Raw genomic sequence first — 72,089 nt, 5'->3', positions numbered from 1 at the left:
GGGAAAAAAAAAAAAAAAAAAAAGATTAATTAGACACGAGTTGCAAAAATTTCTGATGTGCAAAAAATAGCTCAGGTCACTAGTAAAGTGTTCATTTTACCTGTCCTCTCACAAGTAAACTCACTGACTTCTGAGGTCATGTGCAAACACCTCTGGTGTGAATCTCAGGTTTTCATTAATGACTACCACAGTTCTTGTGGAAATGTCATTCCTGAGATATTTCAGCGTCTTAGAAGCACTCTGGCAAGTTCTGAAATTAAAACTGTTTTCATAACATGCCATTAGAAATAACCACATCTTCTTAGAGTCAGAGATGCAGTGCATGATATATGACTTAACTTTTCTTTAAGTTGCCATGAATGCTTGTACCTTTATAACCAGCAACACAAAGGCCTTTTCAATATTTTAGGTTTGTGTACTAGATATTTTATACAATAGTCTCCCATGGTCTAGAAGAGTCCAACAATATCAGTGTCTCACATATGAATTACATGGGTACTGGGGTAAATGGCAAGGCAAATACCTAGGCTGCACTACAGCCACCAACTGATATTCCTACATCATTATGACAGATTAAATCAGAAAATTGTTATAATGAGTTTTAGTCAGGATAACAAAAACCTCCCATAAGTGTGGGACTCGGAGATCTATGGATTAATAACCTGTAGTACATGGCATATAAACAAAACCTGCCTTGTCCTGCTCTTCTCCAGAAGCTTTTTGCCATTCTAGGTTCTAACATTTTGGGGAATGGTTAAAAACTGAAGCGACACTACTATGGACAGAATGACTTTAGGCAAGTGCCTGCAGTCTAGTTTCACTACAGGCTGCAATCCTCCACATGGCAAGGAGTTACACCACTGCCATTTTCACTTTTGTAAGCTACTCTTCCTGCAAACGTACAGCAAGCAGCTGATATACTCAGGCATGATGTTTCAGCCAGCCCGAGCCCATAGTTTATTCCACTTTGGACAGCAAATTATGAAAACCACAGTCAGCATTCCTACCAGCAACTCAGCCCTTAGCCTCACGTTCACTGTCCTGCAGGATAGAGTGCTAATTATTCATATGGAATAATAGCTTTCATATGAAGTAATATCTTGACTCTCCTCCAAAATCTAGCTTGGAATTTAAAAGATTATGAATAGTGCCAAGAAAACTACTCCAGGGCAAAACAACCCTGAATTGTCAAGTTTAGACAAGAGCCTTACTATAAACAAACAAAAGTGTGATATTGTTTAAATTGGTCTTTGAAATTGTCGGTGGGAGATCCATTTCTTCATGAAATCCCTCAAACATGAGGGGAACTTTTACTTTCATATTGGAAAGTTAAAACTTCCAAATCTTACCCAGGGAGCATTTCATAAAACATGTTGTGATATACACTTTCTGTTGCACGGGTACTGAAAGAACTACTGCAAAGCTCTTTTCTGTAATTGTCACTTGAAGAGATCCTTGAGGCTGAACTCAAAATTTCATTCTATCTTTCTCTGGATTGCCTTTAAACAAACTGTTCCTCTGGCCACCAAAGACAAACTCTCACCTTCTGGGGACAAACATTTTTAACATGGAGTGTGTGCTTTCCTCATGTCCTCTGTGTTCATATCAGCCACCACTCAGTTCCTTTGGAAATACAAACTCTCCATTGAGATCCTGTGTCTAACTGACTCAGACTGCTTCAGCTGTGGGCATCTGCAAATACCAAGCAAGCAAAATAATGTTGCAGTCTAGAAAATATCACCTCCTTGTCAAGAAAGATTCTCCAGGGTTGCCAAGATCCCAGGTTTCAGCTTGTGTTCTGATGAAGTTGCAGAAATTTATAATCTCTAAGATGCTGAACTTGCCAATTATGGTTCCTAATTCAGCTACAATATTTGGTTGCTTCTAAGGTAATGCATACTTTGACTATTTTACCTTGTCCTGAGATTACTCAGACATTTCTCTAGGATAAACAGTAACTTCAATATGACTTTCTTAGCCTCTTCTCTTACAAGAAGGAAAGACAATGTTCTCATGCCTGACTGGTTTCAAGTTAAGATCAAGAAATTAAAATAAGAAAATAACTGTCTAAATCCTGCAAAAATATATGTATTTCACTTTATGCATGGATGCTGCCCCATTCACATCAACAAGGTTGCTTGTACGAGTGTACGTGCATGTTTTTGTAGGATAGGGAAGCATAAGTAATTTGGTTTCCAAATGTGGCTAACACAAGTAGCTCTCTAGAGTTAAGCATATTTGTCTCTTAGCATTGCTGGCCATCAGGCTGTTTATTTAGGTGCCAATCTGAACATTTGAAAGCTTTGGCCCAAAAAGTTAATTTTAAGTTATAGCTGAGATTTTCCATGAACACTATACCTTAATACGTTAGTATACTGACCTGGAAAAGCAGCATTCCACACTGGGGAACCAAATATGCCCCTTTGCTCTACCTCTCTTTGTTTAGTATAAATTAGAAATTAGTGATGGGGAATTATCTCCCACCTTATCATAATCTCTCATCTGAGAGCTATCTCCTGCTGTGAGTAAATTCAGAGTTCAGTAACAACAACTGATTGCTGATTTTTCCACAGAAGAAAAGTAGGCATTCCCGAAATTATACCATTCAGTCAGAGCACAATACTGTTGGAGATACAGTAGCTTAATGCAAAAAATTTATTACTACACCTCCATATTTACCTCTGATGTGATACAGTCAGAGACAATGATTTCCTCTCCTTGTCTCTCTTGGTTAAAACCACTGGGAAAGGGAGTCATTTCTCCTTATGTACACCATGATTCACCTTCAAAGTGAATATGATCGCATATCCATGTGTGTGTGCATGTGTGGGTGTAAACTACATAACCATCAGTACAAGAATGTTTTCATTTAGGCCCTCAGATGATATAAACTATGAATATTTTGTTGGACACAGTGAAACTGCAGTCTTATACAAAAAGGTGTGTAGAGTTTTTCATGTTAAAAAAAAAAAAAAAAACCCTCAAAGTCTCTTTCATTGATGCTATTTGGACAAAGCTGGTACCTACTCCTATAAGGACAGTTACCTGGGGAGAGACAAGGCCTATTCCAACTTTGGGATACAGAAGAATTTCCGAAGATGAACAAAATCCACTAGATTTCCTGGGTATTCGTGGCATGTGGCTAATTCTGGTGTCACATATGTACCAGGAAAAAATATGTCATTACTGTATCACAGGGAAATATTAAAGAAAAAATAGGAAGCTGCAGTCTGATGGCTGGAATGGAGTGCTTCCATCGTTATATTACTCTTTTGAAAGAATATTAACAGGTGGTTTGGTTCACTGTGTATTTTCTTTAAACATGAGATTTTCTCAGTGAAAACCATTTCTGTCCATCCTTACTTAAAAAGTATGTAAGTAAAACTTCTCATGCACAGAAGCAGGACCTACATGTCCTTTGTGTGAAATCCCAACTTGACTGTCTTTCCTTGAAACTGTTTGAAGTGAATACCAGTTTATCAACTTCATTGCATGTTTTAAACAATATCATGAAACGATCTTATATCTACTCAATTTATAGAGTGAAGTAACTCATGGGAAAATTTTTTAGTCTAAACATACCATTCTCAGATATCCATGTGCAAGATTCCTGGTGATTGCAAGTGCAAAATTTATTTATGAATCTCCAAATATTATATATTTTCCACGAGTGTCCATGTATATAGATCATTCTAGAGAATATATGAACTTCCATTACTTATTCACCTTTTCATGAGCACTAGAAGTAATTTTTGGACCATGAAGCAAGCATTTGTAGACAATGAGCTGAAAACCATGGCTCTGGAGGAAAGAGTCATACTTTAGGAAACCTTCAATAAAAAGAGATAGAGATTTTTCAGGAATGGAAGTGGAGATTTTCCATATCCAACTTCTGTAGTTTATCAAAATGCCCTCTTTTATTCTTATTTACATTAGATAAGTGTCTGTATTCCAACAGACATAGGCAAAATCAAAGAGCTGATAAATTTTTCTCCTTGTTCAGTATAGAATCATAGAATCATTTAGGTTAAAAAATACCTGTAAGATCACCAAGTCCAACCATTAACCTAGTACTGCCAAAGACCATGCACTAGCACTAGACCATGTCCTTAACCACTGCATCTACACATCTTTTGAGTATCTCCAGTGATGATGACTCAACCACTTCCCTGGGCAGTCCGTTCCAATGACTCACAACCCTTTCAGTAAAGAAGTTTTTCCTAATAACCAAACTAAATCTCCAGTGCTGCAACTTGAGGCCATTTCCTCTTGTCCTATCACTTGTTTCTTGGGAGAAAAGACTGACCCCCACCCTGCCACAACCTCCTTTGAGGTAATTGCAAAGAGTGACAAGTCTCCCCTGAACCTCCTTTTCTGTAGACTAAATAACCACAGTTCTCTCAACTGCTCCTCATAAGACTTGTTCCCTAGACCCTTCACCAGCTTCATTGTCCTTCTCTGGATGTTTTCGAACACCTTGATGTCCTTCTTGTACTGAGGGGCCAAAAACTGAACACAGTACTTGAGGTGCAGCCTCACCAGAGGCAGGAGGACAATCGCTTCCCTAGCCCTGCTGGCCACACTATTTCTGATTCAAGCCAGGATGCCATTGGCCTTCTTAGCTACCTGAGCATACAGCTGACTCATATTCAGACCAATACCTCCAGGTTCCTTTCCATTGGGCAGCTTTCCAGCCACTCTTCTCCCAGCCTGTAGTGTTGCAGGGGGTTGTTGTGCCCCAGGTGCAGGACCCAGCACTTGGCCTTGTTGAACTTCATACTGTTGGTCTCAGCCCATTGACCCAGTCTATCCAGATCCCTCTGTAGAGCCTTCCTAACCTCAAGCAGATCAACACTACCACCCAACTTGGTGTCGTCTGCAAACTTACTGAGAGTGCACTCGATTCCCTCATCCAGATCATTGATAAAGATATTAAAGAGAACCATCCCTAATAGTGAACCCTGGGGGACACCACCCGTGACTGGCCTTCAACTGGGTTTAACTTCACTTACCACAACTCTTTTGGCCTGGCCATCCAGCCAGTTCAGGAGTAAATATAACCACTGTCCTGAGCATTTCACCAACTGGGCTTATCTCACCCTTATCTCATCCATCCTCAGCACCAGAACCCAGTTCTACCAAAACCAAAAATCCTCCCTTGGGAGAGCAACACAGATGAATGCAAAGGGACTTTAAAAGGATAAGGAAATAATCAGCATCTCTGGACTTTGTTTTGCAAGGCAGAAACCAATTGTTTGTAGATACTTTTTGGCTTCTGCTGATGATGGCAGAAATGGGAAGAGAAAAGTTATATTACATCCCTCTGGCCTTGCTTGGTGAGATCAGAAAAATACCTAAAACCTTCAACTACATTTTTTAAAGACCCACTGTTTACAAAGGGGATTTAGAGGAAAGAGCAGTCTGTAACAGACAGTTAACCATGCTGTATTTACTGGGTGGTGGCGGCAGGGGGATGTCTTTAAAGAAACAAAGTTGCGGTATTCTTTTTCTTTGTTATTTTCACTTGCTTGTTTGCTACTGACCTTTTTGTAAGATCCCAAATGGTGGCTGTGGAAAATGACCACAAGATCACCAGCAAGTAAGGACATCCTAAATGGAATACTCAAGGTCACCAGCTGTTCTCCTCATCCTAAGGAATTTGCACACAAATAAAACCAGAAGGACATTCAAAACACATTAACCGAAATTGTCTCCACATTTATTATTTTTCAAACTTTCCCATAGACAGGCATTTTTGGAAGTTGGCTTTAAAACATAGTAGTGGTTATAGAAGGGGCTCTGTTAATAGGATGTCTATACCAAAAGTTGTGTTTAGCTAAAAATCAGACTCAGGAAGGAAGGAAAAAAAATTCTCCTACCAGACTGCCCTAGTCCTGTCCTTGCCACATCATCTTAGCAGTGACATGATACCACTGCCATACCCAGTAAGCTCCACTGAGACTGTTTGAACCCCCTCTTCTAGAAGCAGTTTTTGAGGGAGCAGCTGGTTTAATGGAAATTACCAACACATATTATATTGAATGCTGTATTTAATTTTTGACCTGATTTACTGGGAAGCTTCTACAGAGGTATTTTCCTATGGGGAAAAAAAAAAATAGATTTTTTCAACATGACTTGAGTTTGTGACAAAAAAAAAAAGACACATTTTGATAGGATGAGTTCTTTCTTGGCCATCACAGTTACAAATATTTTCAGAATATATTTAATCAGAATAACTTTTATTCTTGATATTTTTGTTGTTTTATCATGTTACCTTTACTTATATTTTAATATTGACTGTTTAAGATTGTTTTGAAGACTAAAATTTAAAAATGGATCATAGACCATTTTTCAAAAATGATGTTTTGTAGGTAAGTTAGGAATAAAAATTTTGCAATTTCTGACCTATTTATATATATAATATATATATATATACATGTATATATACACATATATTGGTTGAACTGAAATTCCAAGTTTGGACAAGCATACCTGCTTCATCAGAGAAGGATAGACTGATGCTATCAGGGATCCCTGGTAAACTGAGTTGACTTTGAACTGATGACATAGTAATGAAAGTTTTAAATTCCTAAGCCATCCAAATGTCTATTAACAGCTCTTTAAACTTACTACATACATGCTGATACTGATCTGCTTATTACTGCAGAAATTCTAAACATAAACATTATTATGAAATTTTGTTCTAGCCACCAAGAAGGGTGAGAGATTGAAACACTAGACAGCTTTCCTTTGTCTCATATTTCACATGTGAGATTGGAGTTAGACATAACAGCCCTGCAACCTACTCTGGGAGAAAAATAAATCTTTATAGGACAAAATGACCAGCAATTATTCAAACAATTTGGACTCAACGGGCATAGGAAAAGGTAGCTGAGAAAGAAGGAGGGAAAAAGAAGCATCACAGCTGAGGAAAATGATGTACAGGAAAGTATAGTACAGACAGATTTGTGCTTTTGTCAAGAAACAGTTTCTTTCTCAGAAGGTTAATTAAGAGGATAATGTTTTTATAATATGCTTTGGCACTATCAGCTAGAAAAGAACTGAAAGAATGGATAACCCGTTCATACTATGGAAAAAGAAGACAAACCCCACTAACAATAAGCAATTTTGTACCATTAGGTGTTCCTATCAGGCTCTTTTTACTACTTTGAAGCAAGGAACTATTACCTTGCCTATGTCAAATACATTCCTGCTTTCCTGGTTTGTTTAGATCACTAAATGTGACTGCCTCTCCTCTTTCAGTTTTTGTTTCTGGACTGATTGTGCTCTGCGGCCTGATTTCCACTTGAGTCCACTCAGGAGTAGGATGCTGAAACATGATTGTTTCCACTACTGGATGCTGCCGTTTTTTAATGCCACACACTGTCTTAACGAGCTTCACCCCGAGCATACAACTCAGCTGGCAGTGAAAAACAGGAAACGTTTTGGCACACATTTTCCTTTGTGGGGTAAGAGAGGAAGCAGACGCAAGCTCTGGCTCAACACTGACACAATTAAAGTGGAAACAGAGCGCTGCCTTGCCCTCGGTGCAGCATGCGACCCAGCTGGTGTCAGCCTTGCAGGCTGCCGAGATCCCCAGTTTGGAGGCCTATGAGAAACATCCACCCTGAAACACACGTGTGCATGGCCTCCTGGGGCCTGAGCCAGAGAAGTAGTCCAGGGAAGCCTGCCTGCTGGTCTCCACACAGCCTGGACTGAGCCCTGACTCTTCCCTTCAAGTGAACAAGAAACCTTCCAACTCAGTGGCTATAAATATTTGTCAGGTGAAGATTGCTGATATATTTAGTGCAATGACAGTCTTTAAATGCCTACAGCATTTAAAAAATAGTGTCATCTGTATTTACACTGAGCCACCTGTGCCACGTTATTTACAAGTGCAGATATTCTGGACTTGAAAAAGCCAGGTATCTTGTGGAGGTAATTCCTGTAAGAGGGCTCATTTCAGCTGTCAGCAAACAGGATTTAATTCTTCCCAGCTGTCTAGGTAATCTCAGTGCCCTCTTCTCCATTGAGCCCAAAAACCCCAACTGTTAATCCATTTTCACCATACCCCTCCGATAGGCAACCTTACCTCCTAAGCAAAGCCCTGAGCTCAGAAAGACTGAGGCCATAATTTTCAGCTTCAATGGAAGCGTTGTTGGTGTAGGAGGGGAGTGAAGGCAAAGGTGTCCAGCTGTTCTAGCTTCCCAGGGTTCGTGAAGCAGCTTCTGGCAAATTACTAGAGCTTGGATTAGGATTCCATGGCTTCTTGGCAACACAATAGCTGGCCAGAAACCTTTTGGCAGATGTTCATTTGACAGAACTCAAACATTTTGGGGAAATGTAATTATTTTTCTAAACTTTCTAAACTACTGTTTTTCATTCTAGAAATCAGCTTAATATAAGTATCTTAACATGACAGTCAAAATGAAAATGAAAAAGAAAAGTGCCTGAGTACTCTTTGGTGTTCTCGTATCTTCAGATTTTTTACCTTGCTGAAAGTTTCAATGATTTGTTCCAATCTAGAAATCAGGGGGAAAATTTGGAACTCCTGTAAGTCCTATAGCTACAAGTTTTCTAAAATCTAATGCTTGTTAACAGTGATCTAAGCTGTATCTAATGATGATGTGCTACATAAAACTGAATGCATCCATGACTGTCTTCTTGACAGTCTTCTTGATCATTTGGGGAGTTATCCAGGAAAAAAAGTATTTAAGTATACTATGGAATTTAAAAAGTTCCATTTTCCATGTAACATCATAAAGAGAAAGAGATTTTCCCCACTGGGTGGCATATTGCTTTCTTTCACCTTCCTCATCTATACATGACCACACATATCCTGCTAGAAAACAACGCACCTTTCTCCAAACAGGAGCATTCAAGGGCATGCATACATTCAAAGACTTCTCCAGCACTGACTGAGTATATGGATGAAAGACTGAACTTCTTCTGTGACTTACTCTATTGACTGATCAAAAAATGTCACCCTCTTCTATCAGAGATACCATAACCCTTGGTTTGCTTTCCTCTCCAAAGGACAAATTCATGCTCCATATAGGCAACTGCTGTGCACCAGGAATGGAAGCTTCTGTATATGACTTTTTCTGCCCATGCTGCTCCCAGTTGCCTGCTGCAGACATCCTGGGAATGTCTGATTTTTCTTCCTGGCTTATGACAGGCTGACATTTTTCCCTCTGGATCTGCAAAGCACCTAGATGACTGCTGAGCATTTTTAGTTGTTAGGCTTCTTTTTTTACTTGGGATATTTTGTAACAATAGCAGATAAAGAAAATGAAAAAAAAAAAAAAAAACAAAACTTTTTTTTTTCCCTTTGGTAAATAACATCGAAAGCAACATGAGTGCTATGTAGTGGTAAGAACAAAACATGATCCCACTCTACATCTTGGAATACTTCATATATATATTAATACAAAGTAAGCAGAGATGCATAAGAGAACATTTTAGCATGACAGCATTAATCTGAGTTTCATTGTGTCTGTCAGAACAGGATTCATGGGGATAAAACCTGTGCTGAGCAGGAGCATTCTTTTCAAACTGAAAAAATGACATTTCTGAAAGACAGCAATGTGAATTTTTTATCATCTTCATCAAAAGCCAAATCCTACAGTCTTTACCAATGATCAAATAAAATTTCCAAGTTAGTGCTACAGGGACATTTTAGAAAGATAACATAATGCAAACTGGTATTGGTGTTTAGTGCAGTCAGGACCTCATCTCTTTCCAACAATGAGATACACTTTCTGTCATAACATCATGGACAGTACTTATCTAAGGTATCGTCATTCAAACAGCCAAGTTTTCCCACTTGGTGAACAGGAACTACCTAAATGAGATATGATGGAGCTTCTTGAAAGACAAAGGAAGAAGAAATTAAACAACAAAATAAAAACAAAAGCAAGCAAACAAACAAACAGAAACCCTAGGTGAAACCCATCAGCTTCTGCACATTGTTCAGATCAACTCCTAAATCTTATGGGAAACTCTTCACCTCACCCACCACAGTGGTCAGCTTTCATCTGCCCTACATGCAAGGACTGAATACCCATCAAGAACTTTTTGGTTCTTTCTCAGTGTAAATAAATAAAATGTTTTTACAGTAAAGACATTTGTCATCTGTAGATCTCCCAGAATTTTACAAGGGAGTCAATGCTCCGTCTTGCATATGGGAAAGCTAATAACGATAGAGGATCTGGCTTACAATCACCCAGCAATAAAGCCCGGAGAGTCCTAATGTCCAGACTCCCAACAGAGTGCTTCTTTCAGAAGCCCACGTGCAGAAGAACATTTCAGGGAACTAACTTAGGGATCTGCTTTCCATATCGTAACAGCTATCTCCTTAAAAAGAAAAGTACTGATCACTATGAAATAAGACAGGTGGATGAATGGTGGAAAGATGACAAGTGATCACCTTAAATGGAAAACACAAGCAGTGTAGACAGTCTGCTCACATGTCATTCACAGGTATGAGTCTATACAAGCCAGTTTTGCAAGAGCTTGTAGTTCTGTTTTATGTGATTGTGTTTCAACTTCAAATCTTATTGGCTTCTGCCCACAGACTTGTCATCTCTGGAAACCCCAGCTTATGTTAAGTACAGGCCTTTTGAGGTCTGTGAAAGCACATGGAATATGAAAGAGGGAAGAAAAAAAAAGATCTGTGAAGGGAGAGGGAGCAAAAGAGAAAGCACAAGAAGCAAAGACATTAAAAAAATGAGTAAGGGAAACAAGAATGAAGAAGATTAAGAGAAAGGAAGAGTCATGGGAAGAAAAAATAGGAGGAGAGAGAGGGAAATTTGGTTTTAATTATGTTTATTGTAGTACTTCATGCACAAAATTACAAAGTGAAAACAACATAAACAGCTCTGCTGCAGGCATGCTAGGAAACAATCCATAAAGCAAGAAAACGTTATACAGGAGCTCAGAGTGACTTACTGCATTATTCACTCTGTAATAATTGCCAAAAGAAATTAATGAGTCTTTTTTCAATTAGTTTGGCAGATAACTGGAAAGACTTATAGGCTTCTTTGCAGTAGATTTTTTACCTAAATAACAGATAAAAGACAACTAAGACCTTTAGAAGCTGGTTGTAAAAATACAAAGTTAGCAGCGAGCTGTGCAACAGAGGCACCCCTGCCCCAGAGCAGGACTCATCATACTAGGGAGTTTATATTAATATAACAGAAGACAATCCCTGCTCAGGGAACTCGGAGGAAACAGTAGAAAGAAGAAACAAACTGTTCTGGAAAACACGAGAAGAAAAGATTTAATAGGTTCAAACAATCCCAACAGATTCAAAAATGCACATACAAAACTGGCCCAACTTTCAGCTACTTGGGTAGTACAAGGGGTAAGCACAAGAGGAATAGTCAAATAATTTAAGTATGACAAGTTTTGACAGGGCAAATTCATACTGCCCAGAATACTCTTCCTTGATGATTAAGGCGACCTAGGACACAGATATCACAATCTTTCCAAATCTTTCCATTTCCATTCTACATTTAGGACTTTCCCCCATATTCCTAAACCCATGTTCATTTTATTTTCTCTCTTGAAAGAAGGAAACTTCAGAAAACCTTTTGACCTGAAGGACTGAATGGAGAGCACCTCTTCTTCACAATGGATTTTGTTATTCCCCCCTAGAGTTTGGATGATGATCACAAAGATTTTTTTCTTTTCATTTCCTTATTACCCATTTCTACCTTTGAACTTTTCTAATTTAGAAATCCACTATTCTTCATCACCTTCATCTCAGATATCTAGCTGCTGGATCTTCCCTGAAAACTACTACCAAGGCTGGGATCATTAACTGGACAATCAAGGAGAAAATCTAGATACATGTTAATAGCAGGATATTCTTTCTCCTTATAGAAGTGACAACGTATCTTAAAGTTCCCTGTCAAAATGTCCTTGGAATCTGCTGAGTGTTATCCTTGCCAAACACATTGTCACAAAACTTCTGCTTCTTTCTAACAAAAGCCTCTGAACGGCTTGGTACAATTTCTGGCTAAATTGACAGTTTTTTAAAAATCCATTAAAAAAAAAAAAATCAATACCTAGCAACAATAATATTATAATGAAGTGTCTACATTCACAAAGGATATATGTATATGCAGCACTGTCTATGTGTGTCAGTGTCCTGCAGTGTGACTTGGTACCTGAGCTCGGAGCATTTGGCACACCTGCAGTATCAAGAGTACAGTGCATGTCACAAGGGGAGTTGTCTCATCTGACTGAGAGTGATTAATTGATGCAGCATGCTGGCAAAGCTTGAACTAGCCCAGGGATGGGGACACAATGCATCTTTTATATCACCAATGGCCTCCAGTGCTCATTGAACACACCTGCCCAACTGGCCAGTTGAACAACTGATGCATGTGACTTTTTGGAACAGGCTGTCTCCTGTCACATCCTGAACCTGCTACATGAGCACCACACTTCTCCCTTAAAACAGCCTATCAGAGCAAAAGGGTGTCCATGGAAACCTTTCTTGCTTTATACTAGCTATTCAGTCTGTTGCTACACTTTCACATCAGATTTGTTACCGGTGCTTATTCACTTGGAATGAAACAGTAAACTTGTCTGGAGATGTCCTGAATTATTCATAGACAACATGTACAAAGATAAGTCAGGGCATGAGATGTACCTCAGTGGTGAAGCCAACGTGGTATGTAAGAGTGAATGATGCTTGAGTGGCTTTGTGGGAGAGACGGGTCTCAACCACGGTGAATGACTAGGAATTTGCTAACACTCATAAAGACCTGCAAGCCAATTTTCCTTTGACAAGGGAAAGCAGGGAAAGTTTTGACACTGTTGTAGTCACTAGTAGTAGTTTGCCTCACTTTCACTGAGAATGCAGTGTTGAGTTCTGAAGTCACCTCCAGTTTTGTATTTAGACTTTCAAAGGACCAGTTTGGTGGGCACACAGAGGCGAGTATATTTGACAGCACTTAGACAGTTAATTACTTCATTATGCCTATCAAGGAAGTAGTTAGATGACGAAATGTCATTGGCTATGGTTCTGGAGCCACAGCCAGAAAGCTATACATAGAAGTTGGACAAATCTATCCAGATTTGTTATCCAGCATTGGATTTGAGGTCGTTTTTCAGTAAAGGTATACTCACCCTACAAATATTTGTGTCTTGCAAACAATTTCTGTCTTCCTCTGAAGTCTGGTACCAACAGAGACAGAAGCTAGAATTTGTGAACCTATTTGTGAACCATTAGTGGATCTACATTGAGAAGAATGTGTCCAGTTCTGATTGCACGTCACTCCAATGTAAGCTCTAATGGCTTTGATTTCTAGCCTGAGATTGCAGGATCAGAAATGGAACAATGAGTTATACCATCACCTAAGCAGGTTGTCCTGCTCTTTTAAAAGCATATACATCTATCACTTCAAGAATAATTGAGGGAATCTTCCCTTAGAGAAGGCTAACACGAGCCTTCACAGTCTCCAAGAGATTGTCCTTTGGTGTCCCATAAGCACTGCAATGACAGGCAGTCCATGTTTCAACACTGGAAATACAATGTATTTTCATGGCATCTAGAAATGGGAGATTAAGTACAAAATGGGAAATTTATTTTGAAATCACAAAATCTTTGAGAGAAAAGGAACTTTGTTCTGATCCATCTTTAGTCAATGAAAGACTTAGAAAGGCATCCTAATCTGAAGACTTTAGTCACAAAAGCATGGTCCCACCTGCCACTGCATAAGACAACAAGTCTAAAAATAAGAGAACTACCTTCCTAAACCACCATGAGTTGACCAATTTGACCACTAGGAAGAGAATTCTGTTTGTAAATGATATGTTCCTATTTAAATGAACTCAAACTTCCTTCTATGGTACCTTTATTTTAAAATAAAATTTAAAATGGTTAGCATTTTTTCCCTGAAGCAGCTTACAGATTTATGCCATCACAGTTGGTGTCTGACTTTAAGCTGTCAATAATGTAGTACTGCAAGATGTTTTTAACTTGAATTATATATATCTTATATTTAAATGACTTTGGAATTGTGTATAGAGCCTTGTTTTTAAACACTTGTTCTCTTTCTGTAGATTGTGTACACGTGCACAGTTTGTTAGGAATCCAAGTATTTTATGATTCTGATACTCCTACAGAACATGACTAAATATTCAGCAATGTTTCAAATTAAGCTAGTGCCCCACCCCAGCAGATCAACTCTTCAAACAGCCTACATTCCTTTACCTGGGAGTGGAAGGAAATCATGAAAAAAAGTAAATAAAGGAGTGAGATGGAAAGCATTTCTGCTGTGCGATTATCCTGATTCTCAACTTGCACTCCCTGAGAAACAAGAGGGAAGAGCAGTGCTTGAAGTACCCTTTCATCACAGTAGAGAAAAACTGCTTACAAACCAGTACTACTACTGGTGCTCACCTTGACCCAGTATCTTACTCTGGTCAGCCCAATGAATCCAGAGTGAGATAGCAATGCTTTATGTTTTAAAAGCATAGCAAATATGAATGGAAAGCACGTCACAGCACTGCTTCTGCCAGTCTCTTACTATGGGGTGTAGCAGAGGGAAGGAAGACTTTTCAGAGCATCATCTCTTCCACTGTACAGAGGAGAGTTCCTCACGCTCAGCTGATTTCCCCCAGATTACTCTGTAAAGTAACACTAAGTTTGAGTTCCTGGTTCCCAGTTTAATTCTCACCTATAGCCTACTTAATGAGCGTGTGTTTGTGTTTGTGGGAGAGCATATTTGCAGACTATATCTGAGGATAAGTTCATCCACCTGAACTGACCATTACTGCAATTGCCAGACTTTCTCTCTCAGCTATCCAGTGGGAATAGCTTGGAGTTTTGCAAGGCTTTTCCTTTCTTCCCACTGTAACAATTTCATTGCCATAAACCAGCCTGCTAGTAGATAAACTGATGAATCTTGCCCCATGCTGAGCAAAGCCTTGGTGCAGGGTCCATATTTTGTCACTTCTTTCAAGATGAAACTCACATGTTTATCAGTCATATACATGGGAACATTACTGTTCTTCAGCAGAGATTTTTGCCTTCTGAAGAGGCGGTTTGTGTTCCATATATCCTCTGAATCACTTGCACATTCTGCTTTTCAGATTTTGGCATGCAACGATGACACAGCAAATTATACCCTAGTAATACAAAAAGATAATATTTTTCTAGCAACTGTTTTTAAAGCTGTGACCAGCCTGTCTGAAATGGTACCTTCTCAAAGGGCTGCTGGTATTCCAGCTCCTCTGAGTCTTTAATTCCCAGTTTTTAAGCTTAAAGGAATGCAGCATGTTGCATAAAGACATTCCAGCCCAGATCATACAACAGTGGGTATTTCAGTAAAGTATGCTTTATTGACTGTAAGAAGATTGTCTTATATACTGTGCCTTGTTCTCATGACAAGACATCTTCAACAACATCTATGCATGTTAATGATACTGGGAGATAGAGCCACCCCTAAATTCTTTGTACCTCCAAAAAGACACATATGAGTGAAGGAAACTCCATTGCACAGCATATGCAGCTACTTACTTACTTTGACTTGACATTGATGGATGCATTCAAGTATTTACAAGCTGCCTGATGAGATGAGTCAGAGAAAGTTTGAAAGAAACAGCACGGCTGACACCCCTGCTTGAAGGGGGAGGAAGTAGGAGGGAAAGATTGCCTTGAGATCAGAGTTTGTGGTTTTTTAAAATGCTGCTGCTTCACAAGCCCACTCTTTGTGCTGGAGTAATTATGTGGGTGTACAAGGAAAAAAAGCTAAGCAGCTTGAGAAAGGTCTGGCTGTGGGGAAACCCAAATTTAAAAAGCTTGAAGAAGTAGAGCAGCTCAGTAGTCCTGGAGGAGGACATGCAAGCTGTCTTTGCAAGTGCCTTGAGCAGTTCCTGGGATAGTCCTGGGACACTTTGGGGTGCAGGTCAGTCATCCATGGGTGACAAGCTCACCTTTCCATCCTCCTGCCTGTACAGCTTCTGGGAACATCACCCATGCATGAGATGTAAATCAGTGCATTTCTTCTGTAACTTGAAGACTGCAGCCACGGGAGAATGGGAACAGAGGTGGGGACTGGTGGATCAAACAAACATCCAGACCTCTTCCTCTCTTCCCAGCAATGCGTGTGGCTGGGCCCTGGAGATGTGCAGTGGTATTTAGCGGCTCCAAGACCTCTCACTTGGAGGAAGGTTAGACCCGTGGCAGGGGACAGAGAAGCTGCACTGGAGATGGTGTGTGCTATCACCGACTTTTTAATAAGCAGAAGGCAGAAAGAAATGTGCACCCTGTTCTATGAATTAACATTTTTGAGTTGTCGGGCAGGAAATACCTGCATAGAGCTGGGAAGGCACTCCCGTGAACCACTGCACTTAACTCTTTCCATCCATTTCCTTGGCAGATCATGTAGGGCACAGAGCAACAGTGCAGACAAAAAGCAGCTGGCTTTCTCCACAAATCTGGAGAGGGGTGGTCCTCCACCTTTCCTTATACCACCTGCCCATGTCAAGGTGCAGGGAGGGCAGGTGCCTCTGTGAAGCCAGTGGTGTGAGGGAAGAGTATGGTTAAAACTTTGACCTCATCCCCATCCTCAAACAGCAATTGTTGTACTGTGGCCATCACAGAAAGGAGAACAAACCTCCTGGGTAAAGGGCTGGTGCAGCTAAGTCCCCAGCATGGAAGAAGAGGAGGAAAAAGGCAATTTCAGCTGCAGAGTGTACATTGCTCCTTCCCTAAGGGGAAATTTGTAACGTACCTGTGTACAGTGACAAACCAAGGATCTGAACTATTTTATGTTGCTGTTTTCATTCTTGAGATAAGCTCCCTTCAGAGTCCATTTAAGGCAGCTCCAGAAACAACCTGGGAATGTCTGGAGCATCTTCTATCTGCAGCTCACACCACAGCGTGCCCGGGTGAGCCACACACTGGCTGTAGGGGCCTGGGTAGAAGTGCAGCTGTGGAAGTAAGGGCTTGTCCTGGATTAACCACCCCAGGACCTAACCAGGCGCTGCAACAGGGGCATACCCTAACTTGCAAAAGGAATGTGATGTATAAGAACTATTCTCCACCCAAGGAAATATCACACGCTACCACTTATGTTCTTTTATATCCTCTAGGGGCTTGAATACTTTTGGGTGCTTCCTGTTCCTTAAGAAAAAAAAAAAAAAAAAAAAAGGAAAGAAAAGAGAGAGAGAGAGAAAGAAAGTACTGGAAAATCCTAAGATGGCTGTCTTGTTCTGACGAAATGAGAGTATTTCTCTCTAAAAGTTTTTTTTTTTTTTGTAGAAATCTCTAATTGCATTACAAGATATTTTATTTCCTTGAAATTTCATTTTTCTGTCAGACTTCACTGAAAGGGATATTTTTCCTGTCAAATCATTTGTAACTACACAAAAAGGCACATTTTCCCGAAACACTATGGTGGTGAAATTTCATTTGGAATGAAAGACATTATAGAAATGTAGGTGTATTGTTGTTGTTGAAAATAATTTTACGTAACAGAAAGTTGATGGACTTGCAGATCTTTTTCGGATGGGCTATGTAGTTATTGCTCATTCCCCAGTGTTAGCTGCCCCTGCTAATGGCCAGGGGAGAACTTTGGTGGATTGCAGTGGGGACTGAGTGGGGCCGCCAGTACCTGACATGAATTCCTGCTTTCTTTTAGGAGTACAAAAGAGCAATACACTGACTGGCAGAGTGCAGTGAGGAAATTAGCTTAATTGCTAAAGCAATAATGCTTAATACAAATCATGACACATGAATAAAAACCAGAAGAAAGAAGCCTCTAGCTGGAAAAAAAAAAAAAAAAAAAAAGCTATATGAGGTTTTAAAATGTTCCCTTGCATGCATATATGCGGTGTTTTGTACAGTAACCATAAAAATGACATGGTTGTTTTATACCTTTCAAGTACAAGCAACCTGTTTTGACTTTGTAGCACTTGGTGAGTCATTAGAGAAACTGATCTTACTAAAAGCTTTGCCATTTCTCTTGTTCTTACTGTGATCACTAAGAAAGAAGGCTTGAGTAAGATCCCTGCTGCAAAAACAAAGTAATGTGTATGTTCAGGGTCTCCTGATCCCTGCCATGTGCCATCTAGGGTAGCGGGCTTGCTTTTCCTTTGCCATGGCCCAGCCAGGCACTGACTCCAGCCCCACAGGCTGCACCAGATGCTTTAGTTCAAGTGTAGCAGCAGAGAAGAAGCGAGGGTGCCTTTCTGCCTGTAAATTGGTTCAGACACTGCGTCAAACAGTGACTGTGATGGCACATGGCCACCCACTAGGCCCCATCCCTAGCACACCCAGGTGCACGGAGCCCTTTGAGCCCGAGCAGAAGCTTCAGGTACTGCTCCCATACCTGGTCTGTGGGCTTGTCCCCTGCCTGGGACCTCTGCCACCACAGCCACCCCCTGGCTGATGCACAGCCTCCCCTTTGCAGCTGAACTCTGCAAGGAGGACAGGACAAGCTGGAGTGAGAGGGCAAAGGCACCAGAAAGACTTTGCCCAGTGTCTGTGATCACACCATTGCTCTCCTTAATAATCAACTACTAGAAGTGAAAGCACTTTATAGGAAGAAAAGCAACAGCCAGCCTATAAATAAAGCTTTGCATTCCTTCTCAATGTCATTTTTTCCCCCAAGCAATCAATTAATGTTTCTGCAACAAAGAGGTTATCAAGTCGTGAGTGGGAAGGGAGGGGCCTGACGCGAGCGTGAGGGGCTTATGTTGCAGATGACATACTGCAGAAAGAAGCGCCCCCAACATCCACCTCTCCCACAAGATGTGGCACATCGTATCCAAAAAATGTGAGAGCTCCCTGCATTATGGGATCGTTTTATTTCTGAATCCAAACATCTGTGCTTTTTTTTTTTTTTAATTTTTTTTTTTTTTTTTTAAGGATGAATAAGCAGCTATGTGTGCAGAGGAGCAGCAGGGTATTCATTCGCTCTATTGTTCATACCTGCAATCTTACTCTGACTGGCTGTGTATGGTATTTTGCCTCTGTGTACCAATGGACTCTTCACAGCGTCGGAAAGCTCGTCAATAAAAATAACTGCAACAAGAAAGGAACAGCTTTCCTATCATGCGGCACTTTCAAGTTATCTCTCGATAGCAAGTGGTCAGATGTCACCACTATAAAACTGCAGTATTCTGAGATAATGTATAACCTGAATAATAAATCCAGCATTGTATTCCTAGCCTTTCACATCAGATATGCAAGAGCCAGTGTCACTGCTTTTCCCTTCAGTTTAACTGGGGTTGGTCTGTCTGCTTAAGCTGAATGTTCTTCTGACTCCTACTCCTTTCTAAAACTAACCCACTTCATCTGCTGCCTGAATAAAAAGCTTCGTGTTAGTCACGACATCTTCCTGCACTGTTTTATTCACAAAGTTTGACAGAAAAATGCGTGTTATGAAACTAACTTTTAACGCATGATGGAAATAGGTCCGAACCTGCCTGGGCAGCTGTCCTTCTGTGAAATTTAAGGCAGCATTATGAGCTCTAATATGTTTTCACCCTACTTGATGTGTTCCCAGGCTTAGATACCCACTGATCAGACCAAAGACCACCATGCTGCATGGACCAAAGGCCCATCAAAGCCAGTACTTCTCCTCTGACTGTGGCCAATATTAGGTGCTTTGGGACAGAAGAGAACAACTAAGCCATGGAGATTCTCCCCACAATATGTTGCCTTCTTCTCACAATCTGCTGATTACAGCAGTCTCAAGCTAGGAGTTGCGCTCACAGTTTTAATAGCTCTGTAAGAGCTTTTCATCCAGGGTTTTGGTCAGTACATGAAGCAATTCAGTCTTTTCACCCCATTGAATCCTAAGTAATGAGTTATTCATATTTAAAAGTCATAAAATAGAATATTTTCTTAAGTTGTTTCAAATCTTATGTCTGATAACACTGGATCAGGTTGCCCAGAGAGGCTGTAGGATCTGCATTTTTGGAGGTATTCAAAACTGGGCAAGACAAAGCCCCCTTTGGCCCTTCTTTGAGAGGCAGTTGGACCAGATTACATCCAGAAGTCCCTTTCAACCTAAATTTTCTTGTGTTTGTGTAAGTTCTCAGTGTTCACCAGCCTTTTATTCTTTTTAGAAAGAAGTACTGAAACACATCTTTTTGCTTTCTTCGTATCCATTCACCATGTCATTCATGATTCCATAAAGCACTGCAATCTAGCAACCTTCCTCTGCTCTGCCAGGTCTCTCTTTTCCAGACTCAAGAGGGATTATTCTGTGTAGCCTCTCTGTGTCAGGAAGGTGGCTCCATTCCTCTGTGCATCCTTGATGCCCTTCTCTGAACCTCTTTTTTAACTATACCTCATCCGTTCTGAAGTGGGGAGGGGGGACCAGAATTCTTCACAGCGTATAAGAAGTCAGCAAATCAGGTACTTTTTACTATCGGAAAGTGGTATTTTCAGGCAGTTCTCTGGATTTCTCCTAATAATTCCAGGCTGGTCAATTTTTTGAGAGCCATAACCCAACATTTTCTCCATAATGGTTCCTACTTCTCTTTCCTCAACTTGTTCTTGATTAGGGTCCCATCTTATAGCACCCTCGCTCCTCTCTTTCCCCCATGGCTCCTCTTCAGTCCTGCACTACCCCATCAGGGGTTATGCTGTTGTTTGTGGGTCCACGTGTTAAGCCAGTCGCAGCAGCAGCTATCACCTCACCAGAAAACCCTAGCCTGGTGGGAAAGGCTGTGGCATGGCTGCTGGCCACCACAGCCATCTCTGCCGCCGTGCCCTAAGCCACACAGCCCTGCTCCTCTCCTGCAACAGCTCCAGTGTCCCTCTATGGTGTCCTGTCACACTTCGGAGCACCACCACCCCCCAGCTGAAACTACACCCCTTCAGAAAGAAAAAAGAAAAAAGAAAAAAGAAAAAAGAAAAAAGAAAAAAGAAAAAAGAAAAAAGAAAAAAGAAAGAGTAACGGGTAGTTTTCTTCCCCAAAGGTAGTTTTCTTGAAGTGGTTCTGCGAAGGATTCTGCGAAGGAGCGGAGAACATTTGAGGCGATGTAGGGGATGGAGAGGGACTGTGGGAGAAGGGCAGATGGTGGCACTACACCACAGCAGCAGCTGTTACATCAGCTTGGGCTGCCGTGGGACTGCAGCTGTGTACACGCTTATCAGAGAGAAGCCCATGGAAGCTCATAGCCCAAGGAAGGAAGCTGCTAATGAGCATCTTTCCTTCTTCCCTTTCTCACATGCAAAAGTACAATTCTTTCAATGAGAACTGATAATAACTATAATATGTCATGATTACACCACATTTTTTCCCAGAAATTCCCAGTCATCTTTACAAAAAATCTGCCCTCACAAAGCTGCGTGAGGTATATAACATAGACGGCTGCCTTACAGATAAATAAACTGAAACACAGGAATTAAAACAATGGGACTGAGTTCATACAGTTTGCTAGAAGCAGGCAAGAAACAGGACTTAATGATCTCAGCCTTCATTAATGTCTTTAACCACTAGAAAAACTGCTCATGCAGAAGGAAGAATTTCTGCCCATAATACTGCTGAGGAGGATTAGTAAGAGTGAGGAGAAGTCTAATGCAGCTGCCTGAAGTAGATACCTAATTCCCCTTTGTGTTTTCCAGGTATCTTATCAATAGCAGAGACTGTCGTCTTACCTTGTAGTATCTGGAGCCTTCCAGCTTCTCTTCCCTGAGTAAGAAAGCTCTGCTTAGATCTCTCACACAGATCAGGAAATAATTTTCTCTTTGGGTCATGCTACTCCCCAAGTCCTTTCTCTTCAGAAATCTGACAGAGATGCACCCTGCTTTTCTAATAATAAACGGGCACGCTGTGCCCAGCCAAGGGTGTATTTTCTCCAGCTATGGCCACTACTAGAAATCTTTGTGGGCCTGAGTCAGGAAAGAATTTCAACATCTTTTCTCATCTATCCAGTTCAGAAAAACACCTCAGCCAGGAACATTTGCACATTTGTGAAGCCTGTTTACTCCTGTAGAAAATGAGTATCGTACCCACAAAATGATAAAAATAAAATGGACCACTCTGACAATAAACCAGCATAAGCCTAACACAATTGGTGGGACTTCCATGCTTGTCTAAGGTTTTAAATAGTCCATACTCTTAGTCCATACTTTCTTAGCATAGAAAACATAGTAGCATAAGCTACTGGTAGCATAGTAGCATACTTAGCATAGGCTTAACATAGCCTTCAAAAAATGATATTTGTTTGTGTAATTAGAGACTGTACTGTCACAAGGGAGCCAAATTCAGATTCTGTGTGCAACATGAACATTGCCATTTCCTGCCATTTGCTTAAAATACATTCTTAGTGTGCTCTTTTAGAGGTTTCTTTCCTTCTCTCTTTTTCAATATTGTAAGGTGATTGTAATTATATTGTAGTAATATTGCATTATTATTTAAAAAATAATAATAATAAAAGATTCAGAGAGAGGGGAAAACAAAAACAAAACAAAAACACCACTGTTCTCCTTACAATGATGATGGTGCCAATCCTATGCACTTTTGAACATCAACAGGAGAGGTCTTTTTCTGCAGACACTGGGAGCTAAAACCACACCAAAGACACCAGAAACAGTCATTTCTAGCTTTGCAGAGCCTGACTGTAATCTGAACTGCCATCAGGAAATTAGACTGGCCCACCAAATGCTTTCCGCCAGTAGATCCCTTAGTGAGTGAGGAGGAAATGCAGGTATTAGTCTTTATCTCATGCACACACCACGGTACTGGTTTGCCAGAAAAGTCAAGAGATATCTCTTGAGGAGAAACGTAAGGAGCACTAAAGTCATGAAAAAGCACACTGGCCATCTAAATCCTAACCCAAAGCATGACCATACCATACCCTGGATGTTGCTGCTCCCAGTGGAGCATTCCATTATCAGAGGACACCTGACTGCCCATTTAAAGCACCCTACTCCAGTTAAAGCAAGAAGAAGATGGCAGCCCTTCACATTCCTGATCAATTTATTTTCTACTCTGTAGCTCACTTATATGGAAAGCGCAGCCCACTTTTGTGCAAAACGTCACTAAGAGAGAAAGGTACCACTTGTACGCTAAATGCTGTTGCTCAGATTCACCTCCTGCTCACAGGACCTTCAGACTATGACTGCACATGAGGGCTCCAAAGGACATCTGAAGCTGTACTGCAGCACCTCTTTCACCCCAGGTTGAGCACGTAGGACATCCAGGGAAAGACAAATTCTGTTTCAGTTTCATTTTGTTTTCAGTCCGCCACACACATGACCACATATTTTGCCTCCGATAAGAAAAAGCCAGAGCTTTCCTTTGGTTACCCCAAGAAGACTATGCCCTGAAATCCTTGCAGAGAAGAGAGCTGTGAAACTCATTTTTCTATTACCAAAACATGACGCGCAGAGCAATGAGCTTGGCTCCAGAACCTGAAGATAACACAGGATGCGGGAATTGCCTCCCACCCTGGCCACTTACCCAGAACCACATCCTCTTTCTCAGGAACAACACGATGTTTTTTCTCTGTTGCCTACTACAGACCACAAGAATAGTGGATGTCCCACTCCAGTCTTAAAGTGTTGTTTACCCTGTTATGAATACCATGTTTTGGCAAAAAGGGATTTTCAGAAGCCCACAGCTAGAAAACTCACAGCTTCTGTAATCAGACTGCAGAGATGCTCTCCTGTTCTTCAAGGGCTGCTTTCCCATCCTACAGTAGTTTTCTGTTTCTGATAGTTCAACAATGTATTCTTCAAAGCAAAGAAATACAAATATAACCACTTTTCCCCCTATTGTTTTTAACTACACAATGGTCTAAGTCTCCCACATTAAAATATGATGAGATGGCTTAGCTCAAACCTGTACATTAGTATACATATTTTTATGCTGATATAACGTTTAATAAGTTCAGTCCAGCCTAACTGAACAGCTTCTATCCAACTGACATCTCTTAGGCAGGTTCACAGTGACTGAAACCTAAACTTGAAAAGAATTGCCTGGATACCCTTCCTTACTATGGCAGACAGTCTGTAAATATGGAAGTATGATTTGAGTTATAACAACATTATGTTGACTCCTGTCTTCCTATATCAGGAATCTCACTAAAGCCCAGGTCAAGTCCATTCTTACGTGAGCATTCAATACCACTGGCATTCAGTTAGCAGCTCTTGTGCAAGCTCTGAAGGGGCTCAATTTTTACACCGAGTATTATTTTCCTTAGAATAGGACAAAACTCCATGAAGAGGAAACCTTTTTACAGCTGTGGTGGAGTCATACTCTCATCTATTCTCACAAAAAGATGAAGCCCAGAACAGTCAGAGTTGACAGTATAAATTAATCCCTTTTCATATTTGTCTTGCAGTTTAATCTTAACCTGCATTTGTTTAAAAACAATCAACTGGTCTCTATTTCAATAGTGGTTTTGTATGCTCTAGAATCAATTTTCCCTATTTGTACTCTCTCCCATCCCTTCACAAGTTTAATCACCTTATTAAAAATGTGCAAGAACTATAAATACCAGCAAAAGCAAACCTTTCAACCATGAGGCTGAGTTGAGACATGCATATCAGTAAACACATTTCCTGAGTAATAGCACACTACGCAGTTTGTAAAATGCAATTACGCAGTAGCAACTCTTATCAGGAAACGTATTTACACTGATTCCTTGTAGCAATAGATCAAAGAACTTATTTTACTGACCTATATCTGTACTTAATTGCACAGCAGTTTCTTACATAAATAAGCAAATCGTCTTCCTTTCTCTGAATAATTTCCTACTAATGGACAGCAGCTTTCCTGACATAGATGCTCTGCAAAGATAAATTTCTGAAGACTAAAACTGTTGTTTGAATTTACTAAAACTTGGAAAGTTGCAGACATCTGACACATGGCTGTCTGTAGAAGAAAAGAACAGTACACACAATGAGGCTGCCATGCCAAGAAAAGAATAACAGGTGAAGATATCACAGAAATACCTAGATTTGTTGTCTCTTCTCTATTTTTTTTCTCTCTCTCTCTGGTCTCTACCCATCCAATAAATAAATAAATAAATAAATGACTAGAATAGAAAATTTTAAGTGATATCCAGCAAACAAATGAGGACTGAGGTGTATAGAAGGCTCCACAGACCCTGGCTCCCACCCCTTTAGCAGCCAGGGGACTTCAGGATTTCTCTGCTATCTGTTCATCCAGGGACACTGACAATGAGATAGGACTTCCAGTATAGCCTAGCAGCATGTAGACAGTCTTTTACAGGGGATTTAAAATATTCTGCTTGCATCCTGCTTAAAACTACAACCCACATAAGAGATCCCCACACTGGATACATCACCACTGGACTGTTGCCCTCCACACAGCCCCATTTAAGGAGCACAAATCATTTGGCTGCTTTAGTGCAGTCAGGGATACCTGTGAGCATGTTTGCAGCAATTAGCAGCATACTCCTGACAGCATTAGCTGTAGTTTTCTGTAATTAGTTTGTGTCAAGAGCAGTTGGGCTGAGAAGAACAGCCACAGGAACAAAGCTTTATTGAAGACTGTGTAAGAAGGTCAAAGTCCACAGAGCCTTCCAGAGACCCTGTCCTTCTATCCCACTGTTCTCTAGAGATGCTACAGAAATTTCTGACAGAATAATTTTTATTACAAAATACTGACTTGTTAAAAATGGTGGTTCTTACACAAACAGCTGTTTGAGTGAAACTTTCAGTAAAAATAATAGCTTTTGTTGCTCTAGTAGCCAACATACCTACTCTGCCAGAGTCAGACCAGAGATTCCAGTTTCGGGACTGGTTGTGTTCCCAACCAGTATTGTTTCATAGGAAGGAAAAAGCACCTTCTCCAAGATCACCTACTGGAATAGTTTCCACTTTTTTATACAAAAGCTTGGAGTGGGAGCATCCATCTGAGTCTCCCATGTCCTCGAGGAGTGCTCAAACCCACAACCACACAGTCAGCCTCTCTTAGAGAAGCATGAACAACTTCTATGGCCAGAGATATTTAGGAAGACCCATCACAGAGCAGCTGATGGACTGATGCCAGGGGCATCCCTCTTGGCATGTGAGAAATACAGCTCAGGCAAAATAAATGTTTAAACCTGTTTCTCCAACAGTCCCAGAGTGAAGCCCAAGCATCAGGGTGCCACCTAGTCCAGAACAAACTTACTCTTTTCTTTGTCTGGAAAACACTTGTAGAAGTCCGCTTCATCCTAGAACAGCAGAAGAACCTTTCCCACCCAGAAGCATTGTCTAAACTTGATCTTGAAAATGTCAGAAACAGTTAGACTGAGGCTTTCACAATTTTATAAGCAGCGTGGCCAAATGAAAAATTTTGTATTATCTCGATAAGTACTTTCATTACAGGTAATCCAAACATGCAGAGCATTCATTTGTGTGAACTTACCTTCAGGAAAGCATTTTTCTATATCTGGCACGAGCTTCATTTAAGCAGAAAAGTAAGTCATCTAATTTGTTTAAGTTAATAACATTAGAGAAAAAAAGCACCCCAATGCAAGTCCAAATTATAAAGGAATTTTGTGGATTTGAAATTTGAAAAAATTTGAAAAACCTCAACCTCAACTAACCTTAGTCTGTGATTATTATGGGGAAAGACACGATACTTTCATTAGTAGAATTGCATGTGGAGGTAGATCTGTGTCAGTAGATGCTGACATATGTGGCTGTTTGTCCTGTCATTTCTTGCATAGATGCTCTGAAGTCTCTGACTGACATTTACCAAGCTGTGCAGGAAAGAGTCATGCATGTTCCATTAATTCTAAGAAGAGATGTGTCGCTGCCCTTTTTTTTGAAAATTTCCATCATAACTTACACTGTTTAAACATTTTGCATCGTCAGTGAGGGATGACACAGAAGTAGAATAAAAACTGACTATGGTTAATACTTGAGCTTGCAGAATATTTGAAGATGCTGGTTTTGCTTGAAAGAAGGAAAGCAACTGCCAGTTGACAAAGGCATTTGCAGTTCAGAGTGATGAAGAACAGTTTAAAGCTACCTATATTGAGTAAAGATCCCTTTTAGTGGTGTTCTAGGAGCAAAGCTGTTTGGATATTTCAGTGTTTGCACTCCAGGCCAAGAAACATACACCTTAGCGGGACAGTAGCAGCTTCCTTGTTCAGGGGGTCCACATTCACACAAGGCAAAGCATTCAAGAACTAAGACCAAACATGTAGCACTTGTCTCCACTTTTGCAGGTGCCTTCTGAAAAAGCAGCAGCCTCACCTCAAGTACCACACTGGTTCTTGGGAGACATGATATTGAAGAAAAGCAGTTAACAATGAAATCAGAACTTTTGGACTCAGTTTCTCTGAGAGCAGGGACAGCCACATGAGCAGCAAAATATGGGCCAGTAGTTTTAATTAAGTGGAAAACAATCACAAAGTTTTAGACACCGACTGAAAACATTGCCTGAATTGTTTTGGCATAAAAACAGAAAGGCTGCCACTGTACCTCACTATCTCCTATGGGCCAGGTTGCCTGGCCACCCTCCCTTCATGCAAAACCTCACAATACTCTTTACTATCAGTATTATTAATTTAAATAAATACTTTTTAATGAAAAAAAAAAGCCAACTAAGAGAACACTAAAAAAAGCATTAGTTACTCCTGTTGACAAAAGTGGTGTGTAAATGATCTGTTAATCCATATGTGATAAAGTGTGCTTTGAAATCTGTTAATGTGAGTTAACTAACGCATTTCAAAAATGCCACCATTTATTTTCTCAGTCCACATACGTCCTATGGGAGTTAATGAAAAAGAAAGGAGGAATTCTGAGATACTAAAAAAAAAAAAAACCCTCCTGCAGATGCTGATGGATACAGTGGTCCCAAAGAGGCCACTGTTTTCCACACTGGCTACATATGTTTTAAGCCTCTTTTTATATAGCGACTGTGGTAAAGGAGAAGGTCTGTGAAACGTCACATCTTTTAGTGTCAGATGAACTATAGCCTATTTTTAAGACCAGAACATTTGAAATGCCTGAGTTGTTCATTTAACATGTACTGGCTTACTAGGTAAAGTAAATTAAAGACTGAGGTGGCAACAATGATAAGCAGTAAATTTGTTTGTTCAGTAGGGAGCTGAAACGTGTCGGCTTGTGCTTTGATCAAGTTAAATTGAGAGGTTTCAAAGTACACACAGGAAATGCTCCAACAGATAAACTTTGTCCCTGGAGGTTTGTCCTAGCCACTTTTCAGCCTTCTGCACTTTGTTATCTGTTTTAGCAATTCTGTAACTTCAAACTCAGAGAATCTATGAAGAAAAGTGACAGTGATAAAGGTCAAGGGTTGATTTCTCAGGTGATGGACAACGTAAAGCCTTTCTCTTAAGTGACAGGTATTGGGCAGTTTTTGGACAAAAATTAAAAAAAAAAAAAAAAAGGAAGGGAAGGGAAGGGAAGGGAAGGGAAGGGAAGGGAAGGGAAGGGAAGGGAAGGGAAGGGAAGGGAAGGGAAGGGAAGGGAAGGGAAGGGAAGGGAAGGGAAGGGAAGGGAAGGGAAGGGAAGGGAAGGGAAGGGAAGGGAAGGGAAGGGAAGGGAAGGGAAGGGAAGGGAAGGGAAGGGAAGGGAAGGGAAGGGAAAGAGGAGAGGAGAGGAGAGGAGAGGAGAGGAGAGGAGAGGAGAGGAGAGGAGAGGAGAGGAGAGGAGAGGAGAGGAGAGGAGAGGAGAGGAGAGGAGAGGAGAGGAGAGGAGAGGAGAGGAGAGGAGAGGAGAGGAGAGGAGAGGAGAGGAGAGGAGAGGAGAGGAGAGGAGAGGAGAGGAGAGGAGAGGAGAGGAGAGGAGAGGAGAGGAGAGGAGAGGAGAGGAGAGGAGAGGAGAGGAGAGGAGAGGAGAGGAGAGGAGAGGAGAGGAGAGGAGAGGAGAGGAGAGGAGAGGAGAGGAGAGGAGAGGAGAGGAGAGGAGAGGAGAGGAGAGGAGAGGAGAGGAGAGGAGAGGAGAGGAGAGGAGAGGAGAGGAGAGGAGAGGAGAGGAGAGGAGAGGAGAGGAGAGGAGAGGAGAGGAGAGGAGAGGAGAGGAGAGGAGAGGAGAGGAGAGGAGAGGAGAGGAGAGGAGAGGAGAGGTTTAAGTGGTTTTTAAGAATATTTAGTTTAAATGTAGCGAAGTTGGTAAATGCTTGCAAATGAAGTTGGTAAATTACTGCAAAGCAGTATCCCCACATGCTGTTGGGATCAGTGCTACGATGCCTAGCTCCTAAGTGACCTGAGCCTCAGACTTGATTGACTGCAGATCGAAGAAAGAACAAGCTCTCCCTGAGACCCTCCCCATGGAAAGACATTTATCAATAAACACTTTCTCACAAGTGGATTCTCTGTTGTCTGAAATGAGGCCTGTTTGCACTATGGCCTACTCCTGTGTGAGAGGGCTCTCTGGCAGGCTATTTTCACAAAGCTTGTAGGAACTCAATTTTCTTTGAGAGATCAATTGGTTGAAATTTGTCAATAGGTTCAAAAGATATCAGGGATATGGAAGTGACGGAGACACAAGCACACACAGTATGATTGCATCAGCCTTCTTTCTGCAGGAATCAGGATAAAAAGTTGCTACAATATAAAAATAAATAACTGAGCAGGCATAATTCCTACAAAACACCAATAGCTAGCCAAAACTTAATTTATGCTGAGGTTGGAAGGTATGGGTGAACTGTCATTTTGCTTAGTGTTTAGGTGCTTTATCCTTTGGTATTTACCTGCTGGGAAGTGAGGACACTTCAGAAGTAAAAACTTTTTTTTTTTTTCTCTGAAATGAAGAACATAGTAACTTATCCTATGAGGAATTAATAAAATCTCAAGAAACTGGAAGAGGAAATATCTTTTTGTGTGTAGCTAATCATTCATTTAATTCATGACACTTATATAGATTCATTCACACAACTCAGAAGTTATTACCACTGACTTTTCTCTATCATATGTAGTGTTTAAGGCTGACAAGTTATTTCACTGTTTGGGAGCTCAATGTAAACGCAACTACATAGATCAGAGAGGTACCTCTGTAGGAGGAAACAGTCTCCGAGGCCGTAAGACTTCAGAGTGTCCCAGAGTGACCCTGAAGGCAGATATCTGGAAAAAAAATCACATTCTTGTTACTGAATCTGAGCTACCAACACACTGAGTAGACAGCATCTCACATGTAATTCAGAAGCTAACTTCTATAAAATTCCTTGGGGGAAAAAAAAAAAAAAAAAAAAAAAAAAAAAAGTAGAATTTTAATATTTGAAAAAGATTTTGTTTAATAAAAAAGGGAAGAAATCTAAGAATTGTAAACAATGCAGCAATTTTTCAGTATTAAACAATATAATTATTTCATATTTTATTGATAACCTATTGCAGCACAGAAACAGATAATTATGTTCTTACCAGTATAGGGCCAGCTAAAAAACCCTGCTGTTGGCAGAGCACAACCCCTAGCCCAGGGGAGTGACCTATTGACTGGAAAGCAACAGCAAAGCTAACCAGTCTGCTAGCCCAGTTACTTTCTCACATACACTTCCCTTTTGCAGGAATTAAATATTAGAAACTTCAAGTACAATCCGAGAAGCCAAATATCTGCTTCTCTCCATTTCCAGCCTATCATTTTTAAACATTCCTTCCTTTCCAAGTATCTTGTAGTCTTTATATCTTTGTCCCATGTAAGATATTTTCCTTTAAAGAACAACATATGTACAAACAAAAAATTTTCATTCTCTACGATGACTTGGGATGGTGACCACGACTGCTGCCGATCACTGTGCCCAGGTTAACACTCTGTGGTGAGTACTGTCCGTATTTGTCACTGAACAGCTGGATTGAAATTCAAATAGCTGCTGCATGTTTCTTCTATGAACTAATATATTCACATTCTCATCTCTGAGCAGTCTTCTGGACAATCCCTTTGTGTTTAGACTGTTTTCCTGATCCCTTCACTATCTTATATTAATTTATTGTGAAAGACTTTCCTGCTGTGAACCCTAGAAACTTTATTTCTTCCCCCAGTGAAATCTTCACTTAGGAAGAACAGTTACAACAATAATTTGACTGGGAGGAGAAAAAAAATACAGAACTGTCATGCTACTCAACACTACTCTTTCGTTTGCATCCTTCTTGCTTAAATTTTTCCCTTTTGTTAGAAATGGAAGCTGTTTGGAGCAGAAACTCTGTTCTCGTCTCTGTTGAAAACATGTAACACCAATTCCTCAAGCAAAAGTAGTTCTAAATTAAAACAAGAAGCAAACCGTAACCTGAAATCATTTTGATTAAGAGCTAAGCGAACACTCCAGACGATTCATAGCACTTTCGGCTGTAAGTTCCCAAGCCTAGCTTCTTGTTTGAGATAGATCAAAAACACTCCCAAAATAAACTTCCTTGCAGTATTTCCATCAAAACCATAAAAAGAGCTCGAGATGAGAAAACTTCGAAGTGTGCGCACCAAGTTAAGAGGTCAAAGTGCTCGTACAGATGGGGAGAGAAGTTTTATCAGTGACACTGCAATTACAGAGGTTTGATTTCTGTTTGTAGGACAAGGTCCTCTCATTGATGGAGAACCCACTGGGCACAGAAAGAAAGGGATCTTTGTCTGAGCAGCAGCACATGACAGGAATCCTCGGGACCGGCCGACTGACACGGCCTGCAGGGCCTGCAGGCGCTGGGCCTCTGCCGGCAGTGGCCATGCTCCGCTCCTGTGAGCCGCAGCCCCCTGCCAGCCAGCTCAGCTCCTCTCCAAGGGAACACGGCACCAGCCTTTCAGAAAGGTGGCTGTGTTCATGGTCAAAATACACATATACATTAAAAAAAAAAAAAAAAAAAAAAAAAGAGGAAAATGCAGCCCCCCAGGCGGCGCTCGGCCAGGCTGTTCACAGAACAAGGCCGTTTCTAAATTACAGCAGGTATCTTTCTCAGAGCTGAAGGGCTCTCAAAGGAAGCATGTTTTTTTTTTTTTGTTTGTTTGTTTTTTGGTGTTTTGTGTGTGTGTGTGTGTTTTTTCCTCAGACATTTCAATAGGAAAGTTAAAAATAAATGAAACGAATCAAAGCCTTTTGGCTGCCACTGTTTCAGCTGATGCCTCCTCTAGCAAAACAGAAGCTTGATATGGTGCCTGAGAGCCCTTCACAGGAGAAAATGGGCTTCTCCACACAAGATTTTACAAATGCAGTCTCCCTTACTTATGACTGAATAATGTTTTATTTCTGAATGCTTATGCTTCCCAGCTATCAGTGAGTACTTGAAATAGCTCTTCTGTGCAATAGGAAACAGCCTAACAAGCCTAAGCTCCACCAGGCAGCTTGGGGAGAGTTTACAAATGCTTTAAGAGCCTGTGCAAGAGCAACCCAGGTAGATGGTAACACGTAAGGGAGTCCTCTGCCAGAATCAGGGACAGCATTACACCTGGAGAGGAACAGGCAGCCAAACGGAGGAAAGGGGGCACCTTATATTCCAGCTGCATGTAGGTACTCGAACCTGTGGTCCCAGCTGCAGTCTTACTAGATCTGAGAGAAAATCTAAAGGGAAAAGAGGGTAAATTGGAGTCACTTGGGGCTTACAGGAACACTCTTACCCTAGTTAGGCACTACAGGGAATAGATGAACAAATAAAAAGTTGAAACAATAGAAAATTGGAAAAGAAAATAAACTCACTGGGGTTAAAATTGTATCAAATTCCTGGTTTTATCTGGGGAGAGAGGCACAGAACATACTGGCTGGGGACAAAAGAATGCTGGAAAAGAACGAAGGGCGTGATGATGACTTCCAGGAGGAAGAGAAGTACCAGCAAGCTTGGAATAGAGGTATAAGAGTCCAACCACAACACAGTCTCCACAAATAAATTCAACTCAGTTCTCACAGGGAGGAGAAATGTAGCTGTCCCTCCAAGGCAGAATCTAAAAGAAGGACCAGAGATGCTCATTGCTGTTAGGTACAGAGTGAGCAGAAAACACTCCCACATGTATGAACTTCCCAAGGCACTGTAGGAAGACAGGTTGAACACCACATTTATAGGTGGTCCAAAAAGAAGCAAGTAATTAGTGAAGGAAGCAAATGACAGCATAGCGTTTTGAAATTCCTCTCATACTAAGTAGTTTCCTGTGGTTTTGGAAGAATGGAGTGGCACAAGTGCCATTAATAAAAAGCACCCTGCAATCAGAGATCATGTAAGGATGAATTCAATACTGTCCTTAGGCATTTCACAGGAAGCCAGAACAAGTTTTTGATGGTATAATGGGTAAGTGGATTTACATACAGGATATTTTAATGAAAGATGAACAGAAGAAGAGCATAGCCAAAGGCTGCTGCCCTAATGGTCAAGGCAGAGGCAAAAAGTTCATTGTTCTGCAAATCTATCACCCTGCCCAAAATTTTAGTCTGGGAGTACTTGAGAACAGCCTGTGAGAAATCTGTGCAGGGATACATAGCCCTAAAAGGTTGCAAGTCTTAACAGATTGCTTGAGAAATGGTTGTAGTTGATGAGAACCTAAAGACTGGGAGTGAGATGGAAATGTGCACAGAAGTAATTCATCCATAGACATCCTCGGGGATTCATCCAGATACTCCCACAATTTTAAATCTACAGCTGGGAGATAACATCTTCTACATTATGCACACTAAAACCAAACCAAAACACTAGAAAACAGCATAGTCACTGGGGGGGGGGGGGGGAACGGGGGGGGCAGGGGGTGGCATTGCCCTAGCCTATAGATTGTACACAACTTGTTGCCAATGCCAAAATTGCACCATAAAATTACCTTCTTATCTGTATTCTCCTACAGCTACAATGTAGGAACCACAAATGGAGTATGAGCTCAGGAAAAGCCTGGTCACTATAAATATATGCTTTAAAGCACAGAGTGCCCAAGTGAACAGTTTTGAAACAGCCTCAAAGCAATATATATAGAGAGAAAAAATATCTGCCCAGATATAATTTCTCTGGAGGCAAATGGGACTACAAGTAGTGTTCCTCTTTTGCATATGAATGGAGACTGAATCTGTGATGGATGTGCATCATTCTTTGGCCATGGAGGAGGTCTTTAAGCAAATTACATTGGGGAAATGTTTTGTTGAAAGCAAAGCAGCCTTTGCAACCCAAACTTTATACATACCTATTTAAAAGGAAAGAAGAAAAAATGATTTTCAGAATGAAACATGGACAACATCTATCACAGAGCCTGCTAAGGTCAAGACCATGTGCAAAGTCCACCACAGTACTAGTACAGGGGATGTGACAGCATTCTCCTGGCACTGCTATGCAAGTAAGGGAGAGCACTCAGCAGCAGACAGTTGTGTTCAAAGACATAGGATGGTGATTAGGGGGGAAAATGGCTAAAAAGCAGTGACATTGGTTTGGCATTGAAAAATCAGGAAGGTCCAGATGTGTTTTACAGCAGGGTCATATGAAGATCAGCACTAAAGAAGCTTTTAAGGTTCATGGCACATACCAAAATGCTGATTGAGTTGAGTAAGAGAAGCCATAGGAAATTGCATAGGTCTCCAACTTTCCTTTACTTACCCCCAAGCAAGACAGAAGGACTCCTTATTTACCCTGAATCAGGGATTCACTTGCATCATTTTGCAAGATATTGTTATCACCAGTGGCAGCTCCCTGTCCTGGACTGTACAGCTCTTGGAAATGGCTTGTTTATGAACTCTTGCCCTCAATTCTAAGACAGTTTCGCTACCATTAACCCTGTACTTATACATATCAAATCCATCTCTGCCAGATGCAGTCAGTCTGACACAGTAGGGCAGATAGCTACAGCTGAGCATGCAAGACGTTAAGCAGTTTATAGTGCAGGACTTGAAATGCACCTCCTCTACCCCTTTTTGCCTGAAATCAATGCATCAGTAAAAGAGTGCCAGCACAACACAACACTGATACACATGGAGGCAAAACCAGACTGCCTTATACTTTGCATGAGGGATCACTGAAAGGATCCAGCCATGTCAGAGGAGGGGGAACCTGGCCACCACTCTGCCCAAGGCAAGCAGAGGTCATAGGAGGAGGAGACAGCTGAGCCTGGCAAGGGGTCACATCTGAACTAACACCATGGGGGCTCTATGTCACTGTGAACATCCTCCAGAGACCTTCAGATGCTTTTCATTTCCCTTCAAAATTTTGCCTTGGCTTCATCCTGGCTGGCTGGAGGGTAAGGGAGAGGTGTCAGGTGGCACACTGCAAAGTCTGGGCTGGTCTCCTCCTTACACAGCACTTGAACACACAGGGGACACAAAAATCTGGCTCCTCGCTCAACCATCATCTGTTAGCTACCAGCTCCTCCTGCTTACCACTACCTGCTCACTTTCACAACCATGAGACTTGGCCAGGTTGTGCCTGGGGCACAGAAGCAGCCTGTCTTCCTCCCTAATCAGTCCCCAGCTGTGGGGTATTCCTCCACCTCCTTCCAAAATCCCACAGAGGTCTAGCAAACATGGAGAACAGCACGGGGCTGACTAGCCCCAGGCTTCCTGGCCCTTCAAGAGGAAGGCGGCAGGCCCTCTTACACCATCCTTCAATAATTTGCTAGACAGGCACTAACAGCTTCCCCCTCTGTTGCAACAAGCAAGTCAAAAACAGTACAAACAGAAGCATCCATCTCTGACATTCCTGCAGGTTTTCTGTAATGGATCACTTTTGATTAATTAGAGAAGCAAGTTTGAAACAGCCTGCAGGATATTTGATGTGTGCCTGTGTCTTGAAGTGAAACAGGAAACTGAATCTGTCTATTAAAAAACTGAATTTAAAAACTTTGCACTTATTGTTTCCACTTCCACAGGGGCACTCTTCTCAGCTATCCGTGTAGAAAAGAAAAAATGATCTAACACATTTTTGTTATTGTGTTAGATATAAGAATGCAAAATCTGTTTTGGTTCTCTGACTTGTGAGTGCAGAGCCTTTGCTTGACAAAAAGCAACATGAACACACAGCGTACTATTTCTCCTGTAGGTTTACTGCCTAGGGTTTCACTTGTCAAAAAAAAAAAAAAAAAAAAAAAAAAAGAGCCAGGCCACTGCCTTCCTACAGCTTGGTACCATTTTCACAGTTGAAGACTACTTGTAGGTGCAGATCATCCTTGACAAATTCCCACATCTGCACAATGCTGAATGTGGTACCAATCTCAGCCTCCCATACACCATCAATTCTGGATCTGCACAGTGAAGAAAACTTCTTAAGATTCTCACTGGGAGACTTTTTATTAATTTTATATGCTGCCCAAACCACAAGAACTTAAAATACTCCTAAAGACAGCAACTTTCTCCTTTTTTTTTCTTTTTTTTTCTTTTTTTTTTTTTTTAATTGTCAGGAATTAGTCTAAGGCCTTGCACACTTTCCCACGCTCACAGATTGCAGGTTATAAATGCGTGGGAGTAATGCAGTTTCGATCAGTCAGGTAGGCTGGGTTTCTGTTAGCTGGCTGCATACCTTTGAGCCCTATCAGCACACAGTGATCAGTGGAATTCCTGGCATTTTTGTCATAGCATCAGAGGCAGTACTTTACAGAGTAAATACCAATGACCTGCTGTTCTGTCAGGGTTCTGTACTTACCTTTTATTTTCAAGTCAAAGGTTAGGCCTATTTATGTAAATCCTCAGCCATGGGCCAAGTAATCTGACCTCCTGGTTTTCATTCTCCTAATTGTTTCAGGTATTTTTCTTGAAAAGTTTGGTCAGTTAAAGCTAGGGATTTTTTTTTTAAGGCGCCTTTGAAGGGCTCTAGGGGCTTTCATAGCCCACCCAGTTTGCAAAGTAGAAACATCAGTGACCTGATGCCCTGGGCACTTATTTAAAATTCATTACCAGGAAATAAGGTTTTGATATATAGCCCCTCCATTCTGAAGAATATCTGAGGGAACACATGCATACCATTTTTGTGCTTTGGATTATGTGATCTCCAAAGCCACATAGAGAGGCAATAATCAATTATACTCCTGTTTGCCCTTCATTTCCAAGAACATTATTCAGCTGTAGATAGTTTTGACTTTCCACATGCTGGCCACTGCTTACAATTCCTTTGTTACTTCACACACTGCCATGTCATTTTATTCATAAAAGGGTGTCCAAAGCTGTAAAACATGAAAAAGAAACTTACTGGTTTTCAAACCTTTTCCCTTAAATTCATCATTGGTAATATTCTAAGATTAAAAAAGCAAGATGTATACCTTCTGAATAGAAGTGAAACACTGCTAGTTTACTGACAAACAAAAAAGTACAGCTACTCTAGATTTTGCCCTACCACCCATCGGCATAGAAGCAATGTATTTCCCACATGACCCAGAATATCAATAGAACATTCCTTTGTGGGAGTTATTCTCTCATTTTTTTAGGTATATTAGAACCTGGATCCCTTATCAGATCATTACTTCCTCTTCTGACCATTGATAATAGACATAAAATGCATGATATCACATTTCAGCATTTATTTCTGCCCTGTTCTTGCTCCCATTAAATGTCACTTTAAGGTGCAGAAAAAATGGATAATTAATTTAAGAGTTTGTGTTCTTTAAATGGTGCTTGTACCAGCGTTTGTGCTGCCATCTGAAGCAGCAACTCTAAACTGGAATTTGTCTTTTGCATTTTAGGCCAGTCGTGACAGAATGCACAATCAGCTGAAGCTTCAACTTCTGGGACATTCATTATATGGCTAATTCTCTAGGTATATTCCTTTTAATTATTGGACTAGTCATTTGTCTGCTTCAGGTGAAAAAGGGATTGCAAGAAACCAGGCTAAGTGAAAAGCACCATTTACATTCTTCACTGCTGCATGCTATTGCCTTGAATTACAATGTTCATTTTTTCAACCCTCAGGTAACTACAGCCTCATTCTGAGGAAAAAATAAATAAATAAATCCTGCATCCCATGCTCTGCAACAAAGGAATGCTGAGAAAACATTAAGGAAGGAAGGTCATGCACCTCTATTTTAAACCGTTAGTAGCTAAAACATATAGGTTAGGCTAGATTTAGCAGAAATTGTTAAAGCAAACAGATGAGAGACAGAGGGTTAAAATAATGACACTGGCCAGCAGGTGGAAATGGAAGTCAAACTGTCAGGAAAGGTGAAATTACAGGCAAGCTTGCAGGCCTTTACAAAATGTGGAACCCACATTTAGGAAAGAAATTGTTTCTTGTGACTTCTCCCTACCTATCATGATTTCACAGACCACTTCTCTTGCTCATCTACAATTGCTCAGTATCTCTGCAGCATCTACAAGAGTTACACACCGAATTTTGAGAATACTTTGACTTTCTTTGAACTGAAGGAGTCAGCATCATTTGGTAGGGCAACTTCCCAGGGAACACAGTTTGAGTCTGTGCTCTAAGTACTGTTTCCTACCAGAAATCTGAAAGTACGTATTTTTATAGATACTTCTGGACCCCTTAGAGAAGAGGACAGTAGAAAAGCATTGCTACACTGGGCTCTATTGCTTTCTTTCACATAGCCATATTCAAAATGGAAATGACTGCACAGGCTACCTATGCTCAGAAGATGAGTGATGTTATTAAGATTCTCTGTGAGCACTTTTAGCAGACATTGTCAAACTCTCTGTGCCTCCATAAGCCTTGCCTCCACAAAACCTGAATGCAAAGCATAGGCCAGGCTCTAAAACAGCTCTAAAAGAGGAGAGGACATGGAAGAAAGTGCACAGGCCTAGTGACAGTGAGACCTTCTCTCCATGGGGACAGCCAGCATTAACGTGAGGCCCAGATATTGACACCAACCCATTTGCCGTCCCAGGACATTCTCAAAATAAGTTCACATCGCTCCTCTTTCACCGTCACTGCAGACTGTCCTCATAGCTCTTTATGTACCTTCATTGGTTTGACCTGAGTGGGAGCCATAAGGGTGGTGAGATTTAAACCTTACAAGACAGGACCCATGGCATTTCACAAACCCAAGTGCACACATCTCGTCACTGAGTACAAAGCCCAGTCTTTCTGAACACAGTCTGAGAAGAAGAATGCAGGTCCAGCAATATGCAGATGCAATACAAAATATTTTCAGTTAAAAGGGTCCATACTCAGATAAACTTGGATATAAAATACATAAGGGGAGAGGAGGTCAATAAGCAGATGCGGTGGTGCGGGAAGAATAGTAAGTGGCTGTAGGCTGTGGTTCCTCAAGAGCTCAATGAATCCAAGTCCTACCATCTCCTTCTCACCCCAGCCACAAATTCCAGCTAGCTTTTGCATGCCAGTGTTAGGCCTTGCTATGACCCTGCTGTGAGCTGGTTCAGGAAGTTAAAACAGGTAAAAAGTAATTCTGCAGAAAAAAAATAAATAAATAAAATAAAGCATTAATCTTCAATTAGCTTAGCTCCCTGAACAGGCTCACTACAAGATCGGACACATATCAGTGCTGGCAAAGAGAGATGGAGCAAGATGCAGGACCAGACAGTGGTAGTTCTGACATAGATAAACCTAAGTCTCCTCGGACAGGGGCCTTTAGACAAAAAAATAAACTAGACTGTGTAGCATCACAACCATAAAATAATTCCCTAAACTACCGCTAACGTTTCTATTTACACAGCAAGCCCCTCCTTCAGCAAAAAAAAAAAAAAGAGCACAGGAGCACACATGTGCAGGAACACATATCTTTCTGAGGCAACAAACATTTTTCTTCCATGCAGGAAAATCCATCTTATTCCATACACGTCTCAAAACACACAGGCCAGCTAAGCCTACAACCTGCTTAACCCCAAAATTTTTCTACTGGGCCCCTAACGAGATATAAGAGCTGAACTCTGAGGGATGTTCAGCAAGGCTTGAACAGCTGATCAGATCTCTGCCAACTTTTACAGGCTTGTTGAAAGACAAAAAGAGCATTCCAGTTCAGCTCAGTTGGACTAGCTAAACCACAGCATTCCCAACTGAGTCCAGCAGGTTTTGACTCAGTGCTATTGTTCCTAAGCACATGGTAGACAAAACTCTTACTTGCTTCTTTTCTGTTGTTTTGTTTTGTTTTGAAGCATTGCCTCTCATTCCTCTCCCATTCCTGGCAATGCTTCATGGGATTTTGTTTTTTAAACACAAGGCTCTTGGAACCAACAATTCTACAGATATTTCCACTTCCCTCTGTAGACATCCGTTTCTCTTTAGCAACTGAGATCTTGTACCACATTTGACTAAAAGATATATAATCCTTGAAAGCATCTTGGCATTACTCCAGAAAGCACACCATTTTGCTTAATGTCCAAGTAACCCTGTGTAGAAGTCATAGATAGTCACATAAGTAATTTTCCATAGATACTTTACTTACCAGTAAAAAGTTTTTTACGTACTTTCCTCAAATGTCCACCTCCTTACTCTTACTCTACTTACTCTTTCACAAGGCTTTGGATTTTCTTATATGCAAAGCTAGTCACATGTGTAATGCAGCCAGCAACTTACACATTGAGTTGGCTATTTTGGTTAAACCAACATCATGGTGCACAAGTCCCTAGCGCACTTTGTGGGCCTGGACCCATGGCCATCCAGACAAGCACACTCACCACACCTTAGCTCCTTCTCTGCCCCTCTGCACCCAGGTTTCCTTCTCAAGGGGAAAGCAGGGCACATACTCACATGGTGCAAGCTGGCATGTCCCCACAAGCAGAGGCACAGCCAAAAGCCAAGGCTATGTGGTGCGCTGCAATGTATCTTGCAACATACATGCAGCCCTTGTGTTTGGGACAAAAATCTCTCAGAGAAGGTGTGAGGACAGCACAAGTGGAAATACCCATACAAGCTTGCATAGATCCCTTAATCCTATGACACTTCCCAGCTTCTCTTAAGTTTATGATCTAAACACCCTCCTTAAATCCACATGCCTTTCCTCTCTTTCACTCTGCCAGTGGTCTGGAAAACCAGTCTGGGCTTTAACCAGAAGTGCTCATGCAGGAGGAATGGGAGGGTTTCCAGCCCTATCTCCATGCTGCTTGGTAAGGGTGTGAAATGAGGCTTCGTACTCAGGGGAAACTTTTGAGTCATAGTCAGTGATGGAGATGACCTACTTCAGTATCCTTGAGAATCACTTTTACTCTTCATTTGTGACTCAAGAGTCAGGCCCAGGCAGCTGTATTTCTGCAATATTGCAACTGTCCCAGTAAAACCTGCCAGCCCTGACTGATCTTGGCACCCCTCTTCATACCCTGGGGCCATTCACCCCTTCTGGCTGGTCTGCTGGCATGGGAATAGACAGACCATCTCGGTAAGCCGCACCAGGCCATCATTGCCCTTTGGTACATGCGCAGCAGGATCAGCCCACTGGGGAGGGCCATTTTAGCATATACAATACAATTATGTCAATATCAAGAAATATTGGATTTCTCTCCAACATAATTTCATCCAATCAAGAAAAATGTCCTATTTGCTATAGCTGTAAGCTGACTTCCTTCCCCCCAAGACACGGCGTTAACCTTCTCCACTCCATCAACCCACTCACTGAATTGTTGATAGCTGCTAATTTAAACGGTTCTTAACTGGCTGCAGAACTGGACTGAGAAAAATAATGAGGATCGTTGCTACAGACATGAATCATCATTTGGATTTCTGAAGTAGGCAATCACATTTTTATAAGTATACATCTTTACTTAAGCGTAACCTGGATATTACACAGAGCATGGCCCTCCTCTTTGTGGGTATGGAGAGAATAACATGGCTTCTGAATTCAAAATTTAGATGGCAAGTTGACTCCGAAGAATTTTTAATCCCTTAACAATGTTATTTCCATAAACTTGTAAGAAGTCAGTGTTACAGGATTTCCCCAGAGAACAGATTGCCTAAGGGAGATTTCTGCCACCCTGGCCTCTGTGGACAAGATCACATTTTAGACTCTCTTAGCTGAAATATCTTAGTTGAAAGCAGCTCTAGTTTTGAAGCTTAGAGTCGGAGGCAATAAGAAGTCTTTGAAAATAGGAGCTAGTGCCAGCCCTCACTGGATGACTCAGGATATTTCAGTTTTCTCCTGAAAAGCGTTGGATCTGTTTGTGTTTTCAACCCCCCAAAATGAAACAGTTTCAGAAGTTGAAGTCTGGTCTGGATGGCAGCTAAAAATGCTTGAAATGCAACTTGAGTGAACCCTAGAGGCTCAATATACAGAAAGTACTGTCCTCACTAGTAAATGAAAACATCACGTTCATGTTACAGAAAAGATGCCATCCTTGTTCTTTCAAGACAATTTCAAAAACTGTTTTTCGTGTAAGAAGTAAATGAGAAATTTTGTGAAAAGAAAAGAAACTGCAGCTTATTTGCTGGGACCTAGCAGAACTGACTACAGCTCTGCACAGACATATTCTGTCCTATTTATAAAGAGACAAAATGTGTCTCCAAAAATGTCTCCCTTCATTCATTAGCACATAAGCGTGATTTACACCCCTCTTCTAAGAACAGAGCCTCATTTTCCTAAGACGTCATTCCACTTCCTAACAAGTTAAATTCTTCCCCATTTATTTCCTTCTTAAACAAACAAACAAACAAAGCAAAGGGAGAGAGTTTTTCTACATTTGTTTTCTATCTGGCTATGAATTAATTGATTTAAACTGATAGGCCAAAGGCAGATTTTTGGTTTTCTAAGATCTTATCATTCAAATCTTAGTTTATACAAAATGAGTAAGAGAGCTCAGCTATGCCTCAGTCATCAGGGTTTTCAGGGGGAAAGGAGAAATCAAGATAGTTTTCTAAAATCTGGTTTTGATTCATCTCAGAAGCAAATTAGTTTTCTTTCAGTCTAGCAAGGCAAGGTGCAGAACTATTCCATCTCTGGTCTCTTATTTAAAAAGGATTTCAACAACAGATATGAACTGCATCTTCATTTTCAATCCATAGAAGAGCTACAGAAGTGTTTCTTTAAAGAAAAGAGGCGTTAAGAAATGTTATTGAAATGTGGGAAAATAAATAACTTTTATCCCTCATGATCAATATCACTAAAGGCAAGGATACTGTCAGAAGCATAAATCTGAGACAGAGCTGAAACTCCCCCTGTTGGCATCTGGTAGGGAAGCAAGGGCAATACCTGAACACCATCTTTTTCATGTCTTCACAAATCATTTGGGATTCATTTAAAATGAACAGGTACAAATCTTCAGTTATTTGTTTCTTAGTGACTTTTAGAGGTGGGAGAGAAAGTAGTCAGATTCTCTAAAATCTGTGCCATTGTTTCTCCATGCCCATCGTGCTTGGCAAACTGTGAGAACTGTAAGTAGAATATATGCACATAACTCCACAGACTGGTGAGGAGAAGCTGTAAAGTAAGGAGAATTAACCGTAGGGTGCAGTTCAGTGGAAAATAAGACATTAAAGGAAAAGGAGCCTCAAGCCATCCTGAGAGTCTGGAGAGGAGGGAGTAATGCCTGCTTGGTAGAGATGACAGGCATCAGGCAGTGCTTTTGCTAACAGCCTGTGAATTTATCCTTGAGTTCACAAGGCTGTGATGACACTATCAGTCAATTCATCCATCATTAAAAAAAAAAAAAAAAAAAAGGAAAAAAGAAAAAAGAAAAAAAAAAAGTAAGCAAGCAAGCAAAAGGCAAATAAACAAATTGATCTATGTATGAAGCAGGTCTCTATCCAATGGCAGAAAAAAAAAAAAAAAAGAGAGAGAGAGAAAGAGAGAAAGAATTACAGGTATTAGGCTGGCTATGGGTAGAAAATGAAAAGTCATTGAATACACCTAATAAGCGCACTCACTTTGTGTCAGAGAAGCTACACATCCTGGAGGGATTCTTCAAAGATTGAGTTTCAGTCATTCTGCCAACTGCATTTGCTGTCATTTGGAGCAAATTCCTACAGTCTTTCTTTCCTTTCCTTTTTTTTTTTTTTTTTTTTCCTGTCATAATTAGCTTCCCAGACCATCTTTATATCTTTATACACATGGATTAGGGTTAGCACAGGCAGTACTGTTCGCCTGCAGATTGAACATATGCTGTGGGTCTTCTTGTTCCTTCCTTGTATCTAATGGTTCTTCTAACTCTCAAAATTCAGAGAAATGCATCTGAGAATGCCAAAGACGAGAACTAACAAGACTGTCAGTGCTGCAGAGCCAATACAACTATCAGGAAACAAATCAGAGCCTTTTCTGCCACACAGATCACCAACACCCATGTCTGCTAGCCCACTGAGTGTAAAAATGTTACCTTTGACATTGATGTAAAAGCCATACAGATACCATTTACCGGTCAAGTGTGCCTAGCATTGAGTTTGGCATGCAGAAATATAGACAGATTGCTGTTCCAAATATGTTGCTGAAAGTACTGTAGAAAAGTCCTCTTTATATAAAATAACATCACTGTGACATGACCGAGTGAGGAATTTATGTAATGGTGGAAAGGCCTGGACAGCACAGTCTTGTGGCACTTGAGGTCTTGGAGCAAACATCCCACTCCTTTCTCATAAAAAAGCAGGAGAATATAGAGGATTGCTTTAAAACACGTTCAGTTTTTTCTTACCAAGGGAGGGAGCATTTTGTATTTGGGGTCAAATTCTGTGCCTTAATGCATACTGAATGCCTCCTTATCTCTGAAGGAGTCCTACTGACCCGAGGGCAGACCCTCAAGAAGTGAAAAGCTATCCGCAGCGAGTACAGATGGCAGAATCTCATTCTGCTGAGATGACCCTACATTTCTGCAGTTCCTGCTGTAGCTGTGCTACAGTAGCAGGAGGGCTGCTCTGATCTTTCTCTTCTTGTGAAATCATTATCCCAGGAAAAGCTAGCTAGTCATTAAATATTAAATGAAATTAAACACAGCACATGTGATCGTTCTGACAATGAATTTTACCGACAGCAGAATTTTTTCCTATTTTTTTTTGAAAAAAATATGAAGAGACTACAAAAGTGTTTTATTACTACACCAAGAAGCAAATACTACTTCCATCTCTTTACCTGGGGGAGGAAGAGTTAATCACAGACACAATACTCCACAACGTTCCACATTATGAGAAGGAAGCCAAGTTCAAGCATCCTTCATACTGCCACAGCACATGCCAGCAGAGACTTTCACTCTTCAGTGCCATGCCCCTTTGGCCTTCCCTCAACTCCTGCTTGTGAAGGAAGGGGAGCACACACACTACAGGCATCTAACACAGCCATAAGAAGCTTACCCTGGTGGGCCATTCAAGAGGTTGTTTGGAGATCCTACTAAGACCATGGAGATTACAGGCATGACAAAGGCAATGGGACAAAAGCTGGCAGATGGCAGCAGGCAGCTAGCATAGGATGTCAACCACCTGCAACTACTGCCTGGGGCAGAAGGCCCCTGCAGAGCAACCCTTGGCAGCTGGACATCCTGTGTTGGACAGAGGCTGTGGGGCACCATATGGAGATGCACTGTGCAGCACTGGTAGGAGCCTTCATCAGTCAACTAATGTCACAGACTCACTAGCAGAGGTTCTTCCAGGATGCTGATGTGCCAGAAGAATGCCGTCTGCAGAGATGTGTGTCACTAGTACCGCTCAGGATGAGATGCAGAGGGTCCACCATGGACAGCAAGGTTGCAGACAACACTTAACAGCAAGCCCTGTGGTGGCTCCAACTCTACACAGTCAAAAGTAGCTTTCTTGAGCATTAGCTCCAGCTCACTGGGGTGACCTGGCATTTACCTGGGTGTGAGGTGCTCATGCAGTCCCATGAAGCTGCTGCCCTGAGAGCAGCAGTTTCTCAGGCTGTGACAGCAGAGCTTCAGCAGTTTTGCTGTGGTTGTGAAGATCATAAGCACTTCCCAAGAGAAGAATAGCCATGAAAATTTTGAGTGTGGTTTCACACCCATTCATGTGCTGTACACCATGAGCAAATTTCCTTTGAGCATCCCTTACATCCCTACACAGTCCTAAGGCTACCACTGGCCTGGCCTTAGGACTCCCTCAGCATCTACTCTTGTATTTCAAATATGTTTAGAAAAATAAGAGCAAATATCTAGTTTCACTTTAGGATTGCTGTGGATGTTAATGCAAGTTTGTCTCTATCCCTTTAGAACAAACTGTGTTTGTAGTTTCAGAGGTTTTTGTTGTTGTTGTTGTTAGGTTTTGGTTTTTGTTCTTTTTTTTCTTTTTCTTTTCTGAATGTGCTATCTGTAAATGGCTTAACTTTACTTTCAGCCTTGAGTGCTTCTGTGGAAGCATTTCAAAGTGAAGGAACTTTTGAAAAAAGTAATTTTCTCGAGTGCTTCGAGAAAACTGAAAATCACATTAAGTGGCTTTGAATTATTGCAATGTATTAAATGACTTAAATGCTTACAGCTGGAATTTTTTCAAGGTTCTTCTAACTGTTCAGAGAGTGAAATATATAACATAATACACCCTAATGCTTTCACTAGTTCTTTAGTCTCAAATCAAGTGCTCTAAATGATGACAATGCTATGTAAAATGACTTTATTCATAAAAGGTGAAAATCATTCATTCTGCATAAATCCTGACTCATCAATCAGGGCAGCAAGCAGGAAATGGAGGGAAGATAAACTGTACTGTTCAAAACAAGCAGACTAGAGGAGTGATTCAGAGCACTTAAAATTAGGCTCCCGTATTGAATCGTGCTCTAGAGAAGTCTCTCTTTCTCTAAATTACTACAGGGGGAGTTTAGGAGGGAAGTCTCCCTTGGCTGAAGTAAACCATTGTGAATTAGCCCTTTCACTGAACCATCAGTTCACTCACAGATTCATAATATTCTGCTTATGGATCCTCTAGCACACAGCTTCACTGTGGGGTTAAGGGAAACAGAGGGCTTTTTGCCAGTCAAAGACTCCTAGGATGAATTCTCATTTTCCTGAATGTTGCAATCATCCTTGTAAAATGTAGAATACAATCAGCAGGAAAATATATACATACACACACACACACACACACATATGTATGTATTTCAAACAAATCCAAAAGAGAGAAGAGACAAATAAACAACTAAAATTTCAGTGACACAAGTCATTGGTCTTTGACTGTTGTCTGTGGCAGCATGACACACAACATGTCCTTCCTTCTTCCTGCAGTAAGTGATGAATAAACACCTGCTGGCAAATATTTATTCACATTTGAAATATATTTGTTTGACCACATTTACAGTTTGTATGTATCCACTTTGTTTGATCATTCAAGCACCTGCATTCTACTGAGTTGTATATTTAACAGTAAAAATCACAATTTGCAGTGCTTGGTGTGCTACACAAGCCATTCAGTCAGAGAATAGAAATGATTTGACCACAAATTTGCAACTGTAAATATTTATATCTAAGCATTTGTAAATGATGTGCAGTACAAGAATAATTGCCAAATCAATTCAAAAGGCAAAACTGAATAAATTAATAGCTATGAATTATTCATGCATTTTACCTTCTCATATAGCAAGTTCATTATTTCTCTGTGTAACTAGTGAACAGCAAATATGTCTGAGTGCATTTAAAATATCGATTATTCTTCTGGATACACTATTCAGAGCATTTAATCAACAGAAGATTTCAATAAATATTAAACTTGCATTTGGGGAAAACATAAGAAATCTCCGTTCTGTGGATAATGCACGCTTATTCCAGAGTATAATGAAAAACTATCTGCAATTTATCCTTAATATCATGAGAATTTTCTATGGCTATCGAGCTCAGACAAGTGTAATAATAAAGTGTTCATGAATTAATTGGCTGCAAATCCCATGGACTGGAAGGATTGAATTCTGGAGAGGAGACTTGATTGATCTTGGGAAGGTCAATCCAAAAGACAGACCCTAAGAATATTCCAACCAGTTGCACTCTGTGGAGAAGCCATAATTTTCCCCCCAGGCTATCAGAAAAAATCTTGCATTTCACTTGCAGGGAAAAAAAAGGCACAAGACACACTTCTTATACGTTGGCCAGCTAAGTTGTCAGGGGAAACCCTGTGAATGGCTTGGAAGCAGGAAATGACAGCAACTCCTGGGGGATTTTGTTGTCCCATTGTGAGATGGGGCTCAAGGACAGACCAAGGACATCAGCTTCACCTGCTCTGCTTGGCTTGCTGCCTGCCCACAGCTGAGCATGGGTTTCACCCCCATGTGGCACAACCTTGCTGCCAGTCACAGGCCACAGCCCAGGCCTAAAATCTATGCTGGAACTGCCTGTGAACCCAACACATTTCCAGAGTTAGCCGCTTTTGAATTTCCTTGGGGACTACACATTAGGTCCTGTTTCCAACTTCAGGTGACTGTTTCGAACAGAAGTGCTGTAGGTCAATGTAATTTGTGCACAACTGGTAGGGAAAACAAGAGCAGTACTCTCTCTGGGAGATATTCTCCTGGTTACTAAGATAAAAAAAAATACCAGGACGAGGTTTGGAGTGATGGCAATTTGTCAGCTACATCAGTCCAAGATGCTTTTAAAGCTTTGCAGAGACACAAGTTCTTGGTAATGATTTTATGAGAGATTGTTTTATCACAATTATTTCCACTTGTTTTCTCATGTCTTGTTTAGTTGTGTGTTTGTATGAGAGAGAGGAGGAAAAAAGTAAAAGGCCAGTCATATTTAACTACAGCTGTAGAGAACGTCCTGCCTTGGTTCTTGTCTTCAAAGGGAGATACCACTCTATGGTTAACCTATGCAGCAGCTTCAGAATGAAGATTGTTGATGAAAGGTTTATGAGACCAGATAGTCCAGCCTTACAGATTACTTCATAGTATGAAGAGGTGTGTACATCTGCTCTACTTATAGCCTTTAAGCATGGAGATATTTCCAGATAAGACAGACTCATATTTGTAAGCAAGCGAGAAGAGGGATAAGCACAGAGGATGTCCATGGATAGACAAGACTTTAACTACTAGACTTTAATGTTTTCGCATCCTTTTGTTTATCTCTATTCATGTCTCTGTCTGACCAAGTTCATTCTGAGATATGATCAGGTCCTCCAGCAGATCTTACAATGTCACCCGCTAAAGTGTCAAATATTAAAAGCATCTCTTCTATCAAATTATTTGTGAAAATGAGAGAGGTATCTGCATCTCATTGTACATCAGAAGTGGCGTAAGATATATTAGATGTCCTCTAGCTTAATAGTACTGACTCTCTTTGAAAATAGTTTCTAGATATTTGTAAAACTGGCTCACAGTGATTAACGTTAGACATTCCCATGAGCCAACTAAAAAAACATGGTCATATGGAGTGCAGACCAGTTGTATTTTTCAGAAAGTCTGGAGACCATTCAAGGCAGGAATGTGAAGAATCTCCTGATTGAACTTGATTTGTGAATATGTTTGAGTTTGCAAATCCCCAGTTTAAAAAATGGACCACATTCTGTCATCCTTGACTTAGGGGAGAGCTCACTCACAGTTAGAGTAAGGAATAATATAGGGCCGAACATTTTACACATTGACTAGAAGTGGGAACTGAGAATATATTTAGCTGTATACTTGAAACTCATAAAGCCCCACACAAGCACAGAAACAGAACTTCAGGTGATCTGTAAGTGACTATGAAAGTATATTAACAACAAACCATGCATGGAGCATCAACATAGACCATTTGCTGGGCTCTTCCCATCAAGAACCATCAAGAGCCAGGTGTCCAAAATGAGGGGAATAATCATAATGCAAGCTCCTCCCTCTTCATCTAAAGCCTACACAGTCAAGGGGAAGGCAAGAGCTCTAGATAAGCATTTGAAAAACACAAACGTTTGTTAAAGGTTTCTTAAGTTCACCTTTGTTCAAGGGCACAGTTCAGCAAATCTCTGGAGCACTTCCTTATTTTGTTCAGGCCAAGCTTAGCAATACAAAGTTTCTGGCAACATGGGGTTCCTGATGAATACTAGGAAGATTTTCAAGTTTCCTATCAGACATGTATTAATTTGATTCAGTCCAAGCTTTGGGAAAATTTTCTAGGCATGAGCTAGGAGAGCTCACAGGGAGACAGAGCTGTAGCTGTCACACACCCATTTTCCCACAGGCATTTCCAACACTCTGGGCTTACGTGGAGCTTTGCCGGTCCCTTTGGGGTAATATTTCATGTCCTCCCTTCTGTGGAGTGCCCAAAGTTTCCTCCCTCAAGAGCTGCCAAAATTGAGGATATTTCTCACTTGCTTTCCATGGTATTGCTTCTGTACCTTCCTGTACCTTCTGCACTACCATCACTTGCCTTCCTCTCTCCTTCCCTCTGGAACATATATATGGAGCAAGGGGATCCCTATCTATATTATCTGCCTTTTCCTTATAGTCTCACCTTTTTGCTTTATGTTGTCCCCCCCAAGCACAGACACATTTTCCAAGCTGCACACCCACAGAAAAGACGATAATGAATGATAAACAAACCCTAACTATCTTACTGAGAGCAAATTACTGTACAAAGAGAGATATCTATTGAAGCAAGTGTTCTGATTTATCACCCCACTCCCTCATTCCTGTTGCTCACTCCTTCTACTAAAGCTAAACCATGCCAGCTATCTCTACAAACAAAGAGCTTAACCTTTTTATTTCCCAGTAAAGCACATAGCAAGCTTTGGTACAATATCACCAGATCTTGTTAAAATAGAATATGCTATCCCTACAGACACAACATGAAAATCTAAACCACAATGAAAGGGTTTGCTGCTGTAGATTGTCACTTAATAACGGGTGCATGCACACTAAAGACAGAGCCAAAGCTGAGAATATTTGCCTAACCATTAATTTTTAGAATTACTGAAAAGCAGTTTCAAAATCACTAAGAATCACAACACTGACTTGAAAAGAAATCAGAACAAGAGTCTTACTATCACCATGGATACAAGTGATGTGGACTCAGGATTTAAGTGAAAAAAATAGAATTTCATATTTATACTTTTGGATGGACTAACTCAATATAATAATATTTAGAATGTGTCCTACTTATATAGAAAATTGTAATCAAAATACAAGGCAATTCCTGCTTTTTTTTTTTCTTTCTTTTCCCTGTTGGAGTCCAAGAATCATGGAAGTATTCATGATTAGTTACTTCATTTTATGCTGTGTACTGCCTGTGACAACAACACAATGCTACACAACAGACAGGTAAGCTGATAGTGATGTTTTGAATGCAAGATAACGACATGATCTTTTATACATTTTGAGAGTAACTATTGTTTTCTGTATTCCCAGCAGGCCTGAATGTCAACCAAAACACTGCTGATTGAACACAAACACCATTCATTGGCTTTATTATGACACAGATCATAAAAATATTCAGACACTTTACTCCAGAGATTTCAGTGAGCATTATGTGTTTGAATGTCTTTAATAATGTGGACCTCTAAGTTCAGCTGACCATCCTGATCCATTTTGATGGATCAAAAACTGCTCATGGATCAAAAATAGAATGTGGAATGGTTATTTGGTCTTGTTCTAGCCTCAGCACTTCTCACTTTTCTATTTACCATTTTTCCTTCACTACTGTAGTCAGAGCCTTGTTGAAGGTATCAACTGCAACAGCTGATGAAGTTACAGGCACACAGTACTATCTGCAGAGTAGGCACAGCTGAAAGACAAGGAGAATGATTTTATCTTATGCTTTCTGTGATAACTGTTGTATAAGACCAAACTAAGTTTTGTCAGCCCATGAGCCTGGCTCGAAGAGTGACCACATGCCTAGAGAAAGGTATAAGAACAAGGTGAAGGCATCATCGCATTACTTCAACATATTCTCCTAGCTTTATGCAATTTTGTTGAACTAAAAGTGATTTTTGTTTATTTTTATTTTCTTTTTTTGGTTTTAGTCTTTAACAAAATCTTCTGTGACACCTTTAACTGCTTTCTGAATGTTGAATTAGCATTGTGCCCTGTGGCAAGAAGGGTCAAACTTCATTTCAATATGGCATACTGACTCCTTCCAAAAAGGGGCAAGCGTAAATGACGCTTCTACTTTCCCCAAGCTGACGATCCTCTCCACTCCAACATTATTTTTCATAATTAAGATGAATATTTCAGTTTGGGCACCTGACATTAAGAGTTAAGTCCATCTTCCCAGGTGTGTTCAGACTATTACAAGCAACACTGGACCAGAAGCTATGCAGCTATATTTGCTCAGTATCTCAGCTAAAAAAAAAAAAAATCTTTCTTCTTTTGATTCCTTTGCTCCCCATAAAATTTCACCTGGGACCCCAAAAAAACCTTTCTGGATAATAGAAGTTGATACACTGCCATGAAATGTTTCCATTTCAGTGAGTTAGCACTGCTGGCAAAAAGCAAACCCAAACCTATTTAGTGAGGAATTTCAAAGTAGCTCTAATGAATGACTTAACTAGACTCCCCAGGCCTTGCTCACGGTTCAATATATGTGCTGATCTCTGCCTGATGGCATTTGGCTTAGTTTTGTATCCCTGAAAAATAAACAGAAGATTTGCCAGTGGCTTCAGTGAGAACAGACTGAGGCTATAAAGAAATCAAGACAATTTCCTCCTGGAAATCAGTAGCTTTCTCTTAATACAGGAATCCATAGGAAGAAAAAGTAGCGTGACCTGTGGAAATATTTTGTTATCTCAAAACATCCAGCCTTTTGAAATGGGGAGGTAGTAATTAAAATGCAAAGATTGAAAAAAAATAAATAAATAAATTCTCGGAGTGTACAAAGCACCAGCTCTGGAAGTGGCAGCTGTAGGCAAGGAGAGGGAGGCAGGGAAATGGAAACAAGCACTCAGACGTACAGGTGATCTCGGAGGTGGGTGAGAGGGGGCCATGCTGCACTCTGCCTGGTGTCCAGCAGGACCAGTGTCCAGCACCAGCTTGGTCCACATACGCTGGCTGACATTTTCTAGGGAGAGCCTGATGAGAAAATGAAAATAAGTGACTTTTTCTAATGTCTCTTGTATTTGTTTGCAATGAAATAAAGAAACAGGAAACATGCAGTTGCTGCATGACTGATGCATTAAATCCAGGACTGATGGTACAGCATTTCACAACTTTTTGCTAGCTCCATTTTGCACTAAAAATACATTATGCCATTTCCTGAAAGGTTTCATGACTGTTTCCAGTGCACTAGAAAGTGAGCAATTTTCTTTATCCTAGCATACAAAAGTCTCAGTTCCTCATTAACTTTCTACAGGACTTGATCTGCTCTAGTTCTGCAGAAGAGACTTTACTTTGCTAGGAGGTTCTTGTTTCCTGTTATTTCATAGCTCTACAGGGAAATAGCTGGTGGCTTCAAAGAAAAAGAAAGAAAGTAAAAATGTCAAGGGAACAACGCAAGTATCTCTATTATTTTTCTACACTAAGTTATCTCTAGATTGCTGTGCAATTGCCTCATATTTAAAGAAACATTAGGAGAGAGCAAGCAGTTCATACAGAGCCCAAAATCTTGTATTAGAGTATATCTGAACCACATTGTATCTAGAGTCCATTATAGTTATATTATGATCACACACATGCACAGGCATTCATACAATTCTTGCATCAATGCTGCTCCTTCACTGCTCTGCACAATGAGAACCATGACCTCATGCACACCTCCCGAGCAGGAGAACAGCAAAGTGACCTCACTACTGCAGCACAGAGCACCAGATAGGGCCTGCTGGCCTCACCATGAGGTGGATCTGTGCAGAGGCTGACCCTGAGCAGCCTCCTTCCCCTCCCAAGTTCAACACCACGTTCCCCATCTCAGTTCTTTGAGCAGTTCTAAGAAGGGTTCAGGCCCCTCAGGTCCTCCAGTTCACCCTATGGGAAAAAAAAAAAAAAGCTAGCAGCTGTTTTCACCCATTCCTTGTCATCTCCTCAGTCCTCTTTACCTTTCTTCCTGAAGGTGCACACTTAATCATATCCCCTTACTGTGTTACAATGGGGTCTCAGCTCACCTTTAAGCCTTTTTATCTTCACCCAGGGACTTCAGACTGCCACAGGTCCTATATCTGAGACCCAGATGACAGAAACATACAGAGGTGGACTCCTCGTGCCACTGCCAATCGATTTGCTCTCCACTCACCCAACCACCTGCTTGCAGTTACTGATCTTCTTCCCTTCAGCATCCAAAACCCAGCAGGTGAGGCAGCTGGGACTAAATGAGCACTCGAGTAGCTTTATTTTGGAACTTTTGTAAGCCAGCTTGGCCATAATTTGTGGAAAGAAATCACTCACAATTGACATAACAGTAGGTGTGCTATATGTTGTTTCCCAAGCCAATTACTGGCTGTAAGCAGCTGTATGAAGCAAGGGAGGTGACACTGAAAGAGCTGGGCGGCTTCTCCCCCTTGTGTGAGTTATACATCTAGACAATTAGCCAGAGAGTGTCACATATCTTTAATCTGCACACAACCGTGTTTTACCTAATAACTTTCTGAGGCAAGTAAATAGGCCAATTACATTAAAGTGCCATAAACAATCTTACCATTACTGTGACTTTTCACATTTTTTTTCAGGCATTCATCAAATATTTATAAAACATATTCCAGTGATAAAAAATAAAACACCATCCAAAATGCAATCAGATGTGCTGTTTCCAAAAACTGCTTTGTCACTTTCTCACAGCCCCTTGAAAATGGTGAGAACAGAGGATGCTCATGGACATCCAGCAAGAAGCTACAAAGCCCTGACCCAGGGCAGGCTGCCTGGACATACCCTTGCCTGAGCAAGGGGCTTGCAGGCAAATCACAGCAGAATTTGACCCAAACACTTTAAACTTCATGGCTGTATTTCATCCTGTTTAGCTCCATTATTCTAATCTTTTATGACAGGACTTTGTCATTTATTAAGATAACTTTTTACCGTCCACAGGCAAAGGTAGCAGTATAATCATTTGATTTTGTCTCTAGCCAATGAGCAGCTGCTGCCTAAGAAGTTGAAATGATAAAGTTGTAATCAAAGTCTTATTGTATATTACAAGAGTCATATATCAAAGCGAGCTTCTGTGATTTCCAGTTTGAGTGATTTACATGTTTTTATATCTTTCTTGATCATAAAAGGAACCTCAAAAGCCTAAACCTTATCAAGCTGTTCGCTTTCTTGACATCCTACTGCATTGTGTGGTTTCTGTGTAAATAAAAACATAAAACCTTGGTAAGAGACCATAGATGTCATCCTGTAAAACCACATGGAATATGTGGAGCAAAATCCCAGAAACAATGAGAAATTATAATATTTATCAGAGTGGAACTGGTTTTTGACTGAACACATGGAGAGGCATATAAAACTAAATATTTTTTTTTTTGTCATTTAAATATTAAATGTCATTTATAATAACAAGTGGGAAAAAAAAAAGAAAACAAAAGAAAAGAAAAGTAAATAACTAAACTCCTCATTCTTTGCCTATACTTTTAATGAAAGCAGTATCTGGTCTTGGTTGTTTTCTTAAGCTGTTTTTAAAAAATGGAAATCCTTCCTTCCAACGGGCACAACTGAAAATGAACTGTTTGAGCTCAAATGTTTTCTAAGCATGCCAAGAACAGGCCATAAAGTGAAAAAAAAATGAGCTAATTAGTTTACTTTTCTCCTAAAAATAAACTAACAAGAAAAAACCTTTAAAGAACACCGTTCAGAAATCCTGATATCAAAGGAAGAGACGGCTGATAATCTTGGATTCTTTTGCAATGATTTATTCCATATTTTATTGCACAATTTATAAAGAGAATTGCAGCAATTTGAATCCTGACATTACTGCAGGAGATTAAAAGATTTTCTTATCAGACAATTCAGAATTGTGATGATTCACACCTTCATTATTTCTTGAAACACTCCAGCTTCCTCCACAAGTACAGCAAAGGTTTTGCATGACTACATCCCTTAAACTAAACAGTGCTCATGTCATTTTCCCACGGTGCTCAGAACAAACTAGGGGTGAAAGAGTAACCCTTTCAAGCCAGTTAAACAACCATCATTATTTTAAAATAAATGAAGAGGAGCCTGGTTATTTACGACTATGTGCTCATGTTTTATGCATGCCTTACCTCGGAGACATTTGATAGCCCCCTAGAACACTTTGTTAACTGTAGTCTTCAATAACTGTTTGGTAACAAGGTCACATTGGCCTATTTGCACTAAAAAGGTGGAGGTCTGAAGACACAGTGTAAAAACAGAATTAATGCAAAGACACTAGAAAATTATTTTTTCTGATAGGGTTTCCATGCAAGCATAAAACTTGGGTCAGGGAGAGTCACTTCAGTTAAAAGTACATGCCTGCATTCCTCACTGCCAGGTTAAATTGAGGATACACCCAGCCTTGCTGTGCAGGATAGAAAAACAGAATCAGGATGAGCCACCTCCAAGGGTTTCTTAAATTTAGTAAAAAGGAGCCGTCATACTTGCAGAGGGTTTTGCTGAACGCCCCAACCAAACACTAGAAGAGATCAATCTGCCCTTATGTCCTGGACTGCCAAAATAAGGAAGACACCTAAGACTCAGTGAGGAGGTCCAGAGAAGATGCTTCTCTTTTGCAGGTGCCCCATGAGGGGCTCTGCATGAGAACCAGCTGAACACAAAAGTGTTTGTTCAGGAGGTAGCAGTTCTGTTCTGAACACAAAGTATACCTATTACAAGCAAACTGGTGATAGCTGGTAGTTTTCCCGTTCTAATCTTTTCATCAAATTTGGTGGCTCATGGCAGCTAAGAGTACTTTCTCTCTGGTATGTCATAGCACAAAACCAAACCACATCTCTGTACCACCTTTTATTCTGAGTATCCCTAAAATGGCCCTTCAGTGATTTCCAGTCTCCATTTTTCTTTTTAACTGAGAGTTTCATGGGTCAAATATCGAGTAGAATATGAGCCCTGTAACTCATTTAGTTTTGTAGATAGCGTATTGTGCTCAAGTCTCTCATCCATTCATTAATTTGCATTACATCATAAAGGTATTTTTTAGAAATAAAACATGAATAGGGATATTTTTTAAAGCTTTGTGATTAGCTGGAGATTAGAATTCAATTGAACAGTTTAGTTAAATATGGGTTTGTATGTGTTGATACAGCTACCCATTGTCACAGCAGGTATGAGATGTTTGGCAGCTTCCCAGTTTTGCTCTCCAGTGGGGGTTTGTAGCAATGTGAAGAAGTAGCGTCCCACCTTACACTGAAATAAAATATTTCTCAGAAAATGCTCACTGATATCTTGCCAGTTTTATGAGAGAAATTTGTACAAAACTATTCTTGTTTGTTCCAAAGCTTTACTTTCTTTTTGACAGTAATGTCTGGTTTTAGTTGATTATTTATATATGCTTGGGGATTGTTCCCCCTTCAAACTAGCTCTGAAAAAAAAGCAATATTAGAAAAATAAATAATTAGGGGAGCCAACAGTCAGCTGCTTTCTCTGAAGAATATTGGGCAGATGACAAACCCACTACAAAATTTGGCACACTACTCATGAGCAGTAATTTTTCACTAGAAATGACACTCTCAAGATCATGCTAAAGTCCTGTTAGTGTTTCCGACTAAAAGTTCAGGACTGGAATGACAGAGACAAACATGAACCTACTTCTGCGATCTCTCCTTATCATGATGGTGACTCATATATTCCTCAGCGTGAGCTATCACATCTCCTGACCAGTAGCAACATTAATAAATGGTACTCTGAATGAGAGAGTTTTTCGAAATAATCTATTCCAGGTTAGCCTATCATTACCAATAAAATACCTGTGATTTGCACTAACTGTGCAGTTTGAGAGCTTTTTTCCCCCATTGTAACTCTTTGCTCATTTAACTCTCACAAATTAAAAATAAATAAATAAATAAATAAAGTCCTCAAAAATATTCCCAGCAGCTTTTCTGGGCCTGAGCAGTTCCACAAGTATTAAGAAGTCATGTTTAGCTGTGCTGTTACCAGTATACAGTGAACACATTTGGTACATTAGTCCTTGATTGCCTGGTGAAAACCAAGAGTCAAACTGCAGCGTCGCCTTCTGCATTAGGAAACTTCATAGTTAGAGCAAGCCCTGAAGCACACTAGTGTCAGGGCCACTTGTTAAATGTACAATGCAGAAGTGAGGGACCCAGAATCCCAAATCAGGAGGCTATGTCACCCAGAGAGCAGTTGCCTGGAGGGCCAGGTGCACAGAGAAGAAGGGTGCTACACTGCGGCAGGCCATGCACACCGAGGCGTTTCTTCATGCCCCTCCGTGACTGCCCCATGCCACAGCTCTGCTTTGCTCCTGGAAACCTGACCTTGTTCTTGCTAAAGCAGGAGCAGAAATCCCACATCAGTTTCAATCATAGCAGGTCAAGCTTTAAAGGCAGGTGATGAAGGCAATCCGTGTGCACCTACAGAGCTCTGCAGCAGTGTAAGGCCACGGTCCCCAAAGATAAGGATCACATGCTGGTGTAGTGTTACAAATGCTGCACCAAAACATCCTTTCTGCCAACATCTAAGCAATGGCAAGGAAGCACGACGATGCAGGTTCAGCCCTATGCCCTGCCAGAAACCTGACTTTACACACTTGTCTCCTCTATGACCCGACTAATCTAGCAAGTGACAGCCTCGTTATAAATATCCAAGAACCACGAGGTTGTCACTTTCCCACTGTCACAGCTAATTAACTTCTAGGAATAACTATGGGAACTATTTTATTTCGCCATCCCAAACATGGGCCCAGAGTGAACGTGTGTATCTGCCCTGCCGGAACTGGCTGAGAAAAAACACCCCCCTGCTGAACAGCAAGGCAGGTCGCTGCCTGCGGGTACAGGCTGTGCATCCAAGGCACACTGAGTGGCTAAAGCAGCACCAACATCTACACCTCCTAGAGAGAGACTCATTTGTGTGAAACCCTCCAAAAGCACATGCACACCTCAGAAATCTGTTTATATAAACTGTTGTTTTGGTTTAGAAAAATCTAGATGTAACCCCATAATTAGGAACTGCTAAATTGCCTGCTCTTTAGTCAACGGCACAAGGAGAAATTTATTTCATTTAATAAACCAGTCCTAATGATTACTGCTTGTTTGCTTCCTAAATCTCAAAGCAATCATGTACTGCAAGTGCAAAATGCTGGGAAGGGGGTTTGTCTCCCAAACCTAAGTGACAAGAAATCTCCCCAGTTTCCCAGGCTGAGGACAGATTTCCCCCAGCAGCCCTTTCCCACTGACCCACAAGCCTCCTGCCAGCTCCTGCCCAAAGAGAGGGACCTTGACTTTCCGAGTGGAGGGCTGCCAAGAATGTAAAACCAACACCTACATCTCGGGGACAGCAGAAAGCTGTAAACTGGCTGTTTATAGAGCAACGATTGTTTTACAATAATTGTCTGCTATACCTGCATCCTGTTCCTGTTCCAGGAGTTTACAATGGATCAATGTACCATAAGTGTTTATATCCAGATCAGCCTGTGACGGCACATTTAAAAGACCTTTTCTTTCCCTCAGCTGAACTGCCCAAAGAAAGCAGCCCTATCAGGAATTTGTTCTCCCCTTAAATAAGAACCATGAAAAAGCAGCGATCTCTCCCTCCTTCTGCCCATGCACAAGCCCTGCAACACAGAAAGGACAGTACAAGCCCAAATGGCAGGAGGAGGCTGTATCATCTGTGATCTCCTTTTTGCAGAAGCTTTTGGAGTTGCAGGGTGGCTCTCCAGACAGCTTTCCAGGAACTGCCAGCTGGAATGGCAATGCAGAGAAGCCATGCTTTGCATATGGACATATGTGCACTCACATACCTCCACAAAGCCTCTGAACTCACTGCAGGAAAGGTTTTTGTTTTGTTTTGTTTTGTTTTCAAACAGCAGGATAAGTAATGCATGGAAAGTACCCTACCTCAAAGTCCTTGTGAAGATCAGCCCCTTCGATCTTGCCATGGTAGCAAGGTGATCCCACCCACAGTTGGGACAAATGCTACTGCTTTCAGCTCACTATCTGGTGGCAAAAACTATTTAAAATTCATAGACAGAAAAAAATGACAGAGCTGAGAGGCTGAAGTTAGAGTGAGCCAAGAGTAGGAAGTGCTGCACATTGTATCCTAGAAACAGCCTTCAGCTCTTCAGTGCTTTTCAGTTATTCATTGTACAGAGAAGGCTGGAAGAACTGGTGCAAATAAAGTAGGTATCAGCTGAATTATTGCCACGTGGTTGTTAATCCCCCAAATTTCAATCGTATTGTCATTAAAATTTAACAGGGTGACATGCCCTGAACTATAGAAACACAACTGAGTCTGTACTTTAGGAAGGAATTTACGTTTATGTGTGTGGGAAAATCAAGAGCTAGGAAGAAGGTGGAAGGAGCCACCTGAGATATTCCCTCACTTAGGGCCATGAAAAATAATGCCTAGAAAATGCTAAAATTGCATCATGTAATTTTATCTATAGTTTAGACCATTAAAACATATATGTGAAAGACTGAACACATGGTTTCAGGAAGCATATTTTTAAAAAGATGAAGATGGTTCTCTCCAAAGAAGAGCTTGATTTATTTGCTCATTATAAAAGAGAATCTAGTCATGTTTTCAGTGGTGCTACGGGAAAAAGTGGTTGTCCTTGGAGAGCTGAACAAAGCTGGGAGTGAACCTAGTAGATTAAAAAGCAGTCTTGGAATGAGCAGTCTTGGAGCAAAAGATCTGTACAACCTTAATAAAATCTAAAATCACAAAAAATTCACCTGTTTTCAGATTTCTCTTGATTTTGCAGCTGAATCAAGTTTGCTTTGATGAAAGGAGTTATCGTGTTTTGCAAGTCCATATTATGGCCAATGGGGAGAAAGTGATTAAAAATGGATCGTATGTATTGTGCTTAGCTTTACCCAAGGCTGAACCTTCAAACAGAAATTCCAGCATGTATGAGGGGAGGAAAATCTAACCGGGGAAAGAGAGAAGAATATAGCTTGTAAATTCAGAATTATTTCATCAAAGTTAAATAGATTGTCTTTTTTTCATAGCAGGAATTACAAGTGACAGATGGTCTTGCTGCGGAACCAAAGGTGTAGAAGTCCTGAGATTCAATCTGTATTTCTGGCTCTGAAACAGATTTCCTGTGCAAGATAGGATAAAAATCAACATTTCAGTAATGGCTAGCTTTTTTGACTTAATCTGATTAACACCTAAGACCTGATCTTCAGAAAAGTGAACAGGGAGCCCCTGTTTACTTGCTGTGGAAGGAGTAAATGTAAAGACACTCAAAAGACAGCTTCCTTCTCTCAGATTGGATAGCAAAGGCTGAAAATTTAAAAATTAAATAAGTGGTGCCAAATCTTCAAAATTCAGACCAGCTGCCTTTCCAGGCTATAGTTTTTCTATGTATGAAACAGATCCATTTTTCCATTTATCAAATTCCTATGTTCCTGTATGTACACAGGTCAACAAGACCTCAAACAAGAGAAACAGAGCAGAAGTAACACCAATAACACTACCTACAGCTAAGATTACCTTTTACATTTTCCATTACATAAGTCTGCCTGCGTTTAAGACTCACCAACTTTGTTCATATGCATTGAAATTGCCTATTATGGTGCTGAATTACATTAAGCTGAATTTGAATTTTATTTCTGTATGCAGATATATTTTTAGTTACCTTATACAGTTCACTCATTTCTGAAAATGGTAAATTGACTTTTTCTCTAACCTCAGCATTAAAATAAATGCCATCATAATACTGAAACTCTTCAGTAACCCTGTACTTTTGACCAGAGATTATAAATTCAGCAAAGACGAGGGTGAAACCAGGGCAAGCATTTACAACTCATGTGAAAAATCTGCTCAGGTTCTGCTGTACAGGTCTCCCGAGGTCCCAAGCCTGGGGGACCTACTCGATATGCTCCCATCTGAACAGAGCACACTGCACCTTACAGCCGATGGGGCTGAGCAGGACTTCCCTGCTCTTGACATATTGCAGCAAGTCAAGGATGCTGCTGCCAAAATTGCCTCAATACCCTCTGCCTGCCCCTGTTCTGGTGCTTCACCAAGGTGGAGAAGGAGGAGAAGTGCAGCTGCCATGGAGGAGCTAGGAAGAGGCTTAGTAACAAGAGAGGAGCAAGAGGCTGAGGTGGAGCAGACCAAACTGCAGGGTGGAGAAATGAAGACATTCAGTGAGGATGAAAAGGTTACGGGGGAGACAGCAAGTGGCACAAGAAGAGGTGCAAAATGGACCAGCTTAGGAAAGATGGGACTAGAAAGAAAATCAAAACAGAGAAAACCAGTATTTCTCCACCATCATCAGACTGTGGAGAAAAATAACTAAACATGGGCTTCTCCTTCAAGTTCCCATGTCTGAGCATCCTGTTACCCTAATTGGTACAGATCTCTGATTTACATCTACATTTTAATCCTGTTAATGGAACATGAAATAATACATTCAGTTCCAGATGATGGGTGGTATCATTTTGCTGCATTTAAAAAAAAATATTTTAGAAACAAAAACATTAGAATGTTATTTTTAAAAAACGTGGTTGTGAAATCCAGTGTTATAGTCTATTATTCTAGGAGTAAAAGTTCTTGTGCAGGCTTACTCTGCCATCCTATAACATGTATTTTGACACTGTCTTCATCCTTGATTTATCTGAAAGTTACGTGATCTCACATTATTGTTTATATTGAGTGAAAAATATGTTTTTAAAATTCATGTGCTTTTCTGCATATTCTAGTGTGAAGAGCTTGCACAAATTCTGTCCTATAACATTCTGAGGAGGTATTGGTAAAAATTAACATTTTGACACCTCTCAAAAATATTCCTTGCTCCTTTGTATTATGCAGAACACCAAATCAAAAATAAAAACGAAGAACAAAATCAAATTTGTAGATAAATAAAAATGACTTTTCTTTCTATTGCTGCCATTCTTTTGAAACAATATGCTTTGCAAGGCTAGTCAAAAAGTAGAAGATAAATAACTGGAAAATGAAAGACAGTCTGCTATACTTTAGACTGTGAACAGAGAGAAGCTAAGTATTTGCTGCCCTCAAGTGGTATCCAATTTTCTTCTTACTACAGGTATCCACAAAGCTTCATTCTTATAGCTCAAGTTCAGGGCTTTTTTGAAAGAAAATGGGGAGCTCAGAACAAGAAGACTTCAATTACCGTTCTATATATATATATATGCTTTTAAAAATATTTATTTCTCTTTATATACTCAAAAGATCTTTGATAACCCTGATCTTGGATATGCTTCAGTTCTGCTCTAGTGCACTGTAGAAAAGGATGCTGGCATACACAACCACACAAAATGTAGGCTCCAAAATAATCTGAATATTGCAGATTGCCCTTTTGTGGCTTTGAGTTTTGGGCTATGTAAAACAAACCAAGAAATATGGCCTAAGAAAAAATGTTCTTGCTCAAGACGCCATTTCTAAATTGCAATGGGGAAAGTTTAAGTTTGTCATGTGTTTACAGAAGAACATGCTGAGTTACTGATAATTGGCTAAAAACATTATGGAAAATTCAATTCCTATCATGCTTCAGAGGTGGGGTATAACTCCCGTTGCAGCTTAAAAATAGCTGGATCATATTCTAACTCAGCTGAAATGAGTAGTAAGAATTGGATTTTCAGACTGCATTGCATGAGAAAACACACTTTTTCCAAATATACCCCAAACAGAAAACTTCTCTGAAAATCCCAATACCTTTCTACAATGTTAGCCTGTTTTTCCAAACCAGCTCCAATTCTTACTGCCTGAATAGTGATTAAGAGATCCTTTTATTGGAGCATATTTTTATCTACCCTCTGCATCCAGGAGTATTCACGAACCGCAGAACCACTCTATTGCATCAGACTAGTAACGTGTGTCGTTGGTGCATTCAGAGGCCATGAATGCCAGGTCCCATGGTGGTATGTCACACAGATAGTAAGTAAACAGATGGTGCCTCAAGGATAATACATGGTCTCAGTTACAAGAAGATGCAGCAATTAGACAAAAAAAAAAAAAAAAAAAAAAAAAAAAAAAAGGGGGGGGGGGAATAGGAATAGGACAAAAAAGTAAGGGGAGCAAGTTCTGCACTGTTCCCTATGTCTTTATGTAATTAAAAAAAAACACACATCTGCATATTAACATGAAATAACAGCTCTGGAAGCATTTGTATTTTCCTCCCTCTCCAATTTTATCCCAATGTCCCTGTCCCTCTCTGACATATGTTGCAATCCTATTGTGAAACCAGTCATTTTCTGAAATGTCTGAAAATAGCAGGTGGGCATGATGTGAAATGACTAAACCCCTATCATTTGGGAAAGTATCCAAAGGAGATGTAAATTACACATTTTTTTAAAAATGGAAAAAAGAAAAGGAAAAAGGACAGTAAACAATGCAGTCTTTTCTATTTACTTCTAAGATCATACACACCCTGAACTAGGATAATCGCATCCTTCTGGACCCTCACCTGGAAAACTCCTGCTCCTGCCTCCCACTGCTGTTGGGAACCTGGCCCAGGCCCAGGCAATGCCAGGGATGTGTCTCTGCTGCCTGGGGGAACCAGCAGAGCCCGACAGAACCAGCATATTATTCAGAGCAAAACATTACATTTGTGTGCAAATCGTGCTGCAGGTGCTTCAAGCTGAGAGGCTCAGCCTCAGCTGCCCCCTCAAAGCCCGGCTTTAACCCTGGCATTTGGCTTGCCTGCTTTTATGTAGAACACCCTTTTCTCTCCATCTGTGAAACCGCGCCATCTTCCGCGTTTATTTTTGAAGCCATGGAAGAATACACGTCAGGTCCCAGAGCACATTTGTTTTCACAGCCAACTTGGAATTGCAGCAATTAAACTTCAGGTTTGCTTGGTAATATTGGCAGACACTTCTCTTCAGGGCACTACACCTATATTTGAGCCAACCCTCAGGTGAGTGTTCCCACTCTTTGTGAGTGTGAGCACAGTGAGTAACAGCAACACATGCTCATTTCTACAAACACCTTCTTCGGTAAGAAACTGTCGAGGACACAAGGGAAACCTATTCCTAGGCTACTTCCCATAAAAGATCTCCTTTGGTTTGAGCAGCTGTATTTTACTAGGTGGTCTACCTATGAAATCCATGATGGGCAGGGCATCAGCAGCATGTCAAGGACTCTTAAAAAGGGGTAGCAACAAAGCCTAAGGTTCGACATAAGCCAGGCAGAAAAGCTGCAGAGATCTCATACCTCCCAGAACCCTGCCTGGATCCAGCCCCACTTGCAGAGGAGCCATCATAGAGCTCAGGTTGGCCACCCTGGGGATTTTGCAGCACAATGAGTCATCAGAGCATGCTTAGAGCTGAGATCTGGACCATTTTTGTCAGGGTTGTGCTGTAGATGTTTGGTGAAGTGATCTTGTAGGACCTTGTCCTTTCACCACTTGTTGCCACAAAAATGCTTTCCTCATGCTTGGCAGGCACAGGCAGTTGATCAGGCAGAAATGCTTAAGATAAAGGAGCACGACAGTTAGAAATGTATTTAAAGTTCCTAGGCGGACAAGCAGCAAAACAGAGTCCATCTCAAGCCTGAACCACCTTTAGAAGAAAACAAGGACCAGGGTCCTTTCTTTACAATATTTACTTCTGTTCAGCAATGAAGTTGCTGGGAGTGCCATTTCCCAAAGGTTTTGTTCATCTGAGCAGCAGTGTAGCACACCATGGCTGCAACAGAAAAGCCCATCATTTTAGGCGATGAAAAAGCTTTGATGAATTTCATGAAACCATCAAGTGGGAGAGCCGAAGAGTTTATTGAAATGCCTACAATTACAGTCATTTTGTGAAAACATCCAAACATTTATTTTAAATAAAATGTCAATATCTAATCAGACTGACAAATAGTTTCTCTCTTAACTCCAATACATTATGTTCCCATGACAGATTTTAACATTATATAACTTGTCAAGTAACGTAGTCTTTACCCTCATCACACCACACCTGGTTTTCTGTCACTAGCAGATGCCATGCAAGTATCAAAAGACATGCATGAGGAACAGCACCCGATCTAAAATGCCATCAGTGGAAAGATCAGCATAATTAAGTCTCCTGAGTTGGAAAAAAAGGCAGTCTATCTCCAGAGATGCTTTCTTTGTAGTAAGGATGCAGGATTTTCAGTGTATAAGGACAGTACTCATATTGACACAAAACCCCACAAAAAAAAAAGTTGACTGGAAGAGGCCAAGAAACCAGTGTGTGCCAGTGTGTGCGTACACAAGTGGAGAGCTTGCAGTGCTTGCAGCATCTCTGTAAATAATTTCCCTGGTAAGGAGCAGATGTAGTTTCAGAAACTATGGCTTTTATTATTCCCTAATAAATGTATTCGAAACAGTGCCAATGGTCAGCCTGGCAGAACACACACCAGGACAGAAGTTATAATTAAACTGGCAAACAAAGCAGCACTTACATTTCTGAGACCACAAATCTGCACAAGCACTGAAGCAAGAGTAACAACAATAAGTCCATAAACAAGCCTATTGATAGGGAGCAGGGCAGAGAAAAACAAAGGTGGAGCTTTTGCTCTCTTGTTGGTAAGAAAGGACATAAAAGTAGGAGTTAATATAAAGTCAGCGTGGACTGCCATGACTCCCATGACAGAATAGGGCAGCAAAGAGGCCCTGAACTAGAAGTAAAGCAGTAAAATATGAGCTGCATGCTCATACTATTGACCCAAGAACTCACCAAAATATTAAGTTGAAGGTGTTAAAGGTTCCTTCATTAAAGAAAGGCACATTTGTGGCTCACTTACTGCCTCCAAGGGAAAGGGTTCTAGTTTGTGAAGCAGGCAGCTGAGATCTAGCCCAAGGAAAAGGCACAGAGACACCTCTTCACCTGAAGCTGGGCTGTTGCAGGAAAAGCTCATGCTATGGACAGACACTCGCTCAGAACAAGGTAAAGAACCACAGCACAGAATACACATAGCAATACAAAAAGCTATGGGAAGAATACCCTGCCTATGTGCAACAGGGACAAGGAGTGTAAGTGACCTCCTTTGGTGCTGTTGCAAGTAACAGAAAGGCAGAGGCAGGCATAAAGACAGGGAAGAGTCATCCTGACCCAACTAAAAGATACTGGAAGGCTCTATTACCCAGTGCTACTGCAAAAGGCTATGGTCCTTTCTCTGGGGTGGCTAAGGGAACACCCCTAGGACTGCAACACCAGGGTTTTCTCCCATAGCAGCAGCCAAAGCCCCAGGGGCAAGCAATGGCCAGGACCAAACACCAGCTGAGTTCTAGACACAAACACCTTCATACAGCAAAGGAGCTCCAGCCTCAGGACACTGCTCAAAAATGGGAAACCCAGGTCCAGCTGTCACAGGTAGCCACAGAGTTAGCAGTGAGGGTAATTGGGAAGCAGAGACCACCAAGATTGTGCTAATGCCAGGAGAAGAACTACCAAAAAAAAAAAAAAAAAAAAAGCCTAGGGCATTGCAGAAGGCAGACAGGTGATTTGAGGAGTGCAGTTGTACTTTATTCCTTGCCTTCAGTTAAATATTTAATCTTAATGTTGAATAGCTTAATTATGGAAAACAACATAGCTTCTGGATAAGACACCAAATGAGGAATATGGTTCAATTACTTCTCTCTTTTACTGTCTTGAGACATGACTTTAACAAACTCTTTTCATCTCCATGCTATTATTTCATATTCTAAATTTGGCTGTGCTTGTGCACTTAGATAAGAGAGACTTCCAGTCAAGCTTTCCCTTACTGTGAGTTTTTACAGTGGCTAGCACAATGGGGCTTTCACCCTACCTTATACTACCAAGTGCTACTAAATTGAAAAAATGTTTTCTTAAACATTTTAAAATGCCTGAGTGCATCCCCTGCTGCAGATGGAGCCTTACACTAATGTAAAACAAGAATATCATTTTACCAGGGAAAGATTATTTGCAAAACAGACAGAGTCAGTTAACTGATGTGACAGAACACTGCAATACAAGGTCTGTTGTGATTACATACATTAAAATGGTTATTATGGATTTAATAAACCAGAAGCAGATGCCGTATTCTGCTTCAACCACCACGAGGCTAATGAGCCCAGACAACGCAAAATGTGCTTGATTACAGGTTAGTTTGTTATTAGTACTTAATTTTTTTCAAAATTGTTAACTTGCTCATGGCAATAATACAGCCCGTGTGTTTTAGACAGTAAATGAATATTTCCACTTACATAAAGTTAGCCCCAAATTCTGTTTTGACTGCATCATACAAACAGCTGGTACTGACTGACCTGTAAAGAAGGCAGGTAAAGCCAAATTTCTACTGAGTCTAGAAAACTCCTGGAGGTGCTGGGAAGCCCTGTTTGGAATATGTATAAAGGCAGCAGTATACGGAGCAAGGTAACTGTCAGCATGTCTCTGCTAGGCAGTGCAGGACTGTACATAGGTCCTCAGCCTGGCAGCCTGTGCACAGGGCACAGGACAGGCACCAGCATATCCATGTCATCATGGTGCTGAACCTGAACTCTTTACTCTTGCTGAGAGCCCCAGGGCAGTGCCAAGCTGATGTTGCCTTCAGGGCACAGTCTGCTGTCTGTGCTATAGGCCTGGTTGCACAGTGTATGGAAATGCACTCACCCCCTTGAACCTGCTCTAGCTGTGCCCATGGCTGCTATCTTTTCAGGCTGTGGTGGTGACAGACTTGAGCACTTGTATTCTCTAGAGTTCCCACGGCATGCTGCATGAGTGAGAACCCTAACTGCTTCTTGAAACAGGGACCTAATCACTAAAAATCTAATTGCTTTTAAAACCTAAGTCTACGTTTATGAATCTTGCCCCACAGTTAAAAAATAAAAAAATCTTGACAGTGCTAATTATTATTTTTCCACATAATTATGGGAGAGAGGGTGCCAAGTATGAAAGATAAAGGAACACAGCAGGGCTGAAGATCTGCGCATTTCACCAGAAGGCAGATGGGATGGTACTTCTACCATCCCACTCATTTCACCTTGGTGGAGACCTCCTACATAAAGGTGTAGAGTAACGTTTCAAAATACCACCATGGGAGACAGCAAGAAATGGGTGGGGAAAAAAAAATAGGCAAAAAAGGTAACTGAAAACCAGATGAAAAAAAAAAAAAATATATATATATATATATATATACATGTATATGTATATAAACACAGTACATCTGTGTCCACTGTTCCTATTCCTCTTACCTATCTGTTACACTATGTAAACTGATTTACAGTTGGCTCTGTTCATCATTAAAGAAAATTGACTACATTCCTAGTTTTCAAGAGTTGCAGTCACCATAGATTAGACCACCGTAAGGCATCTCATCATCTTTTCCCACTTTGGAGTTCATTTATTCATTACGAATGGCAATTGACACATGATAACAAATGTATTCTTTCACACCTTGCACAGATCACAGGGTAAGTGAAGGTAACAGGGATTATGAACTGCAGCAGATCAGTGGGATTTCTTGCTATGGCAGAAAGGGTATTTCCAGCTATGGCCTAATAACCAGAAATAAAAAGGTGATTCCTGGCATTGTGGATACCACTTCAAATCACTGTTGCTTTTTTTTTTTTAAAAAAACTTTTTTGAAAAAATTAAGCACGCAAAATTCAAGAGACCTCAAGGTCTGCCAAGGATTGATTTGCTCTGCAACTGCAACCAAGTTCCTTCCCTTCCAGGTGCTTCTGTTTTTTTTACCCACTTCTTTCTATGGAGCTGTGAATACTTTCTAGTCTGTTATCACGGAAACTAGAGCAAGGGCAATCTCATCTTGAGTATATTGAATATCTTGCTGATATTTTAATAATGGTATCTGAAGATACATTTAGAGCAGATGTTCTCAAAGTCTTAGACTTCCAATAAACAAGAAAGTTAAATGCTGGTTCTGGTTAAGAGCACTTTGACTAAATGCAGGACTCCTAATTTGAAGACAGCTAACTGAACCAATTTAACCACTGGTACCCCCTCAGATGAGAAATATAAGCTGCTTCCATAAACTAATTGCAGCATTTCCTTCCAGGCAAAGAAGCCAGCTCTGCTGCCCACAGTGACTCCCTGTCCGTCTGCACAAAGGACAGCTGACCCACAGATGCTGCTGAGTCTGGGGAATGGGGAAGGAGCTAAGTGGCAGTGAAGCGGTGGCTCAGAAGAAAAGCTAAAAGAGGGAAACAGGGACTAACATTTCAAGCAAGAATGTAAAAACCATTAAAACAAGAAAATGGTGTAAAAGCTACATCCAAAGACATCCATCAGAAGATGAGCAGAGAGAAGTTCTTTTCATATTAAGCAAAAGAATTCTAACTACTTCGAGGTAGACAAATAACAATTCAATTCAACCAGCATTTAGTTATAATATACAGTTGACAAGTCCACTTACTTTGTCACCAATTTAAAAGCGGTGGTATTTTCAACACTTTGTAGTTATGAATATAACATATTTTGCCTTTAGAGCACAGTCATAAGGTTTACTTTATTTGTGCCTCACAAACCAATTACTTGAAATATATACTGTTACTCATTAAAAATGCTGGTTGACCAATGCCCACATATGCAATAAAGACAAAAATAAATGAGTTATTACAGAGCAGTTGTCTATTTAGAATTAGGTTTCCCAATCTAGACTTACCCCTATTTTCAATAGAATTCCTTGCACAGATCCCACTAGTTGCTCATCCCTAGTTCCAAACCAACTAATGTATCCATTTCATTTAACTGGTTTACATGTTTATTTATTTCAAAGTTATTTTTTCCACTTCTGACACATTTTTGAATTATTATTTTTTCAAGTGATGTGAATTTTACCATTCGTTCCACTGACCTTTACAGAATTGAGAGGAATCTCACTTTTACAAAGCTCCAACTGATGTCCAAAATGTCTGTACTGCAGTTCCTACACATAAACGTGACTGAGAAAATTAAATGGTCTAGTTAATTTTCTGATTCTATCAGAATTGTTCAGACCTACTGAGGGTACCCATATTAAAACCAACTGATTCATACACTGACAGTGAAAAACAGAGGAAAGTGTTAGTGCAAAGTGTTAGTGGTAATGTAAAAAGATTATAGACGGTTTCTAAATGAATTGTAGCTTGTCAGGTCAGCCGGTTTTTGTGTTAAAATGTTGTAACAAACCACAGCCAATAACCAGGTTTTATTAGCTACTTCTGTTTTTCAGCTGCTGTAGGTTTTAGTTCTCAGTATCCTTCCTTGCTTCATACATTGAGACTGATTAGGTTGGATGTTTCTGTCAGAACAGCAATTTACTTTTAGCTGCAGTTTTGAAATAGGCGCCATATCCTTTCTGTATTTCAAACATCTTTGTTTGCTTTTTCTGAATTCCTTCTCTGTCTCTTCAGTGGTTTTGAAATGACCAAATTTCTTTCAAGTGGATACAAGAGTCTCCATCACATCTAATGGGATTACATCTAGAAACAGATAAATTGCTTCTACACGCGGGTATGGAGACTTGCACTATCTCTGAGAATAGAAAATACTCTTCAGTTCCTGTAGCACTTCTCACAGATATCAAAATAAAAACACATGTACTTTCCTGCAATATTGAAAGCGACGGATAAACAGAGATTTGACTTTGTGCTCTCTAGAGCTGGTAAGGGGTAGTTACAGCTAACCAGCTTTTCTTGGTATCATACCATGAAGGATCACATAACCCTTCAGAGAATTAATTTTCTTTCCTCAATGCCTTAAGCAAAGTTTCTAGGAGAAAGAAAGAGGCAGACTGTAGTGTTATGTGATTTGATTTTAGTCAATTCTTACATCCATATCTCAAGCAGACAACCAACCATGCTAGCTGGAGCTTTGGCTAAAGTGGCTCACAAAAGCCTTGTCAACAATCAAACAGAAATCCTTGGGAAGTGCAAAACGTGACATTGAAGCCATGTGGTGGACATTGCACAGGGTCTCAGAGCAGATGCTCTAATAGTTCAGGTATTCATGAGAAGATGGTGTTTATGTCCTCATCGTCTTTTGAAGAAAGGCACCAGCTTCCTTGGCATGCCCTTAGTCTGCTCCCACCCACCGGTGGCATGTTTATAGGCTGGTGCTGTGCTTGAGTTAATAGCAATAAGCCCAGAGAGTTAGCAGCGGACACCCAGGCAGTCCTGGTCCTAGCCCTGGTTTTCACATCCATGAAATCAAATCTATCAGCAGAAAAATCTCTCTAACATGAAATCCCACAAGAACGATTATGAAGACGGCTGGGGTAAGACATCTGTCACAATATTTACATTACATGTGGAAGAAAAAAAACCCTTTCTGACGTTTTTAAATCGTAACAGCCTAATTTGATAATAGACAGCAATTTATAATAAACATGTTGATGGAAGTTTGAGAACAGGATATTCTTAGAAAGAATCAGGCTGCATCCAACATTGCAATTTCAGTAGAAATAAAATGCTATTTAACAAATCTAAAGTAAACCAATTCCGTTTACCACTGAAGCCACATACAGCGAGTTTCAGCAGGGATCAAATTCATAACTTCTTGGGGAAAAAAACAAAGGCTTTGACAAA

At 40.6% G+C, this 72,089-nt stretch overlaps 1 long non-coding RNA gene across 2 annotated transcripts; it reads left to right on the top strand.

Annotated features, from left to right (window-relative positions):
• The first annotated feature begins 30,402 nt into the window (after nt 1–30,402).
• LOC137858145 (uncharacterized) lies at nt 30,403–54,444 on the top strand. Of its 2 annotated transcripts, XR_011097518.1 has the most exons (5): nt 30,403–30,716; nt 37,508–37,581; nt 50,777–50,866; nt 53,664–53,822; nt 54,308–54,444. It is a non-coding gene; the product is annotated as an uncharacterized lncRNA (long non-coding RNA). The 2 variants fall into 2 exon arrangements; XR_011097525.1 differs by lacking the exon at nt 37,508–37,581 and having other exon boundaries at nt 30,407–30,716.
• Nucleotides 54,445–72,089: the final 17,645 nt, after the last annotated feature.

This window comes from Anas acuta, chromosome 1 (genome assembly GCF_963932015.1).
Source record: "Anas acuta chromosome 1, bAnaAcu1.1, whole genome shotgun sequence".
In the NCBI taxonomy this organism is placed as follows: Eukaryota; Metazoa; Chordata; class Aves; order Anseriformes; family Anatidae; genus Anas; species Anas acuta.
Note: the sequence above shows the minus strand (reverse complement) of the source record. Positions and strands in the feature narration are given on the sequence as shown.